Genomic DNA, 62550 nt, shown 5'->3' with positions numbered 1-62550 from the left:
CCTCACGTTATGGCTCCGTAGTAGACGTTTTTATAAAAATACAACGATTGTGTCATAACCACGCGACATACTGTCGCATAGTAGAGAAATTACCGTATAGTACAGGAGAAGCGCGCAGGCAGTTTCGTCTCACATTAGCTGTTTAAGTGTAATTACTAATGTTAACTAGCATTTTAGTTAGCAATAATTAGCCTGTGCCTATGTTATCTCCTTACATATACCTACGCTCTCTGTCTCTGCAAGATTGGGAATGATTGAGATTTCTCTTGGCACAGCTACCAGAAGACTTACAACTTTCAGACACGTTGCTCACGGCACATTTACGTCGTCTCTCTCAGTTGGAGGCTGCTCAGTAACGCTCAGCGCTCACCGGAAAAGTGCTTCTAACGGCCTTCACTGGTCTCCGTCCAGAGCAACGGGATCTGTTGGTCCATTCTTATATATGGTCTATGAATTCAGCACAGGGCAGATTGTGTGGGACAGGAAGTCAAGCACAGAAACAAAATAAAACATCCGGTTAATTTTCAAAATAAAATATATTTCCCTATATTTCCCCATATTTCCCTGCACTACACCTTGAAAACGTCATAATGGGCGGAGACAGGCCTGAACTGTTGTTGGTTTTGTGGTTCTGTTTATAGAAACTACATCCTGTTATATCGCGCGATCATACGTGAATTCGCGAGATCTCGTGGGTCCTCGTGACTTCAGCTGTCAGTCATGGCCACAGCCGTTCCGCAACGAATACGGACCTGGTGGGTATTGAAGGATGGCGGAGCACAGAGCCGACACGCAGCGGAGCCGATCCACAGCCGTTCCGCAGTTGGTGGAAATTGCGGGTTAGTGTTGCTATCTCTGACTCACTTAAACTGCATACATAGGCGGAGCTCGGCTACATACGGCGCGCCAATCAGAGCTTCAGAGCTAAGGCGGGGCTACAGATTAGGTGTCCCTGAAGAACAGTGTTGGGAGTAACGCGTTACAAAAGTAAGGCAATTACTGTAATGTATTCCTTTTTGCTGTAACGCAGTAATATAACGCATTACTAATTAAATTTCGGTAATATTATACTCGTTACAATCTCAGTAACGCGAGTTACAACGAATTTTAACGCAACATTTAGTGGTGCATTGTTTTTTTTAAAGAATTCACCAACACCGCACATTTTTTCACAGGAAAAAAAAAGCCGTATTATTTTCCTGTCGCTGTATTCGATGGTTGAGATGACTGCAGAGACAGATACATTTGCGAGATGGATATTATTTTCAGGAGTTATTACGCTGCGTTGAAGCGAGCTGTCCTGTTTCTGTTCCCGTGGTCAGAGCCAGAGCCAGAGACAGTACGGACAGCATGTAGGTCCCAACAGGTGACGGTACGTCAGCGGCTGACAGATATAAACATGTCGGGAATTAATGTTGAGGCTTGCTACATGTAAATATCATTGCATTTTATCAGCCGTAGAGAGTAACTATGCCTGTAGTGGAATGGCTTCGAATCACGACCAAAAGCGCTTGTCTTTTACTGTGACCATTTACTGTTCAATATGTTGCAGTTTTACAAACAAGAAAGTGAACAACTGGAGCCTGACGGACATGTTGCATCTCAGTAAGCTAGCAAGAGACAACTTCCGTGTAGCCTACTTCAAAATAAAAGCACTTCCTGTGACGGTTCGCAGTAAAACTAAATTACTGTTAAATAAGGTTGTGTAGGCTACCTTTTCACAAATCAGCTGTAAATCAAGTACTGTAAATAATGTAAATAGTGAGTTTTAATCACACTATAATTGAACATTTCCTTTAGAGTGTTTTAAACTAAACAACATGAATTTCTTATTAAAGTGCTATAAACAAACATTTTACAACAATGTCATACTTTTAATTGAGTATTTTCATTTTCTCCTACTTGCCTGTTATACGTTTTACTTATCTATTTTTTATAGCTTTAGTTACTTTGCATATTTATATTGATTATACAAAATATGAATAATCTATGATGTATTAAAGTGGATAAAGAGGAGACTTTATGGATCCGGTGGTGAAATTCACAAGCTAGCTGCCAAATCAAATTTCCCCTGTTATTTTGGTGAAAGTAACTCAAAAGTAATGCAAAAGTAGTGTAACGCATTACAATTCAGAGACAGTAATATTGTAATATAACTAATTACTCTCAAATGACAGTAACTAGTAATCTATAATGTATTACATTTTGGAAGTAACTTGCCCAACACTGCTGAAGAACCCGCGTATCTAACAGTAGTTCCGCATTACATTAGTTCCACATCACATTAGTTAATTTGCTTAATTTTATTTATTTTTATACCGTGTATTCTCCGTGTAAATTCATGCACTGAACCGTATCAGTTCAATATGAATACATGAACCGTTCCACCCCTACTGTATATTCACCTAATGTAGATAGTAAGACATTTTTTTAAATATATTTGGAAAAGAAATTACAAGCTGTAGGGAACCACAGTATTGTTCTAGGCAGCGATTTAAATTTAATAATGGAACCAGTTCTGGACCACAGTGGGGTTGCGGCCGCAGGGCCCCCAGAGCCTCTTTCACATTACAGATAATGATTTTAGGCTTGGTTGATATTTGGAGAATTTTGAACCCAGCAAGACATATTATAGGATGGACCTTTTTAATGTCCAAATCAATGGCTCCCTCTGCTATATGATGTGTGATAGGAAATATCTCTAATCATGCGTGGGTGTACCTAGACCTGCTGCCTCAAAGTTAGCAAAGGTGTTTTTATAGGTGGCGCCTTAACTCCTTCCTTTTACAGGAGCCAGAAAATATAGAATGCTTAGGTCTAAACTAAGATTACTTAGTCTTAGTGTTGTCTTCAGGGGTGACATGGGAGGCCTTAAGTGATCAGGTTGTGCATTATACAACATGCTTCTTTCGTAAGAGGAATAGTGCTAAAACACAAAGCAATTTTGTTCATGCGTTTTGGCGTTTCTAAGCGCTTCTTGTGATGTGGATACGTTGTGAGCAATCATCTCCCTTTGCTATTAATAATTTTGTCTTAGACATCCAAAAGTTTCTGGTCTTTTGATTTAATTAGAAAATGTTGGAACAGTATGACAAACACTAAAATATATTTTCAATATTGTTTAATTGAACACCATAATCAAACTTTAAGATGGAAAACACTGGTAGGTCATAATTGTCTATATCATCTAATTTAAAGAAATCTCACATAATAGGCTATATCGTGTGAGTTAAAACATCTTTAAACACATTATCATTGGCATCAAACAAAAAGTCATTCTTTCACACAGACATAAATTCAGTGAGCCATAGTGATACCACTATATCAAGAGAGCCATGACTTACTGACTAGATTGCGTTGGCCATTCGCTGAAAGACTTCCAAAGAAAGGGTAAAGGAATTTCAATGTCCATCTTTTTATTGCTCACTCTAATGTACGGTGCTGTGCTCTGGGATGTCCTTCTCATGAGATGTACGCTTTCATTCAGTCCACTGTAGAGATGTGATTGCAAAATACTGATAAATTTGTTGGTATCATTATTTACCTGCTCCATTCTTAAAGCATTATAAGCCTCTTGAATCTTCACTTTGGCATGGTCTTTATACTCAGCCACATATCTCTTTACCTCCTCAATATGTCGGTTTGAAGACTGCAGAACTTCTGCGTGGATGGCATCAACTTGAGAAGCTATTTCCACATTTGCATCTTTTAGGTGGGTGACGAAATCCTTTGCTTTTTCACCAATCACTTGGAGGAGGTAATTTACTGTTTTTTGAAGCAAATCGCACCCCCTGCGCACTGAATATCTGAACTGATCATATACAGATCTTATAGAAGACATCAGTTTATCCATGATTTTATTTCCATTGAAAACATCAGTTCTAGGTATGGTGAACTTGATTTCCCTGATGTATTTGGAAATCTTCTCCACAAGGCTGGCAAACCTTTGGATTGCCCTGTCAGTGGCTCTTGATACAGACTGATGAGCTCCCTGGAACATCTCCAGGCTTGAGAGCTTTTCTTCAGATCCAGGCACTGTAAACTTTGTGTCACTCATGAACTCTGTCACTGACTGCGCGAAAACATTAATTGTGTCTTTACTATGTTTCAAGAGTTGTCTAGCTTTGTGAGCCAACATGTCTATAACATCCTGCACACTCATTGACATAAAGCTTTCAGAAGCCTTCATGTACATGTCTTTTCCTTGATCACTAAGGTGGTTGATTGAATTCTGCAGTGTGGTAAAAGACACAGGCACCTCATGATAAACTCTCTCTATGACATTGGAAACTGTATTTTTCAGCTTCATGCCACCACGGTTGAGATCAAAGCCAAAGTGGGCAGTGTGGTACTTGTTAATGAACTTGAGCACAGCATCGGTCATAGCAGGAATCCTGTTCTTGGTACCCTCAATCACATCATGGAGGAAGTCCCAATTCCATGATGTCTGTAAGATAAACTGAGAGTTTCTCAGCATGGCTTTGGCAGTGAAAACATCAGTATCCTTTTCAGGGGTAGACTAGAGTTGAGGGAAGAAATTCAATATTTAAAACAGTGTAAAGTTGCACTACATATAGCATTAATCCATCCGTAGATTTAAAAATTCTTTATTGTTGACAACAATATGCAAATTAAACAGCTTAAAAGTGTCTTACCAGGTAGCGACTGAACAGTTTTCCATAAAACTGTGACGGAGACCTCCGCTGAAACTGCAATCCAAGGAAACCAGATGATGGACAAGACATAGATGCAGTGATGCCATCTTTGCGGGAAGCAAAGCGGAAGTTTGCATCAACAAATGTCCGACTAGTGATGTCAACATTGAGAGTATTACGAGACTCCCTTTAAAAGAGAGAAACAGTTGTTAGAGCATTTTCTAGTGCATTTGGTTGACCCATGAACAATAACTCTATTAAGAACTGTTCTAATATGCAGAAAAGCAGCCTTAAAAAATCAGTCAAAAAACTTACATAGAACCAGCCTGAGGGGTTTGGCGCTTCATCCTATGAAAAAAACAGCCATATTTGTATTACAGCAAGTTTAGTCTGGATCAACAACAGTTCATTTCCAGGATCATCGGCAGCGCTGCATGTTTGCGATGTGTGTTGCCGTTGTCTAACTCCGTTCTCTTCAGGAAACAAACTTTAAGATAGCAGGCTAGAAAAAGCATGTGACCAGCACCCGCTATGGTTGCAAGAGACTGAGCTCCGACACTCACCTCCGTATTTCATTAAATAACCAGGTCTATTACTTTTTCTTGTTCTTGTTGTCACGGTGACTCGGTGAAACGCCTGCAGGCTAATGTGAACACGTTCTCTAATATGGAGGAATTAATCGAACGGATCTTGGCAGCTAAGTGTGCTTAATTTAGTGAGCTACAGCGCAGTGAAGTACGGTGGCCGACAGGGGCAAACGCCCTTCAACTTAAGAAAACACACGCAAATAGACAAAACACAAGCAAATTAAGAAAACAACTTAATTAATTTGACAACACATGTGCAGCATTCAGCAAACGCGCTGCAAATACCACAACACAACCAAATACATAAACGCACTGCAAATATGAAACGATGCAAAAAGAAAAGCACGCAAACCCCGAAAAAAGAAGCGATGCAAAAAGAAAAACAACTTCATTAATTTGACAACACATGCGCAGCATTCAGCAAACGCACTGCAAATGCACACAACACAACCTAATACATAAACGCACTGCAAATACACACAACACAACCAAATACATAAACGCACTGCAAATACACACAACACAACCAAATAGATAAACGCGCTGCAAATATGAAACGATACAAAAAGAAAAGCACACCAACCCAGAAAACAAATGCAACAAAAAAACGCTGCATCCAGATTACACAACGGAAGTTCTCCAGACCTCTAGAGGGAGCAGCTAGTGGAACAGCTTGATTTTCGACCTCACGTGGAGAGGGAGAGAGAGAGAGAGAGAGAGAGAGAGAGAGAGAGAGAGAGAGAGAGAGAGAGAGAGAGAGAGAGAGAGAGAGAGAGAGAGAAACTGCATAGATCTGCATAGACTGTAAATATTAAATCTATGTTTGAGATATGTTTTCTCTCGTTTGGTGGGTGTGTCTCGGCTCAGGTCACAGGTGATACTCAATCAGCAGAGACGTCTGTAAACTCGTGGTGATAAAACATTTAAAACTGCATCAGTGTTTAACGTTGACGTTTGTTTAAGCCACATGAGAGGGTTTAATTTCGAGGTCCGAAATTACTGAAGTGTAGGCCTCCTCAAGTGTAATATTGTGATTATACAACAACGGTTACCAACAAAATAAGTGATCAGTCTGTATTCATATTGTGGAGCAATTCGCTCTTGAAATACAAAAAACAAACAGGATTTCTAGTCCCTCCCTGTTAGTAAACCAGCCAATTTACCGTGGGATTTATCAAACTGAATAAATCCCGCTCGCACATAAACACAAAACTGCTTTGCTAACTCCAACGTGTTGTAAGTAAGACATCTGCTGAAAAAGTTATTGTATTCATCAGCATGATTGCCGTACTGTTAAGTTCACAAACATCCAAAACACCAAAGTACGACCAGACGCGAGCTTTTATTTTGAAAAGCCGAAGCTCGGGGACAGCACCAGCCGGGAGGGCATGAGACGGGAGCATAGACTGTATATTAATAATATATTATGTTATTAATAATAATAATAATAATAATAATAATAATAATAATAATAATAATAATAATAATAATAATAATATCGGTTAATAACGGTCGAAAATCCAGCTGTTCCACTTAGCTGCTCCCTCTAGAGGCCTGGAGAACTTCCGTTGTGTAATCTGGATGCAGCGTTTTTTTGTTGCATTTGTTTTCGGGGTTGGTGTGCTTTTCTTTTTGCATCGTTTCATATTTGCAGCGCGTTTATCTATTTGGTTGTGTTGTGTGTCTTTGCAGCGCGTTTATGTATTTGGTTGCTTGTGATATTGGCAGTGCGTTTGCTGAATGCTGCGTATGTGTTGTCAAATTAATGAAGTTGTTTTTCTTTTTGCATCGCTTCTTTTTTCGGGGTTTGCGTGCTTTTCTTTTTGCATCGTTTTTTATTTGCAGTGCGTTTATGTATTTGGTTGTGTTGTGGTATTTGCAGCGCGTTTGCTGAATGCTGCGCATGTGTTGTCAAATTAATGAAGTTGTTTTCTTAATTTGCTTGTGTTTTGTCTATTTGCGTGTGTTTTCTTAAGTTGCAGGGCGTTTGCCCCTGTCGGCCACCGTAGTGAAGGGAGTGCTGGCCGAAATGAATGCCTCGCAGCAACACATCGGGGCACACCTGAGATGCAGGAAATCATGGTATGTGAGCCGGACCAATCTGACTGCGTCACATTCACGATCCAGCGGCTTCGGATGTCTGAAGGGATACAACACGAGCTGCACGCTCAACGCAACTCGGACTCGTTCATTGCCGCACTGCCCTGGGAGTGACCCGCGGGGGGAGAGTGCTCTCCCTCGCTGCAGCCGCGTAGCCGGGTGTTTTCTGGCTGGAATTAGTAGAGGAGGAGGACGCGCTATATGCACGGACCGTCCCACGCCGCAAGGAACCGGAGGGCGGCGGTGGGACTTTGCGTTCGATGCTGAGTCCTCCAGTCGCAGGACTGGAGGACTCAGCACCTGTGGACTAACAGTATTTGGCCACTGTACCGAGTTTGACTGGAGGACGCTATGTGTAAGTTTTGGAACCAACCGTTGAAGGGACATCTAACCAGACTGTAAGAAATGATGAATGCTGGCTACTCAGTCTACAATCTATATTTTTGAGGACACTCAAGGGCTGGAAAAAAGGGAACATGATGAATCCTGAGGATGCGCTATGTAAGTTTCGTAGCTAAGCTTTAAAGGGACACTTAACCAGACTGAAAATACTTGATACATGCTGGCTGGTCAGTTTACAGTCTATGTTTGTTAACATTTAAGCTCTAGCTTAAAGACTGAGGGATACGGTCTGTTCAGCTCATAGTCTGCTTATTGCTCCAACTAGATTGGTCTGTTTGTCACATAGCTTAGTCCAGAAATTGTTCGAAGGTGTTTATAATATTGTTCATGTTTAACATAAGAATTCACTAGACCTGTTTCAATTAACCTGTGACTTAAGACAGGAGGTGTAGTTTTGAGCTGGAGTTTTGCGCAAACTGCGTTTGATGTGGTCACGCATTTTACAAATAGGGGAGGGGGTCTGCGGTCTCAGAGGGTTAGGGGGTTTATTTTACTTTTTATGTTTTTGCCACACCTTGCTCAGAGCTAACAGTTCACTCTTTGCTACAGATTTGTCAGCAAAATCCAGTAGGGTTACTATGTGTGCGTGTAAATTTTGAAGATGGCTGAGCTTTCAATCCTTTCAGTCAACATCAGGTCACTTCTTGACCCAGAGGAGGCAGAAGAACTGGGTCAACCTGTAACGTTAGAGGAACTTAAATCAGCATTAACAACAGCTAAGAAAGGGAAAACACCGGGGTTGGACGGAATTCCATCAGAACTTCTTCTACAATACTTTGACATACTAGGACCTACCATTTTACAAACTTTAACCTCTGCCATAGAGAGGGGCACATTTCATCAACAAACCAACTGCACTAATTTCGGTCATACACAAAAAGGGCAAAGATCCTACGGAGTGCTCAAACTACAGGCCCATCAGCCTCATTGGGATGGATATTAAGCTCTATACGCAGATTATTCCATGTAATAGAAGAAACCAAAAACCTTCCAACAAGGGCAGCAGTTTTATCACTGGACACGGAAAAGGCTTTTGACTGCCTAGAGTGGAACTACTTGTGGCAAGTAACGGAGAGGCTTGGTTTGGGAGCCAAATTCATTGACATGGTACGTACTTTATATGCGAGTCCCACGGCCATAGTCTCAACCAATGACCTGCATTCACAGCCATTCTCCATCGCACGGGGCTCGCGACAGGGATGCCGCTATCTCCCATGCTATTTGCGATCTCTCTTGAACCGTTAGCCCAAGCCATAAGGCAACATGAAATATGCAATGACCAGATTAAATCCAATAACAATTCAATATCGTTATTTGCAGATGATATTTTGCTATACATCTCTGACCTTGAGGACTCTGTCCCAAAAATTCTTAAGATTATACGAATTTGGCTCAATCTCCGGCTATAAAATCAATTGGAATAAATCTAATCTTCTTCTGTTGAGCAACGGACAGGTGACATCAGCTATTAGTGATACAATACCAACCCAAAGCAAAATTACATTTTTGGGCATCACCATTCACGCATTGCTACAGCGAGTTGTCCAGGACAACTATGAAACTATACTAAGTAGCGTTCAAAGAAATCTGGCCAATTGGTCTGCGCTGCCGGCATTGCTACGGTCCAGGATTGCTGTTGTTAAAATGAACATAGTTCCTCGTGTGAATTTCTTAAGAACAATGATCCCCTTACCCCCACCAATAAATTTCTGGAAGAAACTTGATACCTTAATTCGGCAGTATATTTGGAATAATAAACAACCTAAGCTAAAATACTCTACCCTGCAATGTACCACAAACACGGGAGGCCTGGCCCTCCCCAACCTTAAAGTGTACCACAGAGCCTTTCAGCTACGGGCCCTCAGAGTGTGGATGGACCCCTCATCTACAGTACCATGGAGAGAAATAGAGCAAAACCTCACTGGAAGTCTAAGACTGTAATACCTTGCTTTTGCAGGTGTGTGCCCAAAAAAGTGTATGCTAGCCCATGGCCCACTGACCAACTTTAAACAGGTCGAGGAGCACCTACGATACACCAATAAGTGGCATTTGAATACCCCAATATGGCACAATGCACACATAATGTCTGGTAACAAACCCTTTACTTGTAACCAGTGGAGTGACAGAGGTATTTATACTTTGGACCAGCTATTCAATGATGAAGGTATGTTAAGTTTTGAAGACCTGAGAGCTAGCTTTGAGGTCCCTAGGACATCCTTCTTCCTTTATCTTCACTTAAGATCTTACACAGAACTTAAAATGTTATGGAGTGTGTCTTGAGACACACCCAATCATTAAATGGCTTGTTGATTCTCCTGTGAGAGGATTAGCATCCAAGATTTATGCTAAACTGATGCAAGTATCCGTACGAGAACTCCCAATAGTAAAGAAATGGGAGCGAGAGCTGAGCCCTGAGGGGAACGTAATTAATTGGGAGACAGTTTGGGACAACATTTCCCACTATTCCAAGAACCCAAATCACCAGCAGATCCACTTCAACATATGCCATAGGACATATTGGACTCCTCAGAAGAGATACGTCTCTAAAGTCATTCCTACTCCCTATTGCACGTTCTGTCAACCTGAACAAACTGGAACTTTCCTACACATGGTTTGGGAGTGTGAACAGGTGCATGAGTTTTGGAATAAAACAACATCAATAATATCTGATGTGACAGGATGTCGAATTCCTACTGACCCGATTGTTTTGTTACTTAATGACAACTCTAAATTACATCTGCTTGGGAGACAGAAGAAAATTTGCCTAGCTGGCTCAACCGCAACGAAGAAAATGATAGCTCAACGCTGGCTCCCCACCCCACTCTCTTTGTATAATATATGTGGTTGGCGTACTTCCTAGAAATAATTATGCTGGATTAACAAAGCCAAGTCATTGGCTATAGACCTATGGAAAAACGCAGCAGCACAAGTATCAGTCCTAATGACCTCAACATCATTAAGAATTAGAGGAGCGCGACTAGGCAAGGTGTGATTTTTGTTTTGTTTTCTTGTATATTGGTTTGTTTTGTGTCCCTGAGACCGCAGAAGGTGGGGGGTGGGAGAGGGTTTTGGTTCTTGTTTGATTGTAGTTGTTTGTTCTGTATTCAGGCTACACGCTGAATATGGCAAGTTTTGAAAGCAGGCAGGCCTGCTTGGTTCTTTTTAGGGAATGCTTGAAGGCTTGTCATTTAGCAACAGGATATGCTATACACATAGGACAAGCTGTAATAGAAAGCTCTTGACCTCAGCTGTGATATAGATATGGTCACCCACTGGAGGCGCTGTCAAATATGGGAATAAGCAAATTTCACCTATTTAATGATTAATTTTTTAAAATCTGATGACACCTATGTGTTCATCATTCCAAACCCCCCCAGGGATAGTCAAATATTCTACACTGCCAACTTCTACTTATATACCAATGTATTTTAAAACTACAACTCCCACTAGACACGTGCCACAGAATTATTTACAAAGCCGGTGTACTTGTAGTTCTAGTAGGATTGGTGGGTGGACCCGTTCAACTCTTGTTTTGTGCTGTCTGCCATGGATGGGCTTCATTCCATTTCAAATTGCAGCTGCAGTAGACCGTGTCATATACAGTACAAAATACAAATACATGTAACAGTTTTTTTTATTTTTGTTATTTTTATTGTATAAATCCTCACATACAACGTACGACAATTATATTAATATTACGTCTATTATGTTTTTTTTTCTTTTGGACTTGCTGAGTTGCAATTACTGTCACCTACTGATAGCATCCTGGCCGGTTGGAGATGCGTAACCATTGTACTGAAATTACTAGAAAAACTGAGCAACTAGTTCCACGGTTGTTGCTGACAAAATCACTCATTAAATATGTACATTGCAGCAAAATTGGTGTTACAGAGCTGCCTGGTTGCTTTCTGATTCTTTGATATGAATGACTGCATTGCATTGTGGAATATGCCTAAATCTGCTCATAGCCTCGTAGTGTTCTGTCTTACAGCATACTGTAATATTTTACTGGTAAGACTGACATAATAACTAAAATAAAGAATAATTAAAATAAAGAAATAAAAACCACAATAATATCTAGTGAATAAATGTTGATTAATGTAGTGGTAAAAATACCAATAACAATGAAACGGTACAGCTTTTTTGCTACAGTCCCGATTGACAAAAAATATGTGGTGCAGGCTCTAAAGATACTTGAATTGAAATACATTAGTTTAAAATTCGTGCTGTGCGTCACAAAAAAACCTGAACAATTTGTCAATAGATTAAATTTGGACTATTTCACGAACTGCCGTGAGACTGGGTTGGAGAGAGAGAGATACAGGCAGAGGGACAGACGAGGTAATGAAAATAAAGAGTTTTAATTTTTTGAAACTACATTTTAGACTTGTCTTTTTTGTCAACGATATTGCATGTTGATATCGTTACTTCATGGAAGAAAAAAGGTTGTTGACGAACATATTTGGTCATAATTTATTAAATTAAAGCTATAGTGCGTAGTTGTTGTCTATCCCATGAGGAATTCAAAGTAATGACAACAAAACTGTCAATCCACATGATACAATCATTCCGTGATCGCGCACCACCCCTCCTCCACGCAGTTACTTGTAACCAAGGAGGACATGGAGGATTAAAAAAAACATGATGGACTCTTCAGAAGTGGTAATTATATTTGCTCGATTATCTTCGCGTGAAAGTCGCCGGACGACACAATTTTCTTAACATAGCCATACTGAGAAATACAGAGAGAGTATTGTGGAGCTGATATTCTTAATTAGCTTTGTATCAAGTCATTTGGCAATGGCTTGAATGTAACGGATGTTCATTAATATAAAAAGTTATGCACTAAAGCTTTAAAACTGACGCACGCTCACACACACACACACACACACACACACACACACAAATGAAAACAAATAGAAAATAAAAACAAATCTCATGACCACAGTATTATCTGTCAGCTGTTAGGAAAAGCTATTCTGTAAAAGTTTATCATGAAAAGTCTCGCTTTGCCAGACCTCCACACAGCATTCCGGGATGGGAGACAAACGTGCTCTGGTTTATTGGCATTTCTTTAAACCAATTGCAGAGCAGCTGTGCTGCTGCAAAATAGCCTCGGGAAGTAACTTGTGCAACAGAAAACTCATATTGGACAAATAGTCTAGCTAGCTGTCTCGATTTACCATGCAGAGATCTGAGGAGCAGTTAACCATAGTCCTCATAAATCGACTGGACTTTAAAATTCCAACACAAAGAAAGCGGAAGGTAACAGATATCCGGCCAAAAAGAGTGCGATCCGGTGGAATTCCCGGCAGCAACGGAGCAGTCCCGGAAGTGGAACATCGTGGATATAGACTAACTTTTCATCTTTGTTTTTTCTTTGACTGGGCTTTCATGGGAAGTTCATTAAATTAAGCAAATAAATCTAGATTTCCGATCTAATAAAAAAATTTAAGAAACAAGAAAGACACTGTATACATGACTTCTCATGAATGATTTGTATGATCACAGCAACTGGTCACGACAGTTAAGTTTAGCAGTCTTTACAGTTAAATTTAGCCGACAAAAGCTGACTTTGAGCTGGGTACAGGGCATCCAGAGGTGACGGCCCTTTAAGGGGCTGTTGCAGTTGAGTTTAGCCCCCAAAAGGTGATTGTCAGGTGGCGACAAAAGTTAGGTTTAGGCACCAAAATGACTAGTTAAGAATAGAAAAAAGACCGGTCCCTTTTAGGTAGTACTCCCGGACACAAACACGCGTTTCCTGGATGAATGTCTTGGGTTTTCCCCAGGACATAAATTCCGCTACCCCCCCCTTTAAAGCCCTGTTTATGACCCACCCATACACCCGACCACCTTCCTACCCAGACCTGAGCGGTCTTATACAGCAGCAGTCACTGTGGTGCATACAGCAATAAATACGTGGGATACGTATGAATTTCAGTGCATTATGTTTCGTAGCTATATGTACGAATGGTTCATGAGAACATGCTGGTATACACCTACCTTAGGTTTTGTGCCAAAACATGTTGCCAGTCGACATTTATATCACTGTGAATAAAGTTGTACTTCCCATTTAGCTTGATTACTCCATTATCAAATCCAAGGGTTGCACTGGCTGAGGGGACATAAGCAAAATAAAATATTATATATATTGCAATGTCTTAGATCTAGTAATTCATACAAAATTGTCTTATCAAATAAAGTAGAGTGTGTGCCTATCTTACCAGAGAGGTCATATTCCAAGAAGATCATGGTAGAAGTACAAATTGAATTCAGCGAGGTTACAAGATTTGAATCCTTTTTCTCTACATTGGCAGTTGCTGATACATTATATATAGGGGAGGAAACGTTCAGAGTGGCCATGAGGGCTCCAAAAGCTGGAATAAACACACTTGAAGGCAGATGTAAGGCAATTTCAGGGATTTCAATTTTTTGCTCTGGGGTGACGATGGTTGGAAGTTGGAAGTTGGAAATCTGGTTTATGATTTCATTTAGGCTGATGGTGTGCTCTTCAATTGTAAGGGAATTTGGTAGTGTGAAAGATGAGACTGTGATTCCATACTGTGGCATCTTAAATGAAAGGAATGACATTTTCCCCTGTAGATACTCTGTTTCAATATCGTAACTAGGCACTGACATTTTTGGCAAGCCAGGCAACATGATTTCAAAGTCCGTAGTGGTGATAACCTTAGGGATGGTAAGGTTCTTAGGATCAATTGTAAAGTGTTCCACATGCAAATTGGTAAATGGCACATCAAAGGCTGGAACTGAGATTGCAGGGGGAAGAGTGAAAAAATCAGGGACATCCAGGTTTTCAAATCGCATGTCTATGTTCCTTATGGAGTATGGAATTTCTTTTACCCAAGAAGGCACTGCAATACTAATCCCAGGGATGATAAAAGTGATGCTGTTTTCAAATAGTTTGAATGGAATTGTATACTCCTGGCCATCCATGGTCTTTGTGTACACAATGCTGGAAGAGATGTTAAGGAATTGTAAGTCATCCATATTTGTGACCTGATCATACTTGAAAACATCCCACAGGGTCTTCTGATATACAGGAAGCCTAACTGACTTCAAGAAAGCTAGGTGGCCTTCCACTGATTTGGTGAAGTCCATGCGTACTTCAGATTTATCATTAGACAAAAGTAAATCACAAGCATGGATAAGAGATGCCAGCTGTTCCTTACAACTCCAAGTGAAAGACTGCTTATCTGAGCTGATGACAAGGTTGATGCTCTGAATAAGTTCAGCATGACCCAAACTACTTGGCTGACTTGCAGCAATGCTCAATGTAGTTTTGAAAGTTGTTAAAGGAACAAAATCTAGTTCTCCCTTAACAATGTGCTTTCCATTTGTGTTGAAATTTGTGAAATCAACATAGTTATTACTGGTGTAGCCAACTGTTGCAAACATTCGCTGCAAGGAGACGTCAAGAGCCACGTTCTTATTCATGTTAAACTGAAAAATGTTGTTTGAGCTTTGTTTTTGATTTTCCTGTTTGTCAATGTTTGAGTTTAAGACAGTCCTGACAGTTGAACGCAGGCTATTGGCATTAAGGTAGAAATTAGCCTCATTTTCTAGATCTCCAGCAAAGTTACAACTGTCCATTATCATTATGTCTGACTTTCCTTGGGTAGAGGTCTCCAGTGACACATAAGAAGAAAGTGCTTCCAGTGCCCAGTTCATTTCAATGTTTCCTTTGCCTACAGACTCAATCAGAGGAATGTTAAACATGTATTTTAGTTTTTTCTTGGAAACAACATTTGGCTTGGTCTTGGTATTTCCGGTGAGTTCTTGATTCAATTCTAGATTGAGGAAGGGGAGATTGATTTTAGCAGTGTTGGCTACAGAACCTTCCATACTCCTTTTGGTGAGACTAACAGCACATTCATGGTTTGCCTCCACATTATTATGCTCCAGGGACACAGTGGTAGCCAGTTTTATTCCTCTCTTCCTTGTCAAACTGGTGGTTCCATCAATTTTTCCGTTCAAAATGTCAAAGACAGATGTTGAGGAAGCTCCAAACCTTGCAACTACGTCAGACTGGTTGTAAAGGCCAGCATTAGCACTTAAGCTAATAAAAGTGGATTTGAAGGAGAAGTCACAAGTTATGTTACCCATAGCTGGGATCAAAATGTGGTTCTGAATGGCTGGTAGTGTGAAAGTGGGCAGCTTTATTTCACTTAAAGTTTCTGGAACATGGACGACAGGTAACTCTAAAGATGGTAGCACAAGGGTATAGGATGGAACAGAGAAACCCAGTGCTGGAACTTTGAAGCTTGGTGTACTAATTTCCTTGGGAACAAAGTAGCTAAAGGCCGGCATCTCAGCCCTAATAGCAGAAACCTCAATATTTAATACTGGTATTTTGTATCCAGGGACAGTGAAGATTCTAGGAGGCAAGCTAGAAGTGTCTATTTTGTGTTTGATATACTGTAACTTTGCTTGGTTGTACGAATCATTTAGAAGTACAACTACTCTGTCTCTACATTGTTCAAATTGAGCATGAATAATGTGGGCATTGCCAATAATTGTATTGTAAATTGGTTCAAGGTGTAATTCAAAGCTGTGTGTATCAGCGTTCTTGTAGTAATAAAGCTTTAGATTCATATTGAATGACTGTTGAGGAGTGGTAAGCAAGGTTTCAAATCCAGCATTTTCCCACAGAGAAAGGTCTTTGACCTCAGGGGTTTTAATCGCAAGATAAGGTACAGTTATCTCTGGGATAGATAAAGGAACAGTTAAAAAGTCCAAATTAGCCTCTCCATTAGCTGATGAGTGAAATAAGATTTCCATTTCATTGTTTTCTGCTGTGAAGTTGTGATTGTACTTGTATTGGTTGAATCTTGCCAAAGTAAACCAACAGGCACGCTGCTTCTCAGAGTTTAGTATGACACCATAGTCATGCTGGAGATCCACCTTTCCACTAAGTTTCAAGGGGAAGAACATCTTTAAATTTACTTTATTCTTAACATCAAGCACAATCTCAAATGGATGGGTCATGAATTCCAGCGAGTTGGCCATGAATCCACTCAGACTTTCAGTGAATTCAGCATCATGAGAGGCTGTCAACGCAACTTTCAATTCCCCAACATGAGCCTCTCCATTTAAAACCACAACACTCTTCTTGACAAATGGAAGTTCAGTTTCACATATTGCTTCAACAGTGATATGGCTTAAGACCACTGATTCAGCAGTCAGTGTTTGCTTAGATTTCATGGCCTTACAGTCTGCTTCTCCTACAAAAGTTAACTTGGCCGTGCTAAAATTGATGTTGAATTCTACATTGTTTTTGTATGTACCTTCATCAGAGTAGTCTTGAATGGACCACTTTCCATTACCAGTAGTTTCACCGGTCACAGTTATTCTGCCTGATTCCATTGTGGCTGCTATATTCTGTTTCATTGATGCCTGACTTGAAGTTTCAATTGACGGGATGTCCAAGATGTGGTTGTAGGTTGTGTCTATGGCTACAGAGATTCCATTCTTTATTGTAAGTGCCATATTGTTGACCAAGTCTGTTGTGTACATTTGGGTTGTGTCCTTGGTAGTGGTCTTAGCAGAAGCCTCAGCAGAAGAGCCAGTGAGTGTCAAGGATCCTTCATGATCAATCGAGAAGGCCACATATGAGGCTTTCACTTTTTCTGTGAATAGCAAATTCTTCATTCTGGGAGCTTCCAACTGAGCAGTGGCTTCAAAGCTGTATTCAAGGAGTTCAAAGGGTGATTTGGCATAAGAAGTAATAGTGGCTGTAAACTGTGGGTTTTTTGGTGTGGACGTTGAGTTCTCAATCTTCCCTGTAGTTTCAAGAATGTACTGAGGGGAGTTCACTCTAAATTCTCCATGTAGTTTGCCAAAAACTGGGATACAAATGTCACTGGGAACCTCAGGCAATTTGATCTCTGGAATTGGAAGCATTGTAATTTCAAAGCCATTCAGATTTAATTTGGGGATATTGAAGGCTGGAAATTTTATTTCGGAAAGAGTTATTTCTGGAAAGGTGAGATCTGGTAGTTCAGATAGGTAAAGAACTTTAAGGTCACCAAAGATTTTCTCAGGATCATGTGTTTGGATCTCAAATGCTTGGATTTTGTCAAGGATTGCAACTATATTTGCTTTGATCTCATCAAAGTCTATGGTGAAGGCAGGAATTGTGTAGGAGTTGAGGATGGTGAACTCAGGGACTGAAATTTGAGCTGGGATGCTGATTTCCTGCAGTTTGTTCAAGTTGATTGTAAACGCTGGAATGACAAGGTCAGTGAGAGGTACAGTAAAAGTGGGAATTTCAATCTTAGCTCTCTTCAGTGCACCCAGAACTCCATCTACAGTTTGCTTCATCTGGGTGATAATCTCATTGTCATTGGCTACTTTTCTGATCTTCTCCATCAGTTGGTTAAACTGCGCAGAAATGTAGGACACCCCATTACTGTAGGATTGGCTTGCCCTTTGGAGGTAAATGTTCATTTCATTTCTGATATTCATGTCAAGGATTCTTTGTCGCATGTCCTCAAGGATATCCTGCACTTTTAACTTGATGTCATTGTAAAATGTTGTGTCAATCACTTTTTTCAGTTTCTTTAAAGCGTCAGCTACCTTTGTGTTTTTGAGTTTGTGCAAATATGTGAAGATGGAACTTTGGATCTCTCTAAGAAATTCCCTAACTGCCTCAATTTTTTGCACAATCTCATATGTTTTAATCTGTTCATTGATATAGTTTGTTAGTTCATCAATTTTCTTGTTAATCTCATTAACAAATGCACTGTAGTCAAATTCCTTGATTGACTTAAGCATTAAAGAAATGCATCCATTAAGGTCATCAATGCTTTTCCTAAAATCAATTTCTCTGAGCTGGCTTGTCACACTGTGCAGAAGTTGCATAATTCTATCATAAACAAATTCAAAGTTGATAGATTTCAGAGCATCTACCATTAATTGCACAGTCTTATCAATTTTGATTTCCTTGATTAGAATTACTACCTGATCCATTAATTCTTTAAATGTATTATCAAGACTGTATTTTAAAAGTAAATCCCTAATGTAAAAATACACTGTATTTATTTTGTTGGGGATTTCATATTCATCAATCCAGTTTACAATAACATCATTAATAGATTCCATCATATTTGCTATGTCTGAAGAGGGGATTTTATATGATAGCTGTTCAACATACATGGCCAAATCAATTGAGAGAAGATAATCCTCTAATGTTTGTAAAAACATGTTGACTTCAAAGTTCTCAATGGACTGCTTCATTTTGGACAGTTTGTCTTTGATTTTCTCCAAGATTCCATAGTTAGAATCAAGTTCTCGCAGCCACCCAGCACTGCTTTCTGTGAGCTTCTGTAAATCAATCTGTCTGATTATGTCCTCAAAGGCATCAAGTACTTTAATAAATGACTGCTTGATTTCATACTTCTCATCAAAGGCCCAAAGCTGATTTCCAATTTGTGAAAGTACTTTTGTTATATTGTTGGCAAGGTGTCCGGCCTTGACATAGTCTTTGACTGTAAGGATGAGGTCTCTCAATTTGGTGGCAATGACCATTACCATATTTTCCATGTTTTTTCTCAAATTGTTCATTGCAACCTCTAAGTCATCCATTGTTACAGCAAACTCATGGATTAAATGATCAAGTTTTGCTTTTACTTGATTCATTTTGTTCTCTAAGTCAGTTACTTGCATGAAGTCACTCACTTGCATAGGTAGCTGATCTAACTTGGCTTTAAAGTCAGTAATTCTCTGATTAAAATCTAAATTGTTGATGGATTGTTGAAGCAATTCTAAGGCTTGTACACATGTGTTCTTGAGCTTCTCAAAAGCAACAGGAAAACTCTTAATGAATGGGATGTTAATGATATGACAGTCACTGTTCTTATCATACTTGAGGAATCCAGCCATACCTAATTCTTGTATTTCTGATCTCTTGTCTTTGCTTAATTTGCTGAAAATGTCTGTTAACATTACTCCTGAAAACTCAAATCCAATCTTCTCAGGATTATTGTAAGTACTGATGTCCTGGTTATAAGTATGGTTGTTTAGTTCAGATTTTACTTTCCAGGTCAGAGATTGGTCACTTGGTGTCAGGAGGCCATCAAATTTGTTGTCCAAATTAGTGGAAGACTCCCCACTTGAAAGCATATGTGTGATTGATACTTGGTTGTCATGTGAGTATGCAAGAGCTAGGGGCTCAGCTTTAATCAACAACTTGCTGTACAGCTGTCCGGTGTGCTTCCCGTATAGATTCATTTCTCCATCACTGTTGATAAGAGCATCAACAGTGAGGCTGAAAGGCAGTGCCATAGTGCGAATGGTGCTGTCAAAACGTAAAGGTTCAGAATATATTCGTGCCTCACAGTTTGTCTTGGAGGAAAGGGCAGCAAACTCAAGTTCACAGTTGTGACTTAGCTGGGCATCCATTACATTTCCAGACATGCTGTGTTTTATTGTACCAGCCATATTATCATACTTAAGTTCATAGATATGATTCATTTTGTGTTCTTCTCCATAAGATCCCTTCATCCTTCCACTCAGATCCATCTTAATCAGCTCAAGCTTCATGTGACCTTCATTGTTCAAACTGACATCATACAACTTGAGATCATTTGTCATATCAAACGATATAACAAATGGTTTCATATCAACATTGGTGTCTTGCTTGTAGTAAATATCTTCACAGATGAAGTTGTTAGTCTTGGAGTGCAGGGCTAGGGTCCACATAGTGAGGGTCAGTGTTTGGCTATTTTCTGTATTCATCTGCTTCAATGTTCCCATTGTATTGCTAGTAAAGGTCAGAGCCCTTTGGTTAAGTAAAATATCAATGTTGTTTCTTGTAGTTGCACCATATGCATGGCCCTTAAGGACACCATTCAAAGAGGCTACCACAGGTGTGATTTTACCCTCAATGCTCAGCTCTCCTCTGCTCTCCTCAGCCATCACTTTGGTCCCAGAGGACAGGAATGCTCCATTGTTGTCTATCTCACCACTGAATATATTCTCCACCGTGACAGAGCTGCACTGAATGCTGTTAGTTCCACTTGTGGTCAGACCATTTCTACCAATCATAACAGAAGCTTTGTGCAATCCACGACCTGTATCAACGGTGAGGGAACCTTCAGAGTTTACCTTAAGCCCATTTAAATCCAGGGATCCTGTTATAAGTGAGTATGCCCTATTTGTGTCATCATCTGCCTGTGACTCAATTGTGAGGATGGCCATATGGCTGGACCCACTAAGCTCAACTTTGTTATTGAGTGATTTACCCATGGCTGTGGCAATGGCATTGCTCTTTAGGGTTAGTTGTGCATCTTTATACTTGAGCTCTGCTGCATGCTTAATAACATCCTTCTGGACATTGGTTTTGAACACAATGTTCAACTCAGAGTTCGCATAGATTCCATGTATCATGTTGTGAACTTCGATAAATGGCAAGTTGATGTGCAGGGTGGACTCTCCTCTTCCTTCTCCATCTAGTGGATGTAGGTTGTATCTGTGGGTGTAGGAGGTATTGGTGTAGAATGAACCTATTTTAAGTGATCCGTCCACAGTGCCATCTCCTGAGACTTCATCTGAATCTAGAGCTGAAGTTGACTGAGCAGAGTAGTAAAGAGAGGCTTGCATGCCTACTGGACTAGAGGCTTCAATCTTGTAGCTGGCTCTTGCATTCAATTTGTTGGTTACCTTTAAGGTTTCTAAGACACTGAAGCTTGTGTCAATGAGACTATGGCTGAAGGAACTATTCAGAAGATACTTGAGATTATCATCAGCTCTTCCTGACATCATCCCGATTCCTTGAAACAGAAAGAAGGGATATAATTATCAGAATCTGTAACAGCACAGGCAAAGATGTAGAATAATTTCTGAAAAACACATGCTTAATGCTGAAATGTTATTTGCTGCAATTTATTAAAAACTCTTATAAGCATGCGCTCCAGATCTCATCTTTCCCGATGGAAGGTCAGTTTCATAGAAACAAAATTTTATTTTGACCAACTATTAGTAACTACATCTTTGAGATTGTATCTGTCATGCCACTTTTTCTTAGTGAATATAACAAAAGCCCACACCATTATTCAAGGTGCTTTACTTGAAATACTGTACAAAATTCTGTCTGGGCTGGGATTGAGCTCTCACACTAGAGTTTGACTGACATGGCCAGGAATGGATGCACACGGTTTTCGCTTTCTGATGTGACAAGCAAACATGGAGATGGATGAGCCGTACTGACATCGGCTATAGTGCTCCAACTCTGCACAGCACGCTACCCGGGGTGCTCAGATGAAAGTTACTGCTGATTAACATATCACAAAGGAAGGGAAAGGGTGGAAGAAAGGGGAAGCGGCAACAGCGATAACAGAGCTAGCAGTAGTAATGGGAGTTGGTTACACTAGCTCAATGGTTAGCTCACACTCACCAGGCTACCTGGCTACCGCCACAGAGTGGTGCACATCAGCGGTGACGTTAACCGACCTGACCAGGATGTCGGCATTATTAGCAGGTAACCTCCGTATGAGCCCCATTCTGCTGCAGAAGAGCGGAACGGGCAGCGCGCAGTGCAGAGGAGCGATGAGTTGCCACCAACCAGCTAGCCAGCGAGACATGAACACGAAGGGAGGGGCCAACAGTTTCCACAAACCCGTTCTCATTGCTAGGTCATCAAATACCGACATAACATGCATGTGCGGCTGGACCGGCTACCAAAACAATGTAAATGGACTTTATTTATATAGTACTTTTCTAGACTTAAGGACTACTTAAGGTGCTTTTACATAATACAGGAACCTTTCACCATTCACACACACATTCATACACTGATGGCCGAGGCTGCCATTAGGTGCCACCTGCACATCACATTCCAAACATTCACGCAACATGAGGAGCAATTTGGGGTTCAGTGTCTTGCCTAAGGGAACTTCAACATGTAGACTGCAGGGCCAGGGATGGACCTTCCGATTGAATCCCAAATTGCTCCTGAGTGTGAATGTACGTTAATGTTAATCTGATCACCAGTGTATCAAACGTGTGTGTGTGTGTGTGTGTGTGTGTGTGTGTGTGTGCCTGTAGTGTGTAGAGCATTTTTGAGTGGTCGTTAAGACTAGAAAAGCGCTAAATAAATGCACTTCATTTACACAACGTACAGGACCTTTAACTACTAATTGGTGTTTTAAGAAAATATTTACCTTCAAGCTTGTATGACAGTAGATGAAAAGGTGATTGGGCCATAGCTTTGTACTGTGCAATGTAGCTTGGGACATCAACAGTGTTGTTGCCCCCAGTGATGGAGCCTTCCCAGCTGTAAAAGTTGCTATTGATCTTGGTGGATGCTTCAGCCAGACCGAGAAGGGGGACAGTGAAATCCAAAGAAGGTGGTATAGTGAATGATGGTAGTGGATAGTTTTTGGCAGGGATATATAGACCTATCTCTGGTAAATCTATAAGGGGAATAGACAGAGTGGTTGGTATGTTTATATCTTCTGACTTTTTGCCTCCATGTGGAAGAGGAAGTGAGATGGCCAGCTTATCCTTGTTGAACTGGTATCGGAACAAACTGTCACTGTTGAGGTAGAAGAGAATGCATGATGAATATCGTTCCAATTTCAGACTGCATCTGGAGTGACGCAGAGATCAAAAAGTGGCTGATGGTGAGCCACTGTGGTACATAGACATATACCGATCCCCTGCCGACACTGGCCACTCACTACACCAACCTGTGCTGGTTGTGTTCCACCGGCACACCGTTTAACAGCAGGTGGACATGTTAACGTTAAATGGTCAGTGACAAACACTTAAGTAATTTCATATATTCTTGCAGATGTACCCAAAGTATTAGAGCTAACATGGCTATTGTTGGCTTTGCTACCGTATTGGCTTACTCCATGGATGTATTAACGTACCAAAGTGGCATGTGCCATCAGCTGCCGTGGCTGGTAGGTGTAGTGAGCGGCCAGTGCAACCAGGGGATCAGTTTATGCCGCTGTACCACTGTGGCATATGCCATCAGCCAACGGCTAATGCAGATGTAGTGAGCGGCATGTGCCACCAGGGGATTGACTTATGCCTATACCACCACCGTAGATTGTATAATTATACATGTATTTTTATGTCTATGCTAGCCACCGTAGACAGTCTGACTAATCAATAACAGTAAGCCAACTAAAGGTAACTAAATAAAAGGCATGTACCGTTTTTACGTTTCTCTCGTCCGTTCTGTTGCTGGGATATGAGTGATGCTTTTAAAAGGAAAGTAACGTTAATTTTATATATCATCATTACCGATGTACCCTAAGCCTAAATTAATATTAGAGCTATGGCTAACAGTCTGACTGTTAATCCATAACAGAGATTTAACGCTAACAACCTTAGAGCAAACTAAACTGTACTTTACACCATAATAAAATGAAAAATACAATTACTTTTGGCATGTTTAATAGTAGAACGTGATCACAGATTCCATCATATAAAACTCCACATTGCAGAACATTAACCGGGCATACATATGACATAACGTTATCTATTATTCACCATAAGGCCACTTTGAATTCAATCTCGGCACTACTGTGCATCTGAAAATGTATTAACAAACTGTACATGGCGGGGTAGGGAATCAGAGAACAGAACAAGTACTGTAGTATAACTTAACTGTTAAATTTGGGTTTACGCCCAGTAATACCTGAAAGTAATGTTCTTAAACGATCAAATAAAAATAAAACACTCACGACTGCAGAAACAGTTTCTCAGGCAGGGCTGGCAGGGTGAGATCTGAGATGCTCCTCTTACTCCGCAGGTGTGCAAGGTAGGGGATGCTTGCTGTCAGTTTGTCTAACCATATATCACCTGCCTTCAGGGTGACATAGAGATAAATTACATGTTACTTAAAGCAAAAACTGTAAAGCTTAAAAGCACTCAAGAAAAAAACGTAATAATGAAGATAATATCTCTGGTTCTGCTATATCAATTGTTATCCTGTCTAACTGTCCATCAAGACCATCAGTGTTAAAAATGCAATGTTAAATCAGAGTACTTAAAACTCTGGTGCACAACATGAAGTTTCATAACATGGCATTATACACACCAAACGGCACTATCCACCCTAAAAACTAATGTCATTCGCCCATTAGCTACCTTTTCACCATAATTCTTAGTTTTTGAAATGTTATAAAAAACACACAAATCAGAACGATAAACACAAGCTCTTTGAAGAAGGTAATAAATGTCAAAGCAGTACCTCAATTCCTTTGGTCACTATGTGACGCAGTTTCATATCAGTCTTTGCCACTTTCTGGTCCAGGATATGATCGATGAGCTGTTGCATCTGCCTGTGATGATTCTCTATATTTGGGATCAGTTTCTGAATCTCTGACTTCAGATGTGATTTCAGTTCCACCTCAAACGTGTCATCATCTGTAAAGAGAAAATCTGAATGTACCCATACATATACAAATTAATGAATGGATCTGTTGTCTGTGTTAAAGCTATGACTGATGGCTGACAGTTACTGTATTTAAGGGAAGCTTTCTGTTGGTAGGATGTCTCAGGGAGGTTGATGACTGTCTCTAAGTCCATGAACACATCATCATCCCTCTTCAGAGTTGCAGTGACAGAGGCATCAGTTTTCAGAGATGGAATGGCCATCTGGAGTTGCAGCATGGCATTCTTCATCATGTCAAGTCTACATTAAAAACAAGGACAAATAGGTGGGTAAGACTGCATTTCAGTTTCTTAATTATTTGCATTTCCTGGGATGTTTCTCATCAACTCAAACCTTCTAAAACAAAACTGTCTCAAGAAACCAGACAGCACAGCTGAAACTTCAGCGTTATCTATCATAAGGAAGGATTGATGGTTTGTTTATAGAACTATGTACCTTGAGTGTCCAACAAGAGTCAGCTGTGGGATGTTCCTGTTGGTGACATCAATGGTGATACCTCTCATCTTCTTTCCTTTGGCATCACTGTCAGTTACAGCCAGCTTGATGCCTGCTTCCACATTGTAGTCAGGAATGACAACCTCAGCGGTGAGAGTGCTCTTGTTGTGGTTGTATCTCAGAGCTACAGTGGCCTCAGATGAATCGTACCCTAGTAGCAGCAGTATTCAAACTCTTTTGTCAGTTTTTATTTCCAGGAACAGTAGCAACTGGTGGCTTCAAGATCTATTAAGTGAGGTGCCCATATCAATGTCATAAGCTTTATGTGCACTTAGTAAACCATTATTACATATAAAGGAATGTATTGTAAGTAAGGGCCTAATGTTGTGGCACACATTCATTCATTTATTCTGGACCATTACGGTTCCAGTACATTCCTGTACCAACCTGGGATGGTTACGCAAAACCCAGGATTATGTTCAGTGACAAAGCCAATGTCTAGAAAATTTGGTATATGTGATTTGAAATATGGCAGGTATGGTTAAAGTTAGGGAAAGGATTAAAACTGTGGTTAAGGTATGATTAAGGTTAGGGAACTAAAACCATTGATTAAGATTAGGAAAACATTGTAGTAATGTTACTAAAAAGGTGAATGTTATTTGCAAGTCTGTCATAAGATAAACTTGCCCATCTATCACTTCAAACTCCACAACCTGACTTTCCACCTCGCTACATAAAAAGACACACTACTTCCTGTATTGCCACTAACGTAGGTACTGGATGTAAATTATGGATTTGGAATTGTCCCATGTGGATGTAATTCTTAGCTATACTGGGCTGGCCCGTTACATGCATGCATGCTCACATATACACAAACGAGCACACACACACACAATCTTATAGTACCTTCTGCCTTTAGGGTTAGCGTCAGAGAGTCTACTTTATGCCGACCCTTTTTACCCTCTCTGAGCGTTTCGTCAGTGATGGTGGCAGTGTACTCTGAAACTTCCCCTGTCGGCTGGATTTCAACTGCAAACCTGAGAAAACAACACATGTTTAACTTGCTGGTCAAGTATTTTAACTATGTATAGTAGTTGGTTAAAATCATAGAGTACTGCGTTAAAATATCAACCAATTACAGTAACTATTTACATATCAGCTACCCAAGCAGAAACTACTTAAAGGGGTGATAGAATGCAAAACCGAGTTTACCTTGTCATAGTTGAATTACGATAGTTTGGTGGATAAAATAGGCATACATAGAACCTCAGAGTCCCATTGACACCTCTTTCCTATGCAAATCTCACAATTTGAAACTGCAGCTGAAAATGGGCGAATCTCAACAAAGCCAGTAGTTGACGTCAACTCAGGTGGCTGTACCTTATTTGGCTCTAGTCTGTACCTTTGTCACTGTGAGGAAATAAAAAAATGAACATGCTAAGTGCCTAGTTTCAGCAAAATAAGGCTACGCTAAGGCCTCGATAGAAAGACAATCATTTATAACGTCTGCCTATAACTAATAATGTATAATAATCAAATAATTAATTAGTTATAATGACTCTCATTAAATATAATTGCATGTATGTACTGGATCTTGACTTCAGTTAGAAGAGACTGAAATGTGTGTAGAGAGGTCAGGGAGTCAAACTGCCAGCGCAAGAATGTTTCCTGGGGAAGGGTTGATTAGGTTAAGATATACCTAACTAGGCAGAGTTCACAAGAAAAATACCCGGGAGGAAGGGAGAGAGGGAATTCTCTGGGGAGTCGACGTCTCCCATTGGATGGAACATCGTGTACCAAGAGGCTAGGACTAGCCTGTGCACCAACAAGGAAGCGCCAAGTCTAAACCACGGTTGCCTCCCACCTTAGTATTAGCAAATCATAATAGCTTGCACATTTCTATATGATCTCATGTAACCAGTATTCAGTATTCTTTTGGGGCGAGGGGCGACAGAGTAACAGCACCCACTGACTGTGGCTTCTCAAACTGAAGGAATCCTTGTATACCAAGGGTATACAAGTTCTATTATTATTCCATCTATAATAAACCACCTTAAATGAGAGAAATGTTTGTCTTCTGTCCTAACCGGACTAGTCTGAGACCAGCTGGTGTTCTGAATGTTAGTTGCGCAGATCTTAGACACTTTATACATTGTTCGTCTGTTATTTCATTACTAAATTCACTGAGACTTTTTTACGTGATAAATCAACTATGTAGAGCTCAAATATGGGCCATTTTACGAAAATTGATGGCTAATTGCAAATTTGGTTCGACTGTCGGAGTTCAGATGCTCCACAGTCTGACGTGACAGCCGGCGGGTGCCTGCTGGGGTCGATGGCTTGCCGCCCCGCCTGTCCACCTTCACAGACCCCGCTGTGAGCTGGCTGGAGCTCTATCAGGAGACTCGCGGACAAGAAGCATTTATTTCCCTGATCATTTGTTTAAATAACTCAACACACATATCCATTATAAGATTAACTGGAACCTGTGGTTTTTCAAAGTTATAATGCTCCACAAGAGATTGCGGGCGTAACAAGCTCGCTGACTCGCTGTCTCCCCTTCTGATCAGTGCTGCTGTATATAGGAGAAAGCAGAGAGGGGGAGGGGCTGCTCCTCAGTCACAGAACAGAAGACTGTTTTGGCGGACACGAGAGAAATACCTTTGCGTGCTCGCCGGACAATACTGGCATCTTTTCTACAGAAAGTCGCCAGATTTGTCGCCAGTCGCTTTTTTGAAAAAAAAGTCACTAAGGGGGTCTGAAAAGTTGCTAAATCTAGCGACAAAGTCGCTAAATTGGCAACACTGGAGCCTCTGCAGCTTCGCTCAGCTCGTTGTAAAGAGGGGTGGGGCTGTGTGTGTGTGTGTGTGTGTGTGTGTGTGTGTGTGTGTGTCGCTCGTTGACACAACCAATCAGCGCACAGCTCATCTAAATATTCATGAGCATACCATATAAGGGAGAAAACCTCTTGTTTCAATCCAGGGCTATTTCACAGGGTTGCATTAGGGCGCATAGAACAGCACCCGGGCCATTTTCAGCCCAACCAATGTTACATACCCTATTTGGAGACCTTAAGGAACAGTGTGAAATACCCTATATAATAATTCTATCAACCGTCCTCGCACTCCCCTTCAACTCATGTACATACCAGCAGGGTTCAACATTAGCACCATTTGCCAGACAAATTCTGGTAAAATAAGAAAGTGGCTGGTAGATTTGCTTGCCTCACTAGCCAAAAAAAAGTTAAATTTTAACATTCACTAGTATTTTGGCTGGTGGACGAAAAGTTTATTTTGCATACCAGCCCCTTATACTCTCACTAATCTGAGTGGTAAGTAAGAGAGTATGATAACGTACTCACTGAGTCGAAAAGGCTGCCTGGCTCCTGATGGCAAGCTGGCTAAAGGTTGAGTGAAGCATGGCTGTCATCAAGATGTATAGTTAACAAGGGACAAGTCTGTAAATTAAGCTAAGGATGCATTTTGTACACAGCATTGTGTTATTGTGGAATGTGGGTAAATCAGAAAACTATAATATTATGTTGGCAAGTGCCTTAGCTTGCTAATACATAACTAACATTAGCTTACTAACAGCTAACTTGTCCTCACTGGTAGACAAAGGGTGCTACAATAATCGTTTGACGTGCTTAAACCTTGTGTTTTTAGCTATCTACCGGCACTTGGGAGCACGGTGGGGGCGGGACTTAAATGCGCTCTCTCTCTATGGTAGGATGGAAGTGGGCCATAGTAGGATGTGATTGGCCAGTGTTCAGATGAGAGACAAACCAGTGGGCCAATCATGTGATCTCTCTTCTATCCGTGGGCCGATAAAAAGAAAAGAAAAGTTTTCAACCGGAGTGCGGCCCAGCAGCCCACACAAATAGACCGGCCCACCGGGAAATCTCCCGGTAGTCAGGGGTCAGGGGTCAGACAGGAGCTAAGGAAAGTACAGCACAAACTGCGAGGGAGTGTAAAGACTCCTACAGGAGGAAGCTGGAGGCCAGATTACAACAGAACAATGTGAGGGAGGTGTGGACGGGGATGAAAGAGAGAAAGAGATCACCGGGTGTGGGAGTAGAAGAAGACAGACACCAGGCAGCCGTGAGAGAGCAAACAAGCTGTACTGTACTGACAAGTTTAGTTCACAGCCACCCCCTGCCACCTCTTTCACCCCCCCAACCCCCCACACCTTCTCACTGCCTCCTCCTCTCCCTCCCTTAACCCAGACCCCCCTCTCCACCCCACACAGCTTCGGTGTCTCACTGACCGCTATAAGAAATCATTCCTACCACAGGCAATACAACTTTAAGACTTCATCAATGAGTGTTAGATAAGACTCATACACATCACAATACTGCACTAAGTGCAACTTGCACAAACATAGGTTATACTTATATCTTTATAAATACTATTTAAGTAGGTTGTACATTTTTATTTGCCACTTGTATATACGTTTGTAAATTCTTTCCTTTTATATATTTTTTATCTTTATTTTGGAATAGTTGTTGTATTCTATCCTATTATTTCTTGTATATTCTGTATGTGCTGTATGTCTTATATTTTGCTGCTGTAGCACTGAAATTTCCCCATTTGGGATCAATAAAGTCTATCTAATCTAAAACTCAGATCAAAAAGGCCTTCTCTTACCTGCTTTCTCCGGTCAGGGGGTAATATGGGGCCTGGTCCACTGAAGTAGCATTGGAGTAACGTGCTATTGTGCATAATTTCAGACCATAGAAAAGGGGCTGGCAGTCCGTTGAGTCAGTCCGGTCCTCCACCAGGGATGGCACTATTTTTGTTTGACCAGAGGACACTGATAGCAGCTTGTTGCTGTATTTTTAAAAAGAGAGAAAGGAGAAGAGGAAAGAAAGAACAACATGACGTAGTGGCAACCACTGAAAGTGTTTTGTGTTATCTGACTATACTGATAGGTGCCACTGACCTAATGCTGAACAACTGAGTGTTTGATTTAGGGGCAGGGATGGACAGCCTCATCTGCTTTCTGCTCATGGTGATCTTAGCATTGAGGGAACTCTCATGGTACATGTTAGTGTGCATCTCAAGCCCAGCCTCCACATAGTCTGGAATGTGCACACCCATTTGGGTGATGAATTCTAGCCCAACTGAAGGCATGAAGGACAAGTCAGTCTACAAGGAGGATACAACAGAATAGCTGTAAACAGCAATTCACAGGGGACAAACATGTAAAAATATTATTTTATTTCACATATAAACTAAGATGAAGAGGAGCTAACTTACCATTGTGTTAGCAGGTGAGTAAGTCAGGCCTCCTTTGGCACCAGGTGCAAACACACCAGCCAGTGAGAACTTTAGAGGAAAGCCAGAGGCAGTGGGTAAAGAGAAGGCATTCTCCATGAAGATGTAGTGGCCAAAGACTTCATTTTCAGTGCTAGATATCAATGCAAAATAGGCCTGTTGGAAAGAAAACAAACAGGTTGTATGAATATATAAAATCTCTTTGTCTAGTGACATCATGGAAGTCCACTATCAAATTGTGGCTTTTTGTAAACTGCTATATAAAATCAGGCCAAGAAGAAGAGCTATGAAAGATTGTTGTGGGACACAATCACTCTTAGGCCGGTTACACACTGGATGCGTCGCGTGAGCGTGTCAGCTGTGTGGCATGTCCGTTTATATTTCAGCTCCTTTGTTAACAGGTTAGAGCTTAGAAATAGGACCGACATCTATTTTTCACGCGACACACAAACGTGTTGGAAGTGTTTCCAGGCAAAATAGAATAGGAAACGATGTTTATATGTCATTTTGACACTAATACATATTAATAAATGACATGTTGATGTTTGAAAGTATCTAGGTTTTGATATAAATGCAGATATAAATGTAATTTAAAAAAAATATATATATTTTCTAATATTGCACCTGTCGATACAGAACGAAATATTCTGTAGCCTATTTTGCCGTCAATACTGCCGACGTTGTCTTTGCTGTAATTACATCAGTCTATATTCATGTTTAACATGGTATTTCATTTTATCAATGGGAAACATACATTGTGTACAGACAAGGCTAGCAGCAGGAGCAGTCAGACACGTTTCTGGTGTGTAAAGACATAGAAAAATCCACGCAGCCACCACGCAGCTGACACGCAACAGAAACGCCACGCTCACGCGACGCAGCCAATGTGTAACCGGCCTGACTTCACAACATCAACACAATTAGCTTGTAATTGAATTACACCCAGGGCGAGACCCCCTTCGAGCAACACAACTAAAACTAAAACCTGACCTTTCTGGCCTTCCTTGATGCAAAATCATCAATGATGTTATTGTATGAAATCTGCTCCCCTATTGAATGCTCACGGGCGCACGCCCTTTAAAAAAAAAAGTAGTCAAAAAATGTTTGCATTTCAGAAGGCCGACACGAACACACACGCCTATCAACTCGATAATAAAGCCGTAAAGTAGGCAAGGCTCTTTCAACTCAGGATAGGATTGAGATGAAAAGTTTAACTGACACATAACCGTGATCAGCTTCGTGGGTGCTCAGTATTAGCGGAGCGCCAACGGTATCGGCACCTATGCCCAGCAACCCGTTCGACCCATTCCCCCATGTCCCCCGCTCCCCCCTCCCCTTTCCCCTTCTCACACAGCTTCTTTGTGCAGTGTGCGCACGTCACCTTCTCAGCAAGCAGGGGCGCAAATTTGCCAATTCCCCACACGGTGAAATGATAGATAATACAGTAGAAAACCGCTTCGAGGATTTTTTTTTTTTTTAAGTGCTCGTGCCGCCCCCCATGAGTCATAAAAAAATGCGCCCCGGGCGGCTGCCCGCTTCGCCCGTGCCAAAAACCGCCACTGGTTACATAAGGTAGTTGAAATGCATTTCTTCGCATATTCCTCCTAGATACCACACCATGAGTTCAGAGGTGAAATGGCACCTCTCCCTCTTGGTTCGTAGGTGGGACTTGAACTGGCGACCCTCCGGTTTCCAAGCTAAGTCTCCAAGGACTGAGCTTCTTCTAAGTAGGTTACAAAAATCAATCAGATGTGACTATCAGAATATAATCAACTAAAGTAGAATGCCTTGTCGATAAACCTGCCACCCTGAGGAAGATTGGTGTGTGGTCAATACCTGTTTTGTGAATGTAAAAATGCATGTTTTTCAGTTTTTTTCTCTTAAAAAAATTATCTTAGGAAACAACACATCTAACCTTGACAGGTAGGACCCTGATGAAAACATTGTAGTACATGGACAGAGTCTCAGCCATCTTTTTCATGTCGCTGGTCTTGATGTATCCTATCTCAGCTCCTAGAAGCCGGAGATAGGCAATGGCTTCAGGGGCTGAAGAGAAACGTGCGTCATCCATGAGCTTCTGAACGCTGTTTGTGATATCTTTCAGAAGATCCTTTGGGACCTGGAGAGATATTACAGGTGTATGCATTAGTTTCTGACCATGCATGCACCTTTTATACCAAGTCTGTACTTGGTATGAAAGGTACAGGGTTGTATTCATGTGGTAGTGTAGACAAGCACAATATCTATTATGTGTCCAAAATCATTTCACCTGTCTCTTCATTCTGTCTCTTTCGGGGGCCATTCTATCCAAAACCTCTCTGAGCATCTTGGCTTTGTCCCCTGCCCAGTACATGACTTTGGTGATGGAGTCAGGGAAGAAACCATTCTCTCCAAAGAGAGCGTCAATTGTTGGTTCAAATCCAGTTCCCTCAACACCAACCTTGAAGGGGGAGATTTTGAATGTTTAAATATCTTTACAAAGCTAATTGTGTGTTGTTATAACATAATGCTATTGAAAACATACCTCAAATATGTCATAGTTGTAGTCAAAAACCTTTAAAGTGGTCTCCAGCATCACCTCCTTAGGTAAGGTGTCCGTAGCACCGAAGATTATGTTACTTTGCACGGAGCCCAAGGGAGAGTCTATTTTGTAGTTGCTTGACATGCCATCAAATACCTTGTTTGCGGGTGATAGCTGATCTTTCAAGGCCAACTCAATGTACTCTCTGAGTCTTTAGTAAGGAGAATAAAGAATGTTGTAGTAAGATGACACAGTGCCAAAACATTTCAAAATTTTGTCCCTTTTATTTTCCATGCCCCATAAAGTTTGAACTGATCTAGGAAATGTGCAATAATTATATAACATGCAATAATATATTTATAATGTGTAAATAGCATTTGGCACAAAGTACAGGATAGTTTATGATATGCCACTGTTTTTATTACTCCTTTTTTATTCTTATTATTATATTTTTCGGAATGGCCAGTGCATGTATGTGTGGATGCGGTGTGTGAGCATGTGTGGAATTTTAATTACCTTTAGAGGAGATGCACAGCAAATTTCCTTGTACAATGTGCAATGACAATAAAGGAATTCTATTCTATTCTGTTGTTTTTTTAGCATACAGTCAAATTTTATTTAATAAAGATTTATTTCCATAATTATCACAACAGTAGACATGTGCATGTGCTAAGAAGCTATAAATAGCATTGCATAGTTATTTAACTACCTAATATTGCTGGTCAATTACTTACTGATGCATTTGTGGCTCGCCGGAGTTGCGGATGTTTTTCAGGTGGGAAACCACAAAGCTTTTGAGCTGCTCGTTCCTCACATTCTCCAAATTGTACAGAATGTCTCTAACCAGGGCTTGGTCTGGGTTCTTCATCAGAATCAGGTAGGCTGCTACACGTTTTTCAACAGGGCTCTTAGCATCCTTGTACACCTCCATGAAAATGTTTCTGACCTGTGGTTGACCAAATGTTAAATTATGTGAATTTTTGACAGTTAAATCCCACAACATATGCTGTAGTGACCTTATGATCACAATGTGTTCTTGATGTGTTAGTGTAAAGTAGTTGTACCTCATCATTAATATCCATCAACCTAAAGGCCTGTATAGCTGCCTTTTGGTTTGATAATGGAATGTTTGTTTTCTTAGCACAACGCAAAATGGAGGAAATCAGACTGGGGCTGACAGCTTGCATGGCTTGACCCATGACACCAACAACCTGGAGATTAGAAAAAAATTTGGGGGAGTGCACCCTTAAACCAGATTCCATGACAAGAGTAGCTCAATTCAGAAATACAGTCAATTAGATGCTTGAATGATTAGTACCCTCAGTACAAGGAAGGGCATGTCTTCGGGGTCAGTGGGAAAGTCAGAGTCATCATCAAAGATTTCTCCCGTGCAGTCATTTAAGAGTGTTTCCATGAACTTTGACACATCTGTGACCACTGGAGTAACCTCTGATTTATAGAACCTGTGCCAGGTGCCAGAGATAGAGAATATGTTAAAAAGTAAAATTTGAGAGTGTTTCCCTCTAGTGGTCACCGGTAGCAGTTACAAAGTTGACCAAAACTGAACATGAAAGATGTTTTATGCCCTGCTTTGCTTTATTAAAATTGTACATGTATTTTACATTTAAAATATATAAAAATAAATATGTAGTAATATTTTAAAAAAGATTTTGTGTCATAACTATCAGTTTTTTAAAGCATTAAATACTATTTTGCTTACTTCTTGACTGTGTTGGCTAGAGCATACATAATTGCCCTGCTCTGTTTATACTGGGCCATGCTGAGCATATCTCGGACACGTGTGGCATCAGGGTCAGCCTGTAGACTCAGCCCATAGACTAGAGCGTCCACCTCTGGTGACAACCCATCAAAGCTCCTGATAGTGTGGAGGATGGCGCTGGTGCACTCTGTGGTTCCACACTGAAACAGGGCCTGCCAGGTGAGCCAGCCTGACATATCCAACATCTCAGTGACTATCTGGCTCAGGGTCTCATTCCTTAGGACGCGCAGGCTGGACACCAGCTTATGGAAAAGGCTAGTCCTCTTTTGACCGTGGTCTGTGCCTGCCAGAGCCACAAGCTCCCGTAGGGTGCCCAGAACAGCGTCCTTCGTCTGTATTGGAGCTTTATCATCAGGGTCTTCAAAGTAGAGTGGTTTGGTCTGGCTGGGGTTCACATCTGTGTATAAACATTTCACATTCATTATGGAATTTCCTACTGAGAAATGAACTAAAACAATAGATGGCAGGCACAGCAGACATGCTGGAAATGATCACTCACCAAAAGCTTTGTTGTTGATCCTTTTGGAGCTTTGAAAGCTGAGATCCTGGGTCACCACAGATGATATTCCATTGCCCCTGCAAGGCAGATTAGAAGGTGATGCAAAATGCATAACAGTGCACTATATACACATACATATGCACTCAGATGATGACTTACTCATGGGAAAATGGCAGGTAGATGTGTTTTTCTGTGCACATGGCTGCTGTGATGTGCTTTCCCTTGTTATCAAACTGGTAGTTGCAGTCTTGGGTGCTTGTAATCAGTTTAGACATGGGGCCATGCTGTAAAAAAACACATCCACAATGCTTGTGTGTTACAAGACAGATCACAAGACAGTTTGGACTTTATATAGGCTTCATATTATAATTAATTATAATTATAATTCATAATTCTTTGGCAACTTATGCACCAAAATGTCTAGATATATTAGATCGACAGAGTATGACAACACTTTCTATGAAGCCTGTCTTTATATTGCATTATAAACATTTATAACATGTTATAATCTGCTTATAACACGCTATAAGTATAGTTATAAGCACTCATAAATAATCATGATGCTTTTTAACTATAATATATATATATTATAGTTAAAAAGCATCATGATTATATATATCCAAGTCTGGAATACTGAATCTGTAGAAAGGCTGAGGGGATGCTTTGAGCTCACAGACTGGGAAATGTTCTTGAGGCCTGCAATGGTGACTTGAACGCACTTAATGAGTCCATCTGCTCTTATATATCATTCTGTGCAGACAGTGTCATTCCATCTAAACAAGTCAAGATATTTGGTAATAACAAGCCTTGGATTACAAAAGAGCTCAAACACTGTCTACATTTGAAGAAATTTGCTTTTATTCAAGGAAACAAGCAACGTGTCCAAGATCTCAGAAAAGAGCTAAAGCATAAGATCAAGATTGCCAAGCTTAATTATAAGAACAAAATGGAGGTAGGTTCACCAGGGGAGATGTGAGGGATGCCTGGAAGTGTCTTAACACCATGATGGGCAGGACTCAGAATGCTGGCACGATCCAATGCCCAGATCCAATGCCTTTGCAGAGGAACTGAATACTTTCTATACCAGGTTCAACAATGCAGATCCTGAGGGTTGGATCCCACACAACATGAGCCATTGATCTGAATCAATCTGTGTGGAGGAGAAGAGGGTTGCCTCCATCTTTACCCGTCTCCATTCTACCAAAGCTCCTGGCCCAGATGGACTGAAGGGACGCATTTTAATGGAGTGTGCACCTCAGCTAGCTGGTGTAATGACACAACTTTTCCAGCTGTTCCTTGATGCCAGCTTTGTACCCAGGGCATGGAAGGAAACTACAATCATACCTGTTCCCAAACAACCCAATGTCAAAGCAATGAATGACTTCAGACCTGTGGCGCTTACCTCCATCCTCTGCAAATGCATGGAGAGAGTTGTTGCAGATGAACTCATCACCATGGTCGGAGAGAGCTTGGATCCACTACAGTTTGCTTATAAATCAAAGCGAGGTGTAGAGGATGCCAGCCTGACTCTTCTGGACACTGTAACAAGACACCTTGACTCTCCCAACTCCTTTGTCAGGATCTTATCTATGGATTTCTCATCTGCATTCAATACAGTGAACATCAACACTCTTCTGCACTGCCAACAGCTGCAAGTTAACCCAACTCTGACACTCTGGATTAAGGAGTTTTTAAAGGACAGACCCAGCATGTGAGGGTAAATGGGTTTAAGTCCACCAACACTATTTTAAACACAGGAGTGCCTCAGGGCTGTGTGTTGTCACCTGTCCTATTCTATACAAATGAGATCACCTGCAGCAGCAACAGACTCAAGCTATTTAAGTATGCAGATGACATGGCCTTGGTGGCCAACCTCACTGATGACGACTCCCTGTCCACTTACAAGTAGTATGTCAACACAATGGCACTTTGGTTCAAGAGAAGTTCACTGGAGCTTAACATCACCAAGACCAAGGAACTGTGTTGCCATAGGGGCCGACTGCTTGATACTCCTCATCCACTATCCACACCATTGAGACTGGAAGGGCAAGTAGTGGAACAGGATTCAAGTACTTGGTACTTTGATTGACCACCGTCACATCTTCACCCTGCATGTTGACACAATTTACAAAAAGGCCCAACAGCGCATGTGTCTCCTCAGAAGGTGTAAACGATTTGAAGTGAGACAGGACATTCTATCCAGAGTATAGAGTCTGTCATCGCTTTCAACATCACATCTTGGTACAGCTTCCTACCAAACAAATGCAAGAGAAAGCTGGCTAGGATAGCCAGGCAAGCCATTAAGATCATAGGCATTCCACAAAAACAGCCATCTGATCTTTATATACAAGCAGTGGAAAGAAAATCCAACTTCATCATCCAATATGCCTCCCACCCCCACCACCATAGCTTTGAGCTATTACCATCAAGAAGAAGGTTCAGAGTGCCTCTGGCTAAAAAGTCATTATACAACAAATCCTTCATTTCTAATGCAATACATATACAAAACTCATGACACTGACACATCACACACACTCTGCCTTCAATCAAAAGAAAATTTTCTAACATGGCAACATATTAGACAATAAAGCTTTTTGAATCTTGAATCTTGAATCTTAATAAACACATTATAAAGCATTTTTATAATGACTTAAAAGGTCAAGTATCATACTATATAATTGCTGGTCACTTTGTGTCTATAATGCATTTTAAACACATTTATAATGAGTTATTAATCAGCTTATAGTGATGTATAAGTATAGTTATAAGCACTCATGAATAATAATAATGCTTCATAACTATAATCATAACATATTATTAAGCATTTTATGACTTATATAGCCAAGTATAATATTCTATAATTGCTCCTCATTCACTGACTACCATTTTCTTTCCAGGATATAGTGTATTATAATTCTCATCATTTTATAATGAATAATCACTGCTATAAGGCATTATAATTTGATTATGTTACTCTAAGTGGCGTTGGGTGCTTTAAGTAAACTAAAAATCATATTTTTAAATCCATGCAAGTAGAACACAGAAAACTTTGTAAAATGTATTTATATGTTTAACTGATCATAACAGAAATTGAGTACTCCAATTTGAAACAACTTTTTGGTAAAGAACAAATTCAGTTGTAATAAAATTCAGTTGTAATAAAATTCCTGAATTAGTGAAATGTCCATCATTCGATGGACATTTCACTAATTCAGGAATTTTATTACTGTACTTAAAGCACCCAATGACCACTTAAAGTAACTTATAATCACATTATGCCTTAGAGCAGTGCTTATTATGCATGATAAAATGATTTTAATGTATTCAAATCATGATAATTATAATACACTATGATCCTGAGAAGAAAATGTAGTCAGGGAAAGATGAGCAATTATGAGTATTATGATTCTTGACCTTATAAGTCATTAGAAAATGGTTTATAATGTGTTATAATTATTGTTATAAAGCATTATGATTATGTACGAGTGCTTATAACTATACTCATACATTGCTATAAGCAGATTATAAACTCATTATAAATGTGTTTATAATGCATTATAGAAACAAGGTGACCAGCAATTATAGAATATTATACTTGACCTTATATGATTGGTAGTTCACAGGAATTTTCATTTGACCTAGATGCCAAATTCCATCTTAATGTATCAGCAGTGTAATAGTGAAGTTGAGAATCAAAATTAGAAAAGGGTTTATTGCAAGGAATTTACTTTGGTGTTTGGTGCATACATAAACAAAGAAATATATTGGACATCAATATGAAAGTTTATATGAGTTATTGCCATTACAACAATTACAACGTTAGGAACTTGCCTTAGTGAGCTCATAGAGCAGGAAAACAAGAAAAACATTCAACACAGCGTACTTATATCTTAATCTATCAAATTAAAATAGAGAGAAAATTGTTGCGGTTTGGGGTTTTGTTTCCAGTTCTCTAGTTCTTTTTGTGTTTCTCTGTTGGTCCTGCCTCTTTCCTTCTCCTGTGTTTTCCCCTCCTCCTGCCTGCTCCTGCCTGCTACTGCCAGCTGACTATGCACACCTGTTCATCATTCCACCATCACCGCTCTCCTGCCACGCACACCTGCCAGCCATCTACAATCAAGCTCAGTATTTCAACCCCGGATCCACACACTATCTTCGCTGGATCGTTGTCTCCGCCATACTGGTGACACTCGCTACAAGCGCTCTCTTCAAATAGTTGTAGACTTACCTGCCGTTATCCTGTGCCTGTCCTCACCTCTCCTTGTGTTTCTCCCCGCAGTCATCAGCTCCACACCTCGCTCCCGCCTCCAGTCAGCTGGCTTCACCATCCGGTCCCCCTCCCACGGCTCCCTGCTCCACCCTGCCTCCACTCCAGTCTTCCCCTCTTCGGCTCCTCGGTACCCCGGCTCCCAGTGCCTCCTCCTCGGCTTCTTCTACCCCAGTCTCCCCGCGCTCCCCAGTGCTCCCTCACCATCCTACCTCTGCCCTTTCATCCCTCACCATCCTACCTCTGCCCTTTCTTCCCTCGCCATCCTACCTCTGTCCTCTCATCCCTCGCTATCCTACCCCAGTCCTCGAGTCCCTCGCCATCCTTCCCTAGACCACGTATCCCCGTTCCTGGCGTCCTCCTCCCCTCACCTCCTTCCCCCTTTTTTGTTAAATAAACCTTTTGTTGTTGAACTTTGCATTTGGGTCCGTTCTGTCCTTCCACGTAACAAAAATACCATAAAAACAAAAGCCAAAGGTTTATAATTCAAGAGTAAAATTACCAAAACAAACCAAAACAAACTATGACCTAAAAAAGACTGGATGACAGTGTTCTTTGGAACTCTTTGAGCTTCTTCAACAAGAATAATTCAATTAAATTGTAATCATTGTGTCAATCATAACAGAAGTTATCTCAGGACACCTTAAGGCGCTGACACACCAACCCGATTATCGGCCGTCGGACAGTCTGGTGAGGTTGGTGACTCGAGTCTGTTCGGTGTTTTCCGTGCCATTGTCAGTCGGAGGAGCCGTCGGCCTTCAATTGGGCCAATTTGACATGTTGAATCGGCCAGTGGGCAGTCGGACTCAATGACCAATTACCGGAAATGATGAGCGGAATGAGCCTGACGAACGCCTCTCAAAATCTGACGAAAGTTTTTTTAAACTGACCTTTGTCGATCTGAAATGAAGACAGATTCAGCAACTGCATGGCCTATTTCTCGCTTAAAATGTTTTCAGAAACACGTTTCAGTGAACTATTTTCGTAAAATACGAGATCGTGACTTCCGGTTAGGTGAACATGTGAACGGCAGGGTGGTCTCGGTTCCCACAACTTTATTTTGAAAGTTTACTTTTTCGTTAACCCCAATAGTCTGAAACAACTTAGTGTACTTCATTAACTTAATATAAGCTGGCACGATGTCAAAATCCGGGAAAAATGTTAAAAAGAGCACCGAAGGAGAAGCCTCAGCCGCATGCAACAACACATGCGTAGCTAGCATCGCTAGCTTACTGGAAGACCACAGACCGCCGATTTAAAAACCACTTTTGCGGCCTTAGAGGCGAAACTGGACTGCACCCAGGCTGTGGTGACGGAGCACGGTCAATGGATTGACTCTTTGGAGTCCGGAGTTGAGCTGCAGGACCAACGGATTCAGGCTCTGGAGGACAGGAGTGCAGCATTAGCCGAGAGTAACGCTAGGCTAACGGTGAAGACATCAGATCTCAAAAGCCGCAGCCGCAGAAACAACATCAGGATAATCGGACTCCCGGAATCTACTGAAGGTCCGCAGCCTACAACCTTTTTTGCAGACCTCCTCGTCGAATTGCTCGGCCAACAGACCCTCTCATCAACGCCTGAACTGGACCGAGCGCACCGGGCGCTCAGTGCTAAGCTGCAACCGGGGTCGCAGCCACGGCCGGTAATTATTCGTCTCCACCGGTTCCAGATAAAGGAGATGATTATACGGGAGGCCCGCAAGAGACGAGGTGATCTCCAATACCGAGGGTCGCCGGTACACATTTACGAAGACTACACACCGGAGGTCCTCAAGCAACGTGCTAAGTACCGTGACGCCATGTCAACGCTATACAACCTGGGCCTCAGACTGTCTCTCCTATTCCCAGCCTGCTTGCAGATCACGCTACCAAACGGAGCTAAGCAGAAGCTAGCTTTGCCCAACCTTTGCGGCTACCTACCAGCAGAGACCAGACATGGAGGCCGACTAACTGACTTCAGCTGGGCTGACGGCTGGCTGCACTAGCTGTGTCGACTAGCCTTTTCCCGGGGCAGATTCACTCCGCTTTACTGCGGGTTATGGACCCTGAGCCCGGGCCGAATTGAGACAATGTACAGCAGGTGAGCCCCCAGCTAGTTTTAGAGCTAAATGGCAGCTAATTAGCAGGCTAAAGGTCTGTGGCCCAGTGGATGACACTCCATAACTTCTGAGGGGCAAAACATTGAAGATGCTGGACCAGAGACACAGTAAACTGAGTCTATAATGCACTCGGACACTTTATGTTGTTAAGTCTGCCTTCTTTTTTCCTTTAATTATTAATGGTAATGGGTAGATGTTTTTGTTCTGCTGCTGTTTTTTCTTGCTGCGGGCTAATGTTTACAATCTCGGAGGTGGTGATTGACATATCATATTTCAGGTACCATAGTTCAGCTACCTGCACCATGCTCTGCAGAATTACTTTATTTGGATTTTTATATACATTTTTGGACGAGTTCATAAGTTTATTTTTGGATCCTCTACTGTGTAACAAGTTGCTAGTTAACAATAGTTGGATTTTCCTATGCTCCAGGCCCCTCTCAATTTTTCTGACTTCTTAGTCTTATAGCTGTATTTGACATACAGCCACACAGCTACGGGATATTCCTGGAGCATACTCTGCCACTCGCTGATATAGCACAGTGCACACAATGGTTGGCATTTTATCTTTTATCTTGTTTATTGGGGTTTTGGCGTGACGTGGGTATTGAGATAAAAAGAAAAGGAGACTTGATATGGAAAGGGAAGTGCGGACGGTTAGGGTAAGTATGAAAGGGTTGATGTGGGCAGGGAGAAGAGCTTGGGTGGGGCAAGGGGTGGACCTAGATTTTTGCTGGACATTGATCTGGGTGGGAGGAATGAAGCAAGGTGGGACAGCCAGTGTTTTGCACGTTGGGAAACCTTTGTTTATATGTTTACTATTTGTGAGGACTGTTTCAATTATTTTTTTCATAGTAAAATATGTTTTTGCACAGCTAATTCATTTATTTATTTTTTTTCTCTCCATTTGTTGCTCACAACCTAGGATGTCTCTGATACATTGTAATTGTGTTCTGCGCCATGGCTGGAGTGACTAAACAGGTGGCAAATGGTGGGCAGGCAGTGAGGATTATTTCACTAAACATTGGTGGGTTGAACGCTTCGGTGAAACGTACATGACGCATGTTAAAAACTTGGAACGCGGATATAATGCTTTTGCAGGAGACACACTTATGTGATCCTGATCAACGGAAATTGAACAGGCCCTGGATCGGACAGATCTTCCACTCCAAATTTTATTTGAAAACGAGGGGTACAGCAATATTGTTAAGATCTAGGATTGACTTTGTACCTGATACTATAATTACAGATTCGAATGGCCGCTATGTTATTGTCTCTGGCACACTTTACCAAAAAACTATTATATTAGCATCTGTTTATGCCCCCAATTGGGACGATGATTCTTTCATGAAATCGTTTTTGTCTTTTATTCCAAACTTGAACTCTCACTTGTTGGTGCTAGGAGGGGCTATGAACTGCGTCATGGATCCAGTACTAGACAGATCTAATCCGAAACCTGTCCCGCTCTCGAAAATGGCAGCAGTTCTCTCTGCCTTCATGGACCAGTATGGCTATGTTGACCCCTGGAGGCTCTCATACCCATCTGCCAGACAATACTCTTTTTTCTCCCATGTCCAGTGCACATACTCGCGTATAGATTACTTTATAATAGACAGGGCATTGATACCATCAATTTCCTCCACCCAGTACTCACTGATAACGGTATCGGACCACTCAACTGTTATTCTGGACCTCCATTTCGAACACAAGCCAAAGGGATTAAAATTTTGGCACCTGGATCCTCTTTTGTTAGCTGAGGTAGACTTTTTTATCAGAGAATATTAAACTTTTCCTAGACACCAATCAGAACGACGAGACTTCACCTTCCCTTCTCTGGGAAACCCTTAAGGCTTTTGTTAGAGGCAAAATTATATCATTCACATCCTATGTAAAGAGCCCATAAGGCTCAACAAGTAGAACTAGAAAAAGCTATCGCGGACAACTTACTCTCTACCAACCAATCATCTGACTTACATAAAGAGAGAATGGTGCTTCACACTGAGCTTGACCTCCTCTTGACAAAGGAAGCTGAACAAAACCTCCTTCATGCGCGGGGATATATGTATGAGCATGGGGATAAAGCCAGTTACCTCCTGGCCCACCAACTGATGGCCAAGATGGCCTCAAATCAAATTACACAGATAAAAGACGAAACGGGCTCCCTTACATCTGACCCAGAAACGATTAATGGTACTTTCAGGAAGTTCTACTCCCAGTTATATAAGTCAGAATGTTCTTATGATGAAGCTCAGTTGTCTCAGTTTTTTTAAAAATTGGCCATGCCCAAAATATCTGATAGTGATTGTGAGATGTTAAACGCTCCCTTGCAGCTTTCAGAAATTAAAGAGGCAATACAGTTAATGAACAACGGTAAATCCCCAGGAACCAATGGGTACCCAGTTGAATTTTATAAGAAATTCTCAGACTAACTGGCCCCATTATTATTGGAAATGTTCAATCACTCGTACCGCCTTGGCTCCCTGCCGCCCACCCTCACACAGGCTGCTATTTCTTTGATCTATAAAAATGGCAAAGACCCCCTGAATTGTACATCGTACCGCCCGATCTCGCTCTTATCTGTAGACGTTAAAATATTCGCAAAGGCTCTGGCCCGCAGAATGGAGTCGGTTATGCCCTCAGTTATATCAGAGGACCAGACAGGATTTATAAGGGGGAGGCACTCGTTCGCTAATGTCAGAAGACTTCTCAGCATCATTCACACCCCACATTCTCCTTCAGAACCGAAGGTTGTTATATCTCTCGACGCAGAGAAGGCTTTTGATAGGGTGGAGTGGGCCTACCTCTTCTCCTCCCTCCAACAGTTTGGTTTTGGGGAAGGTTTAATTTCTTGGATTTGGTTACTCTACTCCTCCCCCTGCGCATCAGTTTGTACTAACACCCAGCGCTCTGGGTCCTTTCCTCTCTTCCGCGGGACCCGACAGGGATGTCTGCTTTCTCCACCCTTATTTGCGGTCGCTATTGAGCCACTTTCAGTTGCTTTGAAGGCAGAGGAGGGAATCAAGGGAATTCAGAGATGGGGCACAGACCACAAGGTCTCGTTATATGCCGACGACCTCCTTTTGTACATCCGTGACCCTCAGTCCAGCATCCCGCGTGTTCTCTCGGTTCTGAAGTCCTTTAGCAAGTTCTCGGGTTATAAATTAAACATCTCGAAAACGGACTACCTGGTCCTGATTGATAGCTATGCTATTAACCAATTAGCTGTGAAGCTACCGCCGTCTTCAGTCCCCTTTAGACTATCTAATTCAGGATTCAAATATTTAGGCATTGCAATCACAAGATCCGTCAGGACATTACGAGAGCAGAACTTTACTGCATTAACGACAACAGTTAAGTCTGATTTGCAGAGGTGGAGCCGTCTACCATTATCCCTGGCCGGAAGAGTACAGACTGTTAAGATGAATATACTTCCTAGATACCTATATATTTTCCAATGCCTATCTTCTTACCCAGGTCATTCTTCACTGCCATAGAAAGTATTATCTCTTTGTTTATTTGGGCTGGCAATCACGCCAGAGCCGGTAGATCACTATTGCAGAGGAGCAGATCCCTTGGGGGTCTTGGCCTGCTTAGCATTATGAGCCAAATGCTCATAAGATTATGCTTTGGTTTACCTCAGCTCGGAGCAACTGGTGTCAAATAGAGGCCAAGTCATGCTCCTCTGCTTGTTCTATCCCTGGTTTGCAGTAGCCTTCCTTTCTCCCCGTCACTTTATACATCAAATCCTATAGTAACTGGCACTCTGAAAATCTGGGCACAAATTAGGCGCAACTCCGGCTGGCTCACCCTCCCTTAGACAACCCCTATTTGCGATAACCATTTATTCCTTCCTGCTCAAATTGACCCTAGATTCACGCTTTTTGCTAGGAGTGGCCTCCGATATTTCAGAGATATATATGTTAACGGCTGTTTTGTTAGCTTTGAGCAATTGCGCACAACTTTTAACTTCAGCGGCTCTGATTTTCTAAGATACTTTCAGTTACGGGATTTCGCTAGGACCCACTCCTCTCAATCCAATTCTGATTCTGTTGTTAACAAAATAAGGACCAGCTGGGAGAGCAAACTGCAGATTTCCCTGTCTGATGACTTTTGGGAAAAAGCCCTGCGAGCAGTCAATTCTTCCTCCAGCTGTGCTAGACTTAGTCTTGTTCAATTTAAAGTGGTACATAGGATTCACTTTAGCAAGGCCAGGCTTTCCAAGATTTATCCGGGTGGCCCGGACAAGGGATGCAGTAGATGTTCTCAGACCCCTTGTAATTTGACCCATATGTTCTGGTCATGCCCCAAATTGTTCAACTTCTGGCAGCTATATTTTGACGCAGTCTCGAAGGTTTTGGCGTTGAGGATCTGTCCTCAAGTTGACAACAACTCAAGTCAATGTAATTGCTTTTACCTCTCTAATTGCTTGTCGGAAAATTCTGACTCTATGGAAGTCACCCTTACCACCGTCGTTTAAAGCCTGGCTATGTGACACATTGTCTTTCTTAAAACTTGAGAAGATAAAGTTTACTCTCCGAGGCTCTACTGATAAATTTTATTCTCATTGGAAACCACTGATTAATTATGTGAACCAGCTTTCCATTAGGGAAATGTCACTGTAGTGGCATATTTAGTATTTGTCTGCATAGGTTCCTACCTCGCTATACCTCACTGGCTGCCCGCCACACCATCAGCCGCTTTATAGGTGTAATTGAGCCATAGCCCTCATGACTCCTGCTGGTCCATGAATCCTAGCAACCTGGCGTGTCGGCAACTACTAACCTTTTTCTACAGTTCACTCAGTCCTCCTAACTTACTCATTTATTTCGTTTGTTTGTTTGTTGTTTTGTTTCCTGATTTCACTCTCTAAGAGCTATATGTATGTATGTGCGTGTATAAATATGCACCCCCCAACACCACTCACACACTCTGGAGGGAGGGATATGGGATGAAACCACAAAAGGACATTTGTTTTGAAGAATTGTTAATTCTGAAAACACAAACTTGAGACTTATATTGTACTGTGTTGCAAATATTGTTTGAATGCTGTATCCAATAAAATATATGGAAACAGCAAAGTAAACAGGGATTGCAGAGAGTGTGTAATAAAAGCAAGGATTGGATAATCCAGGCACACAGTTCAGCACCTCACACAATTTAAATATAAAGACCAACGTGTTCAGATGCTGCTGTGGCCTGCAGGATTTACAGTGTGATGCAGGATTGTGAGTAGACTGAGACATGATGTAGCACTGCCATCTACTGTTTAAAAATTAAATGTGACATGTGACTCCAATGACTTCTAAAAAAAAAAAAATAAAGAAATACGAGATCGTATTCCGAACGAGCCACCATTATGGTCGGGGAGAAGCCAGACCCACGTGACGCGTTTGTCCAATCAGCTGCCGGTTTTCATTTTTTGGGCGACAATACAGATTAGCGCCGCCAGCTGTTATGGAGACGTATTATGTCTCGCGCACGCGCAGAATGTACGCTTAAGTCGGCGTCACTTCGGTGTGTTCCGAGGCACTTTTTTGACCAACTCGGGGAGTTGCCTTTTCTGCCGACAGTCGGCCGTTGAGTTGGTGTGTCAGAGCCTTTACAGATAAAGTAGGTCTAGAACACACTCTGTACAGAGACCCAAAATTCCCCCCCAAGAGCAAGCATTTAGTGCAAAGGAAAAGGCAAGGAAAAACTTCCTTTTAAAAGGCAGAAATGTCATAGCCTGGCTCTGCCCTCCTACGTACTTACACTCAATTTTCATTTACTTTCAGTACTACGTCTGGGTTTGCGGTATAGTCTTGGATTTTCTCCAGCAAAATTTTTGGCGGTCCAATTAGCGAACAGAGGGAGTGGCTGAGAACGATGACGTTGAGGCCGTGCACTAGAGTTGTAGTTCCATAATGGCGGCAGAGAAAGATGCGAGCGAAGCCATTCGGTCCGTTGTGGCAACGCTGCCGAATATACAGAAGTTAAAGCCCGAGCAAGAACAATCTTTGCTGAGTTTTGTTGGTGGCCATGATGTTGTGACCCTCCTCCCCACGGGTTCGGGAAAAGTTTGATTTTCCAGCCCGCTCCGTTAGTGGTGAAGGAGTTGCTAGCAATGCTAATGCTAAATATAACCGTGCGTTCTTGGGCATCGGAAAAACATTTTTCCCAGTGAAAACGTCATCATTCACGTCACTTCATGTGGGAATCAGAGGTGAGAAACTGGGGCTAGATTTTTCTAACAGTTTCCCAGTTGGTGAGGCGTTGTTGACAACTGACGTTTGATGTAGGCGACTTTGGTTCACTGAAAATATTTCAATGACAATAAACAGTTTATTGTGGACAAACGCATCTGCCAAGAAACATACACAGACATAACATGTTTCAAATTATTCATAAATAGGCCTATGTATAAAAAACAACACCTTATCCGTGTCCTTTCCTGTTCGTTGTCCTGCAGATAACACAAACACCTGTCGATGTGCTGTTTGTATGCTCACATAAGAAAACAGCAGCAAATCTTTTGTTATTGTGGCCTCCATGTTTTCACATACCTGATGCTCTAGGCTACGCTCAACAGTTGGTGGCAGTCATGCAACAAGTTGTTATGCCAAACGCCAATATAACAGAAGAAGAAGAACACGCATCCCGACCATGTGAACGCTGGCAGTCGGAAAAACAACGTAATCACGGGGGCGGTCCCTGATATTCCCATGTGGCATGAACGCACCATAAGCCTTGTCGGTCTCCCCTCTTGTTGCACATGTGCATGACATACGTCACGACCAAACATTAGCGATTGGTTAAGGCAGATCCAGAGTGGCTCTGGGCAGATCCAATAGTTTTAAACTTCAACAGAGTTGCCTTCAAGGAAGTTAACACTTGTACAAATGAAATGTATGAGAGTCTGTTAGGACCAGGCTAGAAACGTCAGACAGAACTAGGCTCTTGGTGGGCGGCCATTTGCCGCTGTCGGTTGGGAAACAGAGACACAGTGCAATCTCTGATGAGCCTACTTTAAGATTGTGTAAATATTACTTTCCTATTTAACGCCATAGTGCGTAGTTTCGTCGCCCCCATGAGGGATTCTAAGCAATGACAACAACACTGTCGGTTCATCGACATGATGCAAGCTTTTGGTGATTGCACACCATCCCCACCTTTCCTCCACGCAGTTGCTAACACGGTGAATTAAAAAATTATGATAGACTCGAAAAATGCATTACTTCAGTTTTTGCGCGTGAAAGTCACCAGATGACACCATTTTTTAAACATAGCCATACTGAGTAATGCAGAGAGAATTATGTGGAACTGATAAAGCCTAATTAGCTTTGTATCAACTCATTTGGCAATAGCCTGAATGTAACAGACGTTCATTAATATAAAATAGTTGCGCACTATAGCTTTAAGGTTGGTGTAATGGGTAGAGAAAATGGCCTCATATATTAGTTTAATTAAAAAAACAGTTACCCCCTCCTATTTTTTTATTTTATTACATTTAAGATAAAATGTCCATGTATTTCACTCCTTGCCAGTAGATGGCGCTGTTGCGCTGCTTCACCATAGTGTTGCTCGAGCGCTCAGAAATAAACATCCAGCGCTTGAGAAAGACAATTTCTGTATCTCCACTTCTTTCCAACCCACAGGTATATTTTTAAACCTTTCCAATCTTTGTTAACATGTATCAAAAGAGTATATCACCAGTAAGGTTGTCTATGTGATGTATGTTGTCATGTTCTGTGTAGAAAGGTTATTATGATGTGTATTTGATCTGTGAAAAGGGTGTTTGTATTGTAATGTATTTCATAGAAGTAATCCAATGTAGCCTCTGATCTGTTGTATGTGTTCACTTTAAGAAAGAAATAAACATCCAGCGCTTGAGAAAGACATAATTTCTGTATCTCCACTTCTTTCCAACCCACAGTGCTATTCAGCCTGTGGCTTTGTACCTGCCCAGATTCCCCTAGGTCTGAGGCTGGTAACATTGGCAGAGATAATAGTGCCAAGAAATTAAAATAAACTAAACTAAATAAAACCTTTATATTATCAACTGGTTCCCTGGCAATTTCAAGAGGTTGTTCACCATCTTCCCCTCTCCTGAAGTCTATGAACATTTATTGGAGTCAAATTACCTTTGACTTTAGCAACATAGGAGAAAGCAAAGAGAATGCTCCCTTTAGAGAAGTTCTACAGAAAGTACATTTTTGGATATACCATGTACACACTGTTGTTCTAAATCTAAAGCTCTTTTGTCTTTCATAGGCTTATATCTACATTTACAATGTTCTAGAGATAAAGTAATCTGCTGAGAGGGGTTGAAAAGTGCACTGTAAAAAACAATGTAATGTTACATGAAAAAAGAAAATATTTATTGGGCAAAATATTACGTTTGTAAGAGTAGCACAGTGTTGTATACAGTAGCATGAAACAAGAAAACAAAACTACAAATATATGTAAACCAAAGGTATCATTTTTAGAATAGTGTGTGTGTGTGTGTGTGTGTGTGTGTGTGTGTGTGTGCGTGTGTGTGTGGGGCGGGGGAGATTGTATGCACTTTGTGCAAAACAAAGTCTGATTGATTTGTAATGCTGAAATAGTCATTAGATAGTTGCATGCAGTATGGACGCCACTGTAAAGCTACTCAAGATGGGCTTCTCTCGTTGGTCAATCCACATGATGAATAAGTGTGGCCCTGATCTCATCAGAGATGGCTCTCCTTTCTCTTCTTCCCTCCTCCTCCTCTTCCTCCTCCTCGTTGTCGTCCCCTGTCTCTCCCTCCTCCTCCCCTTGCTCTCTGTCTATTGTTGGCATCCATTGTTCAAAACAGGTAATCTGACCTTTGACCTATACTAAAGCAGTGATCGGTTAGTGTTCAGTTATGACATAATGTGTTTGCACATGTGAGGAGTGTGTGTGTGCCCTGGTAAATAAGTGTAGCATTTTGATTGGTTGTGTTTAGAAAAGAAAAGCAAGTCACTTCCTGTTAGATTTTTGTGTCTTAGGTAGAGAATTGTGTGTGGTGTTTTGAAAAAAGTGTTTTATGCGATTGAAAACTGAGTGAAAGGCTGAGGAATAGCTTATGGTTTTGGAGATTTGCTGTGTAGTTTTGCACTTTGAGTGAGAGGGTTCAAAAATCGTGTGACATGAAAACATTTTGTGTGTAAGCAGTTGAAAAAAACTGTAACTGGGGAATCTCTCTCCCAGGATGAATAGCCTAGACGTGCAATAGATGTTGTGTGTACAGTATAGACCAACATAATATAAAGAGTATATTAAAGACAGTATCCAGTCAGAAGCTCTAGAGGCAGGTACTAATATCTCACCAGTTTTTGCAGCAGGGCCAGGGGGCTGTTGACTAGTTTCCTGCTGTAAAACTGGTCACACTGGGACAGATCTCTGGACAGTGTCACATCTGTGGCAATATCCTTCCTGGCATGGACCAGGTATTCTGTTAAACATTGGCCATGCACTGTGCTCTGAAAAAGAAAAAACAGATAATGAGGGATTTAGCTCATGAACATGACAAAGCGTCATGCAAGTGCAAGTGTATTTAAAAAAAAAAAACTTTCACCAGAATGTGATCTTTATTTTTCTGTCATTTCATTTTCTTTCATGTTCTTCATCTGCTCCCTTTACAGTATATATGTACTGTATGCTCAATTGCAGCTTTAGCAACCTACTTTACCCAATGCAATTTACATCTAACATAATGTGTCTTCATCTAAAGAACCTAATGCCATAATTGTGCCCGTTCTGGGACATTTTTAGAGTTGTGAGAAGATACCAACCATGAGGCTCTTCTGTTCATCCTCCATGACGGGCACATTGAGTGCTGAAACGATTCCTCTTTTAATATTAAGGATGTTGACTGGCTCATCTGTCTTGGGGAAAAGTTGAACACTGGTACCTCCTTCCACAGTGAACCTAAGAAGGTTCCTGTGTAAAGAAAAGTACAGAGCAATTCATTTAACTCAGTATAGGCTCACACTATGACTGTGTTTATATAGCGCTTTTCTAGTCTTAACGACTACTCAAAGCACTTTAACATAGTACAGGAACCATTCACCATTCACACACATTCATACACTGTGGCCGAGGCTGCCATACAAGCTTCTACCTGCTCATCACTCAGATGGCGGGAGCAATTCGGGGTTCAGTGTCTTGCCCATGGACACTTCGACATGGCACTGCAGGGCCAGGGATCGAACTACCAACCTTCTAGCGACCGCACTAACACCTGAGCTACAGCCACCCCGAGTTGCAAATATTTGTTAGGTCTCAACTCACAGTCTCTCTCCAATAAACACTTTATCACAACAACTGTCAAATTAAAGAGACATTAAAGTCACATGAATTCCAACGGTTCACACTAAAGATGCATTGCCATAATGTGATTTATGTACTGTGTATTAAATCTACATGTATGGCCATATATGAAAGTGTCACAAGTCAGAATTGAAAAAATCAGATTTAAATAAAATGTTCCCTGTTCTCATTGTCATTACTAAAACAGATCTGGTTGTGTGTATGAGTGAGGTTATTCAGATTTGGTTTGGGTCTCTTTCTACATTCTGAATGTAGCCTTATATGGTAATTTTTCAACCTCGACCCCATTTCCCCATGCATTTGTGTCTGGAACTTAGAAAGAATCCCGCACACTGACCATTACACAAGCAATTATTTATTTAGAAAATACAACGTTTTGGTCTTAGATCAGGTAAATTTGTGTATAATTTTGATGTGACCAAAAATCTTTGAAATTGTTCTAGTATTGAGAGAGAACAAAGTGACGGGCTGGCACGAACAGAGCTGCAATGTAACCTTGTGGCGCAATTGTGCACCCTCAATATTTGCCCACTAAAAGTGATTGTTTTTGCCACTGACGGACTCAGAATGTTATTAAAAGTGTCTGACAACATTATGGATCTCACAAGGTGACTTCTATTCCAAAGACAGTGGTGTGGTGTGTGGAACGTGAGTCAGGTAAAAGGCGTTCCGGTAGTTTGTTGTTTTGGAGTAGGCTACAGAAATTATAGGTTTGTGTTGTTATTTAAACAATTTTCATTGCCATGGCTCAATATTTAAATGATTTCGTTTTCGACAATGCGGATGAGGTCATTATAGCCTAATTGGATGGCCACCCTTATTCATTTGAGCCAGAGTATACGGATGAAGAGAGATACAGAGAAAGAGAGGCTGCAGTTGCAATGTGTTTTGTGCGGTCAATAGGCATATACATCCATGGTTTCATGTTATCTTCAAAATGTTCAATAAAAAAAATGGCTCTTATTTGCTCATGTCTCTATCACAGCCCTGTTGATTAGAGGGTGGAAATCCTCTGACGTGGTGACACAGCGTATTCTTTATGCATATAGGGGCACAGCAACCATGGCACCACCAATATCCTGAGCCTCGCAGTCCTTCAGCCGCTGTTGCCAAAGCATAAGAACAAACATACAGATCTGAAGACTGATGATTGCTCAGGAGAGCTTTGTATGCACTGGAATTTTTATCAGTTTGATTTAAATGCTGCCAATATTTAATTGAAATCTTTTTTGGATTTGAATTTTCAGAGGGAATATACCGAGTTCTGCTCTGCATGCATTGTTTGGGGTGTTTGGGCACACTTTTAAAATAATTTTACAGAATTCCAATTGTAATTCTTCAGTGGGAGTTTTATCCCAGTTTTTAAATTCTGGTTTCGAAATTGGCCCCCAGATTTTGCTTCCATAAAGCATTATTGGTGTTATAATGTTTCTTTTAGATTTTTAGCCAAATTCTTGTGGGGATAATTGTTTTTCCAAATTTGCATTTGATTGCATACAAAGCTCTCCAAGCTTTATTACATAGTGTAATTATGGCCAGGTTGAAACTCTCTGATGCACTTTCAACCCCTAAGTAATTATATGAGCCATTTTGTTCTAGCCTGGTGTTGCCCAGAGTGAAGTTGTAACTTGAAGTGTGAGACCTGGGGCTGCAAGATTGTTCCAACATCACTGCTAGTTCATTAATGTAAATGTTAAACAGTGTTGGACTCAAACTGCCTCCCTGTCTCTCTCCACGCCCCTGTTTAAAGAATTCTGTTCTTTTGGAGCCAATTTATACTGCACATTTATTTTCCATGTACAGTGATTTAATAATGTCATAAACTTTACCCCTACACCACTTTCAATTTTAGTTTATAAAAAAGCCCATCATGCCATTTTGAATCAAATGCTTTTTTTAAAGTCTATAAAACATGCAAATATTTTTCCATTTTTATTTTTGGTCTAGTTTTTAATAAGGGTGTGTAGAGTGTAAATGTGGTCTGAGGTACACACTACTTCAAAGTCAATTGTTTTCAAGTGGGGTTCAGGGACAAACAGGGAATATTGCAATTAGCCTGAATTAAATTTCATAAAATATTATCTCAATAACAGACAAGGACTTTTTTAAAATATAATCATGAATTTAACCCTTCATATTTGCAACAAAGACAATTTTATAATCAACCAAAAACATATAATCCAGGTATAGCCAAAATATAACTAATTTCTAACTTTCTTAGTTTGGAGGGCAATTAGAAGTACTGCATATAACCCAGACTAAAATAAATCCCAAATAATATTCATATTCATTGAAATGAAATAAACAGGGTAATTGTGTTGATATTTTAGACTTCTTCTAACCTTACTAGATCCAAAGAAGACAGTCAGCCTTTCCTTTAATCTTGCTCTTGGAAGACTGGATGCAATAACGCTGAGGCAGGGTGAGGCTGGTTGTTGCTGTAAGCAGCTATGAAGATGTGTAAAGTGACTGGAACCCTCCCACAGGCAGAAGAACTCATAAAAAACTAGAAGTGGGAATCACCAGAGGCCCCTCCATGCAATAATATCAAGATACTTATGTCATGATACGATATTATTGTGATTTTAAACATATTGCGATATTCTGCAATTTATTACCTTTTATCCCAAACTTCAAATTGTGTCCGCAAAGGAAAACTTTGTCAAAACAGTATCTGTTTTATTTAAAAAGATAAATTTCACTGTTTGACAAAAAACTCAACTGCACCATCTAGTGGACTGAAAAAGCTATTGGTATTATTATTCTAGTACAAAACTTAAAATTCTCATGTGCAATTTATATAAGAAAAGATGGATACTTGGCGTCTGTGTATTGATACAGTATGTCCACGGAAATAATTGCGATACTATTCTGTATAAGCGGTATATGCCACCTAGAAGTGGTGTGTATCATCTGAAAGCTTGGAACCTGAAGATTAATTTGAGATGCAGCTCATCACTATGGGTCAAATTTTTATAATCAGAAATTAAAAAATAATTAATTAATTCATTGCTTTTATACAACAGTTCTACAGTTAACACTGTTAACTAATACATGGTGTGTGTCATATATTCAACAAGACTTTGATATATTATGTGTAATATAATGTGAGAAATGATTGCTTTCTACCCTTTTGGCTGCTCCAAGCACCAGTACGTAACAGCACAAAAAGTGTCACCTCCTGGTCTCAGTACTAATGCATATGATCATGTAAAGAATGTTTTGCACTGACCTTTCCATGGCAGCCTGGAAGGCCTCAGAGCCGGGGGCCTGCCTGTAAACCGGCTGGCCCTGGGGATCCATGACAGACACCTCACTGAGAGCACAGTCCCTGGTGTGCATGACGAATCTGCACATCTGGGGGACTTCAATCTCTACCTAAAGATATGTGCCAGCAATAACAGGGTCAATGGAGAGACAGGGAGGGAGCTTAGATGAGAACATTCTGTTATGAGGTGGCCTGACAAAGTGGGACACATAAACAGCATGTACCTGACAGGAGACCTTAGGGCCATTCTTCAGGTTAGCAGTGCCCACCACACCATTTCTGCTCACTGTGGTGTATTGGTACACATATTTCTTATAGGTCTTGAATCTGGATGCCACTGCAATAACATAATGGTATCACATCAATCAATCAATCAATCAAACTTTATTTATATAGCACTTTACAGCAACCAGCAGGTATCCAAAGTGCTTAACATCGAAACCAAGAATAAAAACACATATCATACAATATAAAGAAAGAACATGTAAAATCAGAAATAGTTACAGAGAAACAGAAGAATGAAATCGTCACACCACTGCTACGTATTAAAAGCCTGACTAAACAGATGCGTTTTAAGTTTGGACCTAAAAAGAGCTACATCTGTAATAGTGCGGATATCAGGGGGTAACTTGTTCCAGAGTCTCGGAGCAGCAACTGCAAAAGCCTGGTCACCCCACCGTTTATATCTAGACCTTGGCACTTCTAAAAGTCGCTGGTTTGAAGACCGCAATGACCGGTTGTGCTCCCGCAAAATTAAAATTTCGGACAAATACTCCGGGGCCAGACCATTTAAGGCCTTGAAAGCAAACAATAAAATCTTAAAATCGATTCTAAAACGCACAGGGAGCCAATGAAGGGTGTAGAGAACAGGAGTGATATGTGCTCGTCTAGATGTGTTTGTTAAAAAGCGAGCAGCTGCATTTTGCACAAGTTGAAGACGTGCGATGGAGGTCTGATTCAGACCAACGTAAAGAGCATTACAATAATCCAACCTAGAACTAATAAAGGCATGAATTGCCTTTTCTAGATCGTGCCTGTTGAGGAAACAGATGGTTATATTGACTCTTTAAGATCTTTGTCCCTTACAGTATGTACAAAGCTAAGTGCTGATCAAATCAATGTAAGCCAACACTGCAGACCTTTGGACCCAATAGCATCTAAATAATGTTCTGAACAGTGAAAAACTGCTTGTAGTGAATCATAAACTGCAAAGGAACAAGAGTCCATCAGTTCCTGCTGCTATCTCCAGAAAATGGATCATGTGTTTATTAGTTTAGCACAGCCACCATCGATCTGTTAGCAGGTTTGACTCTCTTAGCACATTGACCCTTCTCTATCTACCCTATGCACATACACACTTTTCAAGGTACACACACTGCCAGCCTCTCAGAGGAACTGACAAAGTCCAGAGTGTTACATCAATTTGGGGCCCTATCAACTCAATATAAGTACAATCTTTTTTTTTACCAAAATAGTACAGAATATAATGAAAACAATCCAATTACATTATCTTCAGAACAGCATTGATTGAATAATTAAAATTGCATGTGAATTTAACTGATGTGTAGATAGCAACTCACACAGACACGTTGAACTTTGTTCATTACTGCCATTGCCTTCCTCTGAAAAAAAGTGAAGGGTCATATACATGATTAGTAAACATACGTTTAAGACATTATTTATTATAATTATAAATACAAATTCTGGTGGTAAAGTGAACAAAAATGGTCTAATTGTCTTGTAAAAATCAACAGCAAGAGTATATTTTGGGTGTTATGTTCCTTTAAATCACCAGCAGTGGCAAGGAAAACACACTGAGCACTAGCATAACTTTAGCACAAGCATTCATTTTGCATCCATTTTGCAACTTACAATAAATGACTGTTGATGGATGGCTAATATGTACAGTATACAATATGAAATATATACAGTTCTGTTCTCTTAATGATTGGATGCCACTTTTAAAACACATGGATTTCTGAGTAACAACTTAATCATTATCATCTTGCATATCTGTACATGCACTTAACTAACCTATGTACGTATATATGTATGGATGGATGGATATTAGTATAATAAAGTAAATAGTAAACTGACGGATTACCTTTTCTTGAAATTGTATTTTTAAATGATTTCACTGACAAATAAATTAATTGAAAAATGTATTGATTGATAGATAGTACACACAGAATATTTGTAATTAACTCAAAGACTTGCTATAGTAGGAAAAGCATATCTCAGGTGTTATTGATGGCTCTGTTCTATTAACTTGCCACGGTAAGCCATGAAAGTGAGCCAGCATGCCAAAATGTAGGACCCTGGAACTATAAACACACCTATATAGCCTATATAGGTGTATTTACAGAAGACATTTTGATATGAAAAGCACAGGTTAAAAAAATAAACAATGGCTGTATTCCAGGGTCCTGGTATTGTTAATTCTGGTTCACGATGGCTATGCTTGTTCCAATGACCATTAAAAACAAATAGATTTTGTGTACATTTTATCATAATCCAATTATTTTAAATTAAAATTGATTTCTACTTACGGGCCAACGTGTAGCTGCTCAGCAGCAGTAGCAGACACAGGTTGCTGTAACCCATCATGGGCTAAAGAAAAGGGTTCCCTCCGTGTTCTTCAGCTCCCTCAGTCTTGACTAATACAGTAACACCTCTACCCAGATCTTTTATAAAGTCCCCTCTTCCCTGTCCCTCCATAAGCCAGCCCTGCTGACTACCACAGGTAGACAGACACAGCAAAGCCTGGGTGGTCGTTTCAAAGTACAAACTTTGACAAGCACCGAAGGTTATTCCTAAGTACATACAGTAGCAGTCTAGGTAAGGATTTTCTAGGTGTCTTCAGACAAAAGAGGGGTTCTTGTTAGTGTAAATACAGGATTGCACAATAAAATGCAGCTGTAAACAAACAGCCAGACTGTGTACTGTAACGATTAATTTTGTTTTGCTCAATAATTCCTGGACTATTAGAATAACTATGATAATAGAGAGACTTCTGATGAGTTGAAACATTTAATAAAATCTTTTGACTGCTTTGTTTCACTATATCAAATTATATGAACATCAGTATTGTTCCTTTAGTGACACAGAGCACATATACTTTGGTTGATTCTACTCTTGGAGATGTATAGATGCCCCTATAGGATATCTCTGGGCAGAACACAGAGACTGTTTAGGGGGGCGGCCTTACAACTCCTACAAATTGTAATGTCTTTTGCATTTTATTACAGCTGTAAATTAGGCTTGGAACAGATACCAGATCAAAATTGGTATTTACACTGAAGACAATCAAAGCCCTCCTTTAAACCAGAGTCAAGACTGCATTAATAAGGAATTGCTAAGTGGTCCTGTTGATATGACCTAGGCTCCCTTACAACAGAAGGTCTGCAGTCGGGGTGTGACCTGCATTTCAATCCCAAGTCTCTCAGCCAATCTACGTACACTGCAGAAATATATGTCATACTTTCAATATGGAATTAAAAGGAAGAAAAGTATCGAACATCACTTTCAGAACAACACTTATGAAGAGGACATACATAAATTAATTTTCCTATAATTAATAATCAAATTCTACAAGTTGTGACATGTTAAAATGAATTCAATTTCAATCAATTTTATTTTCACATAAAAATCATACCTCAGCAAGGTACAATTGCAGGGAAATGTTATCCCATCAGCTCCTTAAATGATAAATAATAAAGCAGAATGTGGCCGTCAGATCGGCTCACAGAAAAAGAATCACTCGGTTGAATGACACTGGCACTCCAGGAAAGAACAACACAGCTCATGACATTCCACTGGAAACCAATTGAGGCCACCAGCTCGTCCGACGCCTGCACACTGGCCAGCAGGAAGTCCAGCAGGAAGTCCAGCAGATAAGTGACAGTCGGTGTTCAATTCCTCCACACTTGCCTCGGTGCCCCCTCTGATGTAGAGATTGAGATGGACGCAGAGATGGTCTTGCTTGTTCACGTAGTTGGGATTGTAGCCATAGGTCGTAGCTGTTAGCCATCTTCACCTTTTCCTTCTGTGTTTACTCTGATCTTTACATTTGAAAATCTTGACCGGCCAGGCTAGCAGAGTCAGCAGCAGAGTCAGCAGGAGACTGGTGAGGTGATTTCCCGATCCTGATGAGCGACTCCTAGCCACATGCTAACCCTGTCCAACTTCAACCACAAAAAGCTAAACTAATTTTGTAAAATAGACAATTCAGCATAAAATTTGCGGAACTTACAAAGAGGCGACTGGAGAGGTCACTTAAATTGAATAGGTCAAGTTTGGTCTTGTTCTAATCCTTTGTGCATTGGAAGATTAGATTCTTAGTCATGGTAGTTATTAAGTAACCAGGAATAGTCATTTAAGAAATTGTCCTAAAAGTAAAATACAGCCACTGACCTCTTCAGGGACAGTGTGCCCAGATGGGTGTTGAGCATTTACACACACCCTTCTATGAGGGGTGGAAGTAACAAAAATGTATTGATAAAAATGGAGGTGATGAAAATGCATGTGAACTGAAAAATTGAGTGATAAATTATCAAGTGATTTGATTAATTTAAATCCGATTAAGCCCCTGCTAAATAGTCCATATTTTATCTTTCAAGAAATTTGTGGATGTTATCCTAGCCCACCTATATAGGAAACACAATCAACAGCGTGTTCTCCTCTTCTTCTATATTCTACTAAAATGTAAATTTTGGTTTGCTCCCTATCCAACAGATATTTTATTTCTAATAGTTGTATTACTTGAAATTATATTGACTTTCTTATGTTAACATAAACTTGGGTAAAACGATCCCCTTATGAATGCTCTTACTTTCTACTGGGCCTGGTATTCGAGTGGCTGTCATTCATGTGAATCATTTAAGTTCTGTTTCTGTTGGTGAATTTTACTAATTTTAACAACTTTCTTTTACAGTACTCTTAACAAACACTCTCCTATTTCTGTACTATTGTATACAGGAAACAACTTATTGACTGTCAATGAGCGTATAGGCAGTTTCATTTTGAGAGTTTGTTTTTATTTCTTGTTTCCCTCATGTGTCCTCTGATAACAACTGACAGTAGATTGACATTTTCACAGCCCTGTGTCGGCTCCAAAAAACTGAAGAAACAACAATCCCATTGCAAAAGCTCACGTCTCACCTGTGACTCACATAATCCTACGCTGTGTGTGCGCTGCAGGTGTAGCCAGTTAAAAGATACATTGTGCGGCACATAGGCTCCGCGAACGGTCCGCATACATTTTGCGTTTAATGTAGCCAAAGTGTTACTGGGCTATTAAAACAGATTCTAAATTCTAGATTCATTCTGGACACCTCAGACATCCACAGCGATGGTGATGACTACCAGCATAAACTTCTATCTTCACCTGCTTCATCACCATCTGGTATGCTGCTGCCACTGCTACAGACAAAGGCAGACTGCAGCGTATCATTCGCTCTGCTAAGAAACTGATTGGCTGACTGTTACACCAGGGGGCATTATCTGTTTCATGTAATGAAATGTGTAAATTATTTGAAACAAAACTGTTACTATGAGTTGGAATGTTACAGATAATGTAATTTTCTATTATTTATATTTAGTTACAGTAATGTGAATATTTCTCTCTTTGTGTTTTTAAAAGGTATAGCTAAATGGCTAAACAGCTAAAGACTGAACTGCTAAACATCTTGAGAATTAAAGATACTAATATCCTAATGCCTTTAAAATAATGGCTGAAGCAGTGAATCATTGTCAAATGACTGTCAAATTGCCTCGTAACGTCACTGCTCCACTGCTCGTTTGTCCGTTACTGAAAAACCTAATCTCCACAACTTTCCGGTAGTCGGTTTATACGTTACCATGGCAATGGTACACATAGCTGCCGGTCTGACCATTCTGCTACGTTGATTTGAATGGAAATGGCCTTTCTATCCATTTAATTTCTATGGGCTGCACTAATAGACCCTGCTGACTGGCCATCTGCTTTAACTGATAAGGTAAGAACAGAGATTGTTCACAGAGGACAATCATTGTGGGAATTTAATACAGCTATATTGTGTTTGTGTGCTCTTATTTATTTATATTATTTTTATAAATCTCTTTGTTTGGACTGGTTTATTTAATGTTCTAATTTGTACAATACCTTCTTTATATTGTATTTATAATTCATTTGATGTCACTTGTTTCTTTATTACTTTTTTGTGCATTTTTCAAAAATAATAATATAATAATAATAATTTTAATTTGTTTTATATTTAAGTTTCATGTTTTCTTATAGGAGTCATGTGACATTACTGCTGATGAAGATGCATGAAAATGAGGAAATGTTGGGTACATTTCCTAACATCCTTTTCAATGAACACCTCCAAAAGTGGTCTGGCTGATCTGATCAAATTCCCATCCCAATCCGCTGTGCATGCATTTACACCTGGCATTAAAGGGGTGGTTCAGAATTTTGGACATAGGACCTAATTTCCAAGTTAGCCAGTGTGGTATTTATCAGTGGAGACAGTTTTCAACACTTTTCATCCAGTCCTTCCAGTTGCAGAGTTCGCTGGTGCTAGGCTAGCGCAAGTCAACAGTATCTGCTAGCCTGTCATTAAAAGCAGTCTTACACACTCCACAGTATACCCCAGGCAAATAAATTATAACGCCAGACTATCGATGTAAATGTCGGTTGATAGAATGTTAAAATTAAAACTACCCTTGCATCGCATTGCAATAGTTCTACTTTGTTCCCTGTAGTTGGTAGCAAGGAATCTACCAAGAGTGCAGCTATACCGTTAGCTAACGTTGTCACTATCCACAATGCATTGAACAGTAACGTTCCACTAACGTTGTCAGTCTCAATCTATCAGTAGCAGCTAGGCTAACGTTATGAAAGGGGCTAGCTTTATTAGCTAGAGTAGCCTACCGAAAGTTAT

The 62550-nt window shown here is 40.7% G+C and overlaps 1 protein-coding gene across 3 annotated transcripts; it reads right to left on the bottom strand.

Annotated features, from left to right (window-relative positions):
* Positions 1 to 3106: 3106 nt before the first annotated feature.
* apoba (apolipoprotein Ba) lies at positions 3107 to 59165 on the bottom strand. 3 transcript variants are annotated; one of them, XM_031280472.2, is made up of 29 exons: positions 58177 to 59165; positions 57208 to 57249; positions 55852 to 55964; positions 55592 to 55737; positions 51822 to 51969; positions 51357 to 51509; positions 35843 to 35967; positions 35684 to 35760; positions 35125 to 35581; positions 34723 to 34867; positions 34469 to 34615; positions 34139 to 34350; positions 33408 to 33615; positions 33153 to 33323; positions 32799 to 33002; positions 30866 to 31039; positions 30549 to 30754; positions 30254 to 30436; positions 26514 to 26644; positions 25608 to 25818; positions 25240 to 25412; positions 24969 to 25144; positions 24460 to 24581; positions 22924 to 23297; positions 13969 to 21534; positions 13748 to 13859; positions 4971 to 5003; positions 4656 to 4842; positions 3107 to 4519 (listed from the first exon to the last, which is right to left on the bottom strand). In XM_031280472.2, exons 1-29 carry the CDS (start codon positions 58232 to 58234, stop codon positions 3341 to 3343), a joined length of 13233 nt encoding a protein of 4410 aa, XP_031136332.1. In that variant the 5' UTR covers positions 58235 to 59165; the 3' UTR covers positions 3107 to 3340. The 3 variants fall into 3 exon arrangements, with proteins under 3 accessions (XP_031136332.1, XP_031136334.1, XP_031136333.1); XM_031280474.2 differs by lacking the exon at positions 13969 to 21534 and having other exon boundaries at positions 58177 to 59161; XM_031280473.2 differs by lacking the exons at positions 32799 to 33002; positions 33153 to 33323; positions 33408 to 33615; ... (10 more) ...; positions 57208 to 57249; positions 58177 to 59165 and having other exon boundaries at positions 30866 to 31195.
* Positions 59166 to 62550: the final 3385 nt, after the last annotated feature.

Source organism: Sander lucioperca, chromosome 18, assembly GCF_008315115.2.
Source record: "Sander lucioperca isolate FBNREF2018 chromosome 18, SLUC_FBN_1.2, whole genome shotgun sequence".
Classification (NCBI taxonomy): domain Eukaryota; kingdom Metazoa; phylum Chordata; class Actinopteri; order Perciformes; family Percidae; genus Sander; species Sander lucioperca.
Note: the sequence above shows the minus strand (reverse complement) of the source record. Positions and strands in the feature narration are given on the sequence as shown.

Coding starts and splice junctions, on each gene's coding strand:
- apoba (XM_031280472.2), bottom strand. CDS start 58,234: ATGATGGGTTACAGCAACCTGTGTCTGCTACTGCTGCTGAGCAGCTAC. Junction 55,965..57,207: donor ACAAAGTTCAACGTGTCTGT/GTGAGTTGCTAT, acceptor ATGTTATTGCAG/TGGCATCCAGATTCAAGACC. Junction 33,616..34,138: donor GGCGAGCCACAAATGCATCA/GTAAGTAATTGA, acceptor TCCTTACTAAAG/ACTCAGAGAGTACATTGAGT.